This window comes from Copadichromis virginalis, linkage group LG15, assembly GCF_057382275.1.
Source record: "Copadichromis virginalis isolate Kocher_CV1m ecotype Utaka linkage group LG15, C_Virginalis_male_GT1.1, whole genome shotgun sequence".
NCBI lineage: Eukaryota > Metazoa > Chordata > Actinopteri > Cichliformes > Cichlidae > Copadichromis > Copadichromis virginalis.
The window spans coordinates 39013582-39085670 of record NC_140632.1 but is presented as its reverse complement, the minus strand read 5'-3'; the positions used below and the strand labels follow the sequence as shown (position 1 = coordinate 39085670).

General features: G+C 40.3%; 2 protein-coding genes across 3 annotated transcripts; both read left to right on the top strand.

Annotated features, from left to right (window-relative positions):
* The first annotated feature begins 26116 nt into the window (after window positions 1–26116).
* zranb2 (zinc finger, RAN-binding domain containing 2) lies at window positions 26117–30917 on the top strand. Of its 2 annotated transcripts, XM_085433302.1 has the most exons (10): window positions 26117–26261; window positions 26873–26925; window positions 27045–27153; window positions 27913–27995; window positions 28089–28165; window positions 28293–28445; window positions 28546–28709; window positions 29081–29140; window positions 29702–29851; window positions 30073–30917. In XM_085433302.1, exons 1-10 carry the CDS (start codon window positions 26206–26208, stop codon window positions 30128–30130), a joined length of 963 nt encoding a protein of 320 aa, XP_085289428.1. In that variant the 5' UTR covers window positions 26117–26205; the 3' UTR covers window positions 30131–30917. The 2 variants fall into 2 exon arrangements, with proteins under 2 accessions (XP_085289428.1, XP_085289427.1); XM_085433301.1 differs by having other exon boundaries at window positions 29702–30917.
* A 2317-nt stretch (window positions 30918–33234) lies between these two features.
* ptger3 (prostaglandin E receptor 3 (subtype EP3)) lies at window positions 33235–39565 on the top strand. Its single transcript, XM_085433300.1, has 2 exons — window positions 33235–34292; window positions 34912–39565. Exons 1-2 carry the CDS (start codon window positions 33495–33497, stop codon window positions 35206–35208), a joined length of 1095 nt encoding a protein of 364 aa, XP_085289426.1. The 5' UTR covers window positions 33235–33494; the 3' UTR covers window positions 35209–39565.
* The last annotated feature ends 32524 nt before the right edge of the window (window positions 39566–72089 follow it).

Below are 72089 nucleotides of genomic sequence, written 5' to 3'. Positions count from 1 at the left end.
TTGCTTCAAAAAACTGTAACCTTTCATGTGTCTCAGCATGAAGCTCCACGTTAGGTGAACTGGTAGCAGCACTCTTTCTTCACTATTACATTTTCTATGCATATCTAGCAGACACACCAGAGGGTTGCAAGGTAGAGTGAAAGGATCCCTGTAATCATATATAAAAAGGGGACAGATAAAGTCTAACTTGCAGAAATATATGACTACATATTTGAAAAAGGAGCTGTAACTTTAGTTATTAGCATTTGTTAACATGAACTTATGAAGGTTGGTTTGAATGCTATTCTGCTGTATGTGTCATTGTGTTTAAACTTCTAGCAAATACAGCTGGACCTTCCTTGATGAGAAGGCTTTGATGGCGCAACTCAAAAGCCTCCACACAACAAAGGGCTTGTAATTGTTTGCATTTTCTGTCCAAATCCACCCATACACTAAGCTTTCTTACAGCCGCTTTGAATAATCATTTCTATGGAATTCAGGCCTATCTCGTTTGTAGTTCCAACAGCACCGTGCCATGTTGACTACAGACTAAGACCGCAAAAGGGTCCTTTGTAAAAATGTGTTTCACTCACATCTTTCAGCTTACAGTCCATGGACACGCAATGCAAAAAAAAATAAGCACAACAGACATACTGAAAATGTAACAAATGGTTTTCTTTAAAAAATGAATGACATTTTTGCCTTACCTGGCTGTACTGCATCTTTCCATTTGTATGTGTGAGGTGTAAACGCAGAAGATATAAATGACTGAAAGAAATGTTTTTGAGTTACTGAAGTTTTAGGTTTTTGGCCTGAGGGGGAGCATCTTGTAGAAATAGTAGAGAAATTGTGATATACTCAAAGGAAGGTTTCTGCCAGCCTACTAACTGCCTCCAGGAGACGGCTGCCAGGGAGGAATTGGCAGCGGTCTGTGATTTTGGTTTTTAGACAGAGAGGTGAGTGAATCAAAAGACCAACTTGCTTCAAAAAGGACTAGATGACATTTGATCAGTGCTTACTTACAGTTTTAAATTTGCATTTGTATATTACAAAAGGCAAGAAATAATTTTTCAGCGTTTGCTTAAGGTGCACAATGCAGAAAATCTATTAAAACTATCTGAGTTGGTAATGAAACAACCGATGCAGTGATGCAACCATATGTTTTGAATTCCAGCCAGCCTGTTAAAATGTCAGTATAGTCTATGCAGTGCTTGTTGGGTGGTAAGACATCGTCTGAAACACCCACTCACAGCTCCTTCTTATAGCATTAGAACTGAGGGAGCTGTGTCTGACCATTTCTGTAACTTTCTGTAATTGTCAATCTGACATTTAGACCAACGGTTTCCCAGCTGTGGAGGTGAGACAATAAGAAAGGTTTAAACTTCTCTCTCTGACTCTCTTTTTAATTCTTTACATACCTACTTTTGTCATGTTTCATATCTAGTGTACAAACAACTACCAGGCTAAAACCTGAAAATTATACCAACTAAACAATAAATACTATTGTTGTCGCCACTTAGTCAGCTATACATTATATTATATCACCATAATGAAGTGCCATGCAAAAAGGCAAGCAAAGACAAAGACCACCTCCGTAATCTCCATTCGCTGTGTAAGAAGACAAACTGAAGAAGGTTAAAATATACCTTATTTTTTTGCTACCTGTCTTCTTTTGTGCATGCTGACAGCCTGCTGCATCTCCCTGTACATCTTCACCTATCTGCAGTTCTTTCTGGCTGAAGAGTTGTGAACTATTATTATTTTATCATTAACCTCTAAATAATTAACATTAGCTAACAATGACAAGTGCTGGAGGAATTTATTTTAGAACCATTCCTTTAGTTAAAGTAACAACACCAGACTATCTAAGTTCCAGCTCCAACCTATGTCAAGAGCATGTGGACGGGCTTATTAAATTGAAAGGCAGCTCACGGTCAAGCAGAGAAAAACCTGTTTCCAGAGACGATAGCCAACTTTGGCCACAAAATGGCAGTAATTTAAAGGATGGACGCAAACAGGTGAGAAGCTTCATATCGTTGTTTGCACGATCTGATATCGTCATGTTGGTGTTGTTCCCAGATCAACATAGTAAATGTTGTTCCAGGATCAACATTGCAAGTGACCAATCAGAATGTTGTGACGTCATACTTTTACGACTTCGGGAAAAACCGCTGTAAAACAAAAAACTGTACTTAAGCTGCGAGAAACCGCCTCTGTCTGCCGACCCTGACCCTAACCCTAACCCTTTAATAAACGCTAAGCAGAATTGATATTGTCCTTGCAACATTGGAACTTCATAAATGCACGAATGGCTTGGCGTGCCAAAGAATAACGTCAGAACAATGTGATTGGTCACTTGCAATGTTGTTCCTGGAACAACATTTACTATGTTGTTCCAGGAACACTGCTGTCGGATTGTACCTCATTAGTAATTGCAGTGCATTAAGTTTCCATTACTGTCCTCAGTGGTGTAAAGTGTAGCCTAAATATGTGGCGTTAGTACAAACGCAGATCAAGGAAGTCATGTAAGACTTCAGGATATAACGTTGTTTCTTCTGCCGTAAATAAATCTGGAATGCCAAACGAAAGCACTCTTTACAGCACCAAATGTATCACAAAGTATGTGAAATGTATGAATGCATTAGCCTTGGGCAGGCGCAACATGAGAAGCACTTACTGCCAGCAGTTGTTGGGAAGAACCTGTTTGAAGCACGACACTCTTTTGCTGTTTAAAATGTTTTTAAGTCAGCACAGTGAACATGCCCAGTGCTCAGAGCTGTCAGAAGTGCATTCCATTTCTCTCCCTAGTAAACACTGAGAGAAAGAATCCAGCTCTGTAACAAGAGGTCCCAACAGGCTTGCAGCCTTACAGCTGAGTGAGTTAGCCAGCAGTTGAGCTGACTCAATCTGTTTGACTTTCACTGTATGGCACATGGAGCCCTGGGCAGGCAACAAGGTCCCTGGGTTGGCCCACGTTCATCTGAAAAATTCAGTGCTGGACTGCTGGCCAGCTCTTAAATATTTGGTTTTAATTACTGCCACAACCTTTACTCTGGCAGGTTACTGTTGAAACATAATCCCCAAGGGGCTGCACTGCAAGGGCATCACACCATTATTCAGCCATAGAAGGGATGGCAGCCATTCTCTTAGCCAGGCGGGTTTTTTATCTGAGATATGGGACATAGCCACAACAGACTATATAGGCTGCCTCTGACAAAGAGCAATAGAAAATTGTGAGATGAGAGACACTCCATAACCCTTAATTATACAGCAGCTGAGACTGAGGAGCACAGCTTATCTCTCTGGTGGGGTTGGTGGATTTTTGAACTTCTCTCATTTGATTACTTGCCCTGTTCACCTGTCTGCCTCGACAGCCCACAGCAGCACTAATGAAGGTGCACACTGTTCCTCTCACAAAGATGATTTTATAATTTTTCTTCCTATTGTCCATAAGATAGGTAAGGCAAGAAAAATCTCTCTGTAGATGAGTCGCCTAAGGGTAACATTTGCCTGTGCATGAGTATTCTCCTCTGCGGGGCTCTGACAGTGACTTTATAGGACATTTTCGCCTGCTCATTCTTGCATTAATTAACCATTAGCATTGCAAAGGTAAAAATAAAGAAAAAAACAGGATGCCTTTTCCATTTGGGATTTATTTAGAGTACCCAGCTCAAGAGATTCTTTGTTATTTTTCCCGAGGCTGCCACTTCCCATGATACAAAAGAAATGTTTTATAGTGAGGCCAAGGAAAGTTGCTGTCAGCACACATTTTCAAAAACTGCCAATGGGTTGTAACAAACTTTTTGGCACAGGTAGATACAGTATGTTAGGTAGGAAAATATTTCTCATCATCCCTCCTACACTCATTTGTACTTGCATGAACAATGTTGGCGCTTGATCAAGTATAAAATCTACGAACTCCATTAAATGTACCAATATGTTTGTGTATTACTTTCACAGCATCAGCCATTAACAACCTCTCTCTTTTGCTGTGAAGAAATCATTATCCCCCTTGGTGTGAGACTAAGAAAGCATGAAAGGGGGGAGAGTGCGAAGTGTGTTTTACATACTAGCTTTTAATCCTGACACTCCAATAATTGGACTTTGTCACATGTAGCCTTTGATGTATTTCTGTCTGAGTAACCACAAAGCTGTGTCTACCCCATGGACCGTGCAGAGACAAAAAGCTTTCAGATGGAAACACAGCTTCTGTTTTTGTTACCTCTCTCCAAAACCGGTGTGTACCACTCCCATAACAATGATCCTCACAAATCATTCTCCTAGGTAAGCCTTGAGTAAGGGAGTGTGTTTGCTAAAGGGGTAAATATCGTCTATACCTGTGATCCTATCGCTCTATGATTAAAAATGTCAGTGAGGCCCTAGAGGTGACAGATTGCAGGGTTGCTGACATCCCTCGGTATTTTTGGTACAGGGACAGGTGCAGTGTGCCTGGGAGTCCTGGAGGGAGGAGCGTACAGGAGAGAGGGAGGGAAGGAGGGAAAAAAGGAGACCAGAGAAGGAAGGAAGCAGGAGCAAAGGCTCCTGTTCATTGATGGCCTGTGGCTTCCCGACATCATCCACTACCTAGGCCAGTCTCCAGAGCTCATCTACGTCAGGCAGAGAGTCTGGTACCCAAAGGCACCACAAACAGTTCGTGAGAGGCAGAAGACAAAACCAATAATTCAGATGGAGCCAGTACAGGCCAGACATTTAATACTGTAGGGAATCTGGTGGACTCGACATCTGCACCCTTTTGAGCCACATGGAACCGATGACGCACACTGAACAAACTCCGCATGACTGCCAGGACAACATAACACTGCGAGGGACAGCAACACTGTCGGAGTTCATCAGGGCCCCCTCTAAACCCGATCCATCTGTTCCCACCGGTCACTTGACTCTGACTTGTCATTCAAGGGGCAGCAGCACCAGTCAGCCCGTCTGTTTATACTTATCATGCCACTTGGAAAGGTTGGGACTTCCAAAGAGAACACTTTGAAGAGACAATTTTCATTTTAGATAGATACAGATCTGTTTTGGCATTCACAGGTGTATATTAGGATATGAAAGTCCATCTGCCTGTTTCACCCATCAGTCTAATTGAAGAACACTGGTCTTTTTAAGGGTGACCAATTGAAAACATTGTGAACACTTGCAGGATTATTAAAAGCCCTCAAATCTGTGTGAACTGCAACATATTAAAAGTGATTTTCGCACTGCTCAGAGTGGTACTGCAGCATTTTTCATGTAAATCATAGCCTGTGTGAGGTGCAAGATCCCTTAAGCAATGGCAGCCTCACACTTAACATCCCATTATTCCACTCTGCTTAATCAAAATTGTGCATTGTGTGTATTCCTCACTTACTTCTCCATTTTAATACCCTGTTATTGCCCCACTATAATTCTCTACTCTCTGCTATTCTCTCTGTATTGTTATGCACACATGTTGTATTGTACAGTTATTAAGTCTGATTTCTAGTTTGGGATTTTGGAGACAGCAATTGCTATCATGAATCCTGCATGACTTTTGATAAGTATGATACCTTTGTCTTTGACTAAAAAAAATGCAAAGAGATTTTTTTGAGTGTTTTCAGACATACAGTGCATGCAATTAAAGTGTTAAACACTCCCTGAGCCCTGCCTAGCAACAGAGGTACTGACTCTGCCGTGGTCCAGTGTCTGAAGGAGGCTGCCAGAAGATGAATTTGTGTTTAGGCATTGTGATTAAGATACCCACTACCCACTGTGTGTGCCTTTTTGGCAGACAACTCTCTGAGGTCTCAAACATGGGCATAATGACATGCCATTGTGACTGGCACAGTGCCACTGCCCCATGCCTTTGGTCATGAAAGACAGAAAAATCATCAGGGACCACACTGGCAAAAACCAGTCCTCCGAGAGCTCCCTCTCACATATGGACAAAAATGGCATCACAGATGACAGGAGCTGCAGTCTGTGCAGTCTGAGGCCATGTGCTTGTTAATGTCTTGGGGGAAATCCATTTCAGAGATGTGTGGGGGGGGATAAGCATAGACAGGCTAATCCTAGATTATTTCCATGGGGATTGCTTGCTATACACTGTAAATACAATAAGTTGACTCTGACTGCCTCTGAAAAATTATCTAAAATGTAAGCTGGTGAGTTAGAACAAGCCCTTCATTGTGAGTGCAGAAATATTTAGACAATTAATATAGCGCAAGGTCACATGAAAATAATAAACTGTGTCATGGTGAGGAAGCACTACTTAATTTTAAATTAATTTTATTTAATATATCTTGTTTTATATGACTTCAAAATAAATAAAGTCAGAATATATGAATATAAAAAAGCCTTTTTAATCTTGACAGGAGTCTCAGTCGTGGTGACCTGTTTGCCGGTTAAACTAAAACATTATTCTTAGCTACAAAAGGCCTGGATACCACATTACATTGCCACAACAACTGAAATCTATGCATAGCATGAGCTGGCATTTCAATCTACTGGGCACTGGGCAAGATGGTCTAGATGACATGTGCCCACCTTTCATCCCTGCGTTGCTGCCAATGGTTTGTCTGTTTGTGTGTGAACATGAGATGATAAACACATTGTTGTGTGTTTTGTAGTTAAGGTTAAATCCATCCATCCCTCCGTCTTCTGCTTATTCAAGGTCAGGTGATGGTGGCAGCAGGTTAAACAAAATATTCCAGATGTTCTTCTCCTCTGCAACACTTTCCAGTTTCTCCTGGGGGTTCAGAGGCGTTCCCAATCCAGATGAGATATATAATCTCTCTTTGGCATGCATGAAAAATCTCCAAGGGGACATGCCCAAAAGGCATCCTAACCAGATGCCCAAACCACCTCAAAAGGCTCCTTTCAACACAAAAACGCAGCAGCTCTACTCCAAGATCTCTCTGGGTGTCTAAGCTTCTCATCCTATCTCTAAGGCTGAGCCCAGACACCCTATGTGGGAAACTCATTTCACACGCTTGTATTCGTGGACTTACTTTTCAGTCATTACCCAGTTCTCATAGCCATAGCTGAGGGCTGGAATGTAAATGGTCTGGTAAACTCTTCCTTTCAGCTCAGCTCTCCCTTCACCACAACAGTTCAATACAATGCCCACATTACTGCTGATGCCAACACACCAATCTGCTAGTCCAACTTATGCTCCGCCTTCACATCACTCATTAGAGCCCCTCATACTTTGAGTCATTTGCAGAAGCCTCTTTCGCTCAGCCCAGAGGGACTTTTCCACCATTTTACCATCAGAGAGGTTAAAATGTTCTTTATAAGTTTAGACCATTTAAATTTGATGTTAAACATTAACGACCCCAGAAGTCGTTAAGCTCCGCAGCAGAACTGTACATACAAAAAGTTCATTACAAGAAACAGTACAGAAAACTTACTGTAAGCAAGTAAAGTTAAAAGGCCAGTAATTCAGTACAATGCACAGCTTAATATACAGGACATTGTTTACATAATATACTGCAATAAAGTGGCCAACTTGAAATGTTTTAAAATGCCCACACCACCTTCATAACCAGATACTCTCAACATATTTCAGACAAGCAAAGAAAATAAAACAATCTATAGTCATTGAGTATTCAGCCCATACAAACAGGGGGAGCAGAGCTTGTCCCTGAAATCTAAAAACTGAAATTAATTTAAACATATCAGAGTGAAAGCAATCCCTTCTTTCATCTCAGACTAGCGTATGTGCCTGTTTGCATCCTTCCTGTAAACTGCTGCCATCGTGTGGCCACAGAGTACTTTTGTCTCGGAAAGCTAGCTTCTGTTGTCACTGTGGACATGGCTGACGTTGTCTTGCTGGGCAAGGTTGGTGATGGATAAACCTTTGTTTATTGGTGAGAGAGTAGTGGAGACCAGTGTGCCAGCTAACTGCGCATTTGCTATCCCCGTGCTGTTACACACATGCACAAATGTCTGTTAGCAGGATCACTAAAGCCTGAATTACACTAATCTGCAGTGACTCTACATACAGCCTCTGATCTAACCGGTGTACGAGGCTAACACTGTTGCAAGCAATTATACCTGTGCTTGAACAGCTATGCGTAGATACATTTGCAGGTGCAGGTCACGACATATGAAACTGCCTAGGGATTCAAAAGAGTTTGCAGTTACAACATACCTTTTTCCAGTTTGGAACACTGTACTGAATTATTTGCAGGGGGGGACACTTTGTAACCTACCCAGATCACCTAAATTATGTCTGCTAGGAGACATAGGAGAAGTGCCGCAATTAAATAAACACCAGTTTAGAGTGTTAAGTACTGCATTGGTAACATGTGCCCGTGTCATTTTGGAACACTGGAAGGACTCCCATACTCCAACGCTTAAAATGTGGAAAGAAAGAATGATTGGGAATGTTGCGTGCGAAAAGATGTTGGGAAAGTTACATCATGTGACGGAAGCTGCGGTGGAACAGTGGGACAATTTTTGCACCTACATGTCTACCTGACTTGGACATTTGCGCTTAATACAACAGATGTTAAAACCTCACTGTTTTTGTTTTGTTTTGTTTTTGTTTTGTTTTGTTGTTTTTTTTGTTTGTTTGCTTCTTGCTTTTGGTTGCTGCATCTTTGTATTTGCTGTTATAAAATGCAAAATCTAATAAATACTTGAATTATAAAAAAACAAACATACCTTTTATCCTGCCATCCTGGGAGACGATAACACATAAAGGTACACGTGTGCACCATTTTTGCACATATAAGAAATCATACTGACTGACAGGATATGCTTAGTTTTATCCAGATGTAATATCCTTATTATAAATAATGTTTCTAATAAGGATTTATTTTTCTGTATAATATATTTAAAAAATAACGGCAACAAGAAGGAGTGTTGAGTGCAGAAAGGTGAAGACATCCAGGCAGAGTGTACAAAGATGCAGGAGAGACTGTCAGGCAGAGAAAAGCAGGCAGCAGAAAATGATGAAATGGTATGGCAACGTATCCCGTTGCTGTGTTAAACAGCTGAATTACTCATTACGAAGATTTAGGGTCATTGACGTTGCCTGCTTTTCTGTAAAAAGCCACCGAATGCCACTCCTACAGTGAGTCAGGAAAGGGGTTGATAAATTACAATATATGGATACAAGTGTGGAGGACAGTATTTCAAGACCAATATCAAGCATGTTTCTTAATGCACTGAAGTGTGGACAACTCCAAAGAGAAACAGACTGACTTAAACAGCTTACCGGTAATCAAATATCTGCAACTGCAGGCCGCTTTATGGAGCACAACCACTCAGTCCTGTGTTTTTCTAAGTGCACTGTGTCATAGGGCTGTTCGATATAACGATATATATCGGATGACGATATAAAAACGTCTATGTTTAATTTTATGCTATCGTTTGTTTCGTGGTGTCGCAAAATAAACTGTTTACAGCAATATTTTTTCATTATTTTGATGATCACTGTAGTGGCTATATTCATTTCCTCTTTCTCTTATATTTTATATAACCACACTGCTGACGGACAAGCGCCTGTTTTATGCATTGTGGTTAGCAGCACCGACGGTAACACCTTCGCGTGTCCGCTTGTTTATGTTTCACATAAACCTTTCACAATAAAGCTCAAGATCCTGTTGAGACTTTTCAAAATAAACTGAATCACGTGAAAGAGCAGATTATTTACAGATGAGAAGTAAAAAAGAGCCGCCAGGTGCTAAAAAATAAACCTTAGACTCAAACGTTAGAACAGGCTTTTCCCCGCAGCACGCCGTGTAATAAATACTCACAAAGAAAATGGCGGCCGTTAAAACTTATGTCTAAAAATGTATCGTTTCATGCATTGGTTAAAACACTCGACTCCAGCTACATGACGCACAGCTGGAAACACTTCACACAAGTCGAGCTGCCCGAGATTCACAGACTTTACAGAAAATGTTACATTTTTGTGATTTATATCGTTATCGGGACGATAGAATTCTTATATCGGGATATGAGATTTTGTTCATATCGCACAGCCCTACTGTGTCATCTGATTATACCGATAAGTTTGGTTTGTTTGTAGCTGTCGATGAAAAGCAACCACTGACCAAATGGGACTGTAAAAGCTTTTATTACACTTGCAGTTGTTTCTTTTCTGTTTCGCTCTGTATGGAGGTAGATGCCTGCAGTGAAAAAGACTGACATTGTTTATTATAATGGATGCAATTTTAGCAACTGGACATTCGCCATTTTCTTGCATTTTGTTTTTCAGTTTTGCTGAGCTTTATGTAGACAAAGGATTTCAGACTTTCTTCCTCACTGTGTGATGAATAGAGGTTGTTTATGTAACACTAGTTGGATCAGTATTCATATGAGCCATTACCCAAAGCCCTAAAGCCAAGATATCTGTATCTGGACTGAAGAAGTTGGATTGATGCAGACCCTAATAGCAAGAGCAGGTGGCACAGATGAAGGGACTCATAGATTCAGATAATATCACAAATACCCTAAAACCAGATGCACACAAAGCACAAAAAAGACGATGAATCAACTGACTAGTGGAAATCATTTCAAATAAATCATTGATCGCTTTCATGCTGATTAGCTCAAAACAAAGAGAGCATTTCGCATAGTATTTCTATTGTGCAGAACTGTCAAATCCTGACAAGGCTACTCCACAACTAAGGCATCACCACAGAGGGCTCACAGGCTTTTGTTGCTGTCAGCAAGCCCTGAGCAAAGCAGACACTCGCCTTTCAAACTCATTAGCCAACCCTGATGTGATGAACTCATCAAAGGCATTGTAATGAGACTCTAATGTTCATCGTTTCCTGCTCTTCCCCCGTATAACCAACATGATTTGGAGTTACTCCATAATGGAATCAGAATTAATTGTTAGCATGTATTTCAAAACAAAAGTGTGTCAGGATTGCCACAGAGGATTGGCCCAACAGCTGTGAATATTTGGATGTGGCTTCCTGGGCACCAGCCAAGCTGACAGCTATGTCAGTTGCTAAAGCACACATGCGCACACACAGACACACAAGCTCTTAAAATTGTGCACACAAAAGGAAGAGGCAGAGAGAAGCACACACACACACACTGCATTCGCATTCAATTATTCTGCAAAATCAGGCAAATAAACGGGACAATACAATACAATTTAACACAATATTTGGGATTTAAGCAATATTATATGTGGAGAACTTACTGAGCAGCAGAAAATTCTGAAAACTGCCAGCATTGTCCACTGCTGATATGATTGTGGTGGGGATGTTAATTATCAGCTGCAGGAGTCGCAGACTGCTAAACCTGCCAAAACTCACACAGCCAAAGAATTACAAACTTTATTCAATAAACTGTCCCAAATTAAGTCATGTCAATTCAATTTTATTTGTCTAGCTCAATATCACAATTAGCTTCAATAGGATTTACATTTATCTTCTAGGCTGCAGCTTTCAACACCCTCTATCATTAGCCCCTGACTTACAAGGGAAAACTGCCCAAACTCAACCTAAATAAAGTAGAAGCCCAGTTCCCAATAGAGCTCACATAAAATTGCTATGTGAAACAGCCAGTTAGCCTCCCCAACTATTTTTTATACCTTTTCTAATTAGGAAGTGAAATTCCAGGAGCTTCGTAATCTCTTTTCAGTGTCCTCGACAGCTCTAACCTAGCATATTTATTGTGATAGGAGACACCAAAGGTCTCAAAACCCTCACCGGCAGGACATTCAGATTCCTGTTACTGTCAAGCGCTAACTCTTAAGCCACTGTACAGCCAAACAGGAAGTGAAAAGCTGCACCTTTTAAAAAAAAAATGCCCAGCTTTACAGCATAATTTACTCTTTTTCTAGTTTCGCTAGCCAATGTCAAATTTCATGTAGGTTATAAAGGTTGGGTTTTTTTTAATAATTTAATTTTTTTTATACTTTATCAAGTTCTATGCATTATCAGAAACTCTGACACCCAAAGGTGTTGGTTTTGGAGAAGATGTTGGAGAAGAGGAAGGAATCTCTCGGAGTTATAAGCTAATGTTAGCGCTGACTAGCTGGCTTGGTTAGCATGATATGATTTTTGGAACTAGCAAAAGACAGGCTTAAAGCAAAATGTACACACCACAGCCCACTGAACAGCCCACTTATTAAAGTGGGTTTTATCACAACTGATGCTATGCAAGATGAAATGTCAACTACCTTTTACTGAAAGTAACCACATCATCTTAAAAGCATTAGAAACCCATTCGCTGACCCAGTTCACAATGCATCAAAATTGCATTAAGAAAGAAAGGTTTAGGTTAACTAATGAAAATGATGATCCACAGAGGAGTTGAGGAGGCTCAGAAACATAACACATACCAACACTGTAGAGCAAGTACCGATTCTTGTGAATTTTCAAGGGTCTGTAACATAAGCTCACCGGTCCTGCAGCCAGTTATGCTAAAAATGAAGAGGCAACAGCCACAATGTTACACTCCATACTTCAAAACAGCTCTCCACAAACCAGTGATTAATACCCAGAATGCTGCATCCATATTTTATGCAGTGTGTTGACAGTAAAAGTTTTTAAATTTCCAGTTTCATTCTGCTTATTTTTTTAACCCTGAAAGTTGTTGTTGTTGTTGTTTTTTTAAGTTTAACTGTGATAATTACATCACTTTATTGTTGACTAAAGTTGTAAATATTTCAAGAAAAATAAATACATTTATTCCTTCTCAGTTTATTCCTTCAGGAACTGAAAAGCATGATCTGGTTGGCTTGAAGAAGTGTCCAGTTTGTTTAAGGAGCCCCCAGATGTGGAGTTTAGGAACCACTGACACAAGGAATCTTGAACTAGTGGACAGGGACGCACCACTTAGACTATTTGTGCCTAATCCCAGTGAACTTTCAGAGAATCTTTACTATCAGTACATTACATGTACATGTACATTACTATCAGACTCCAAGGAATGTCTAAATAAAAGCAGCAGTTATATTCTTTCAACAAAACACCACAAGGTCTTCATTCTGGCTGTAACCAGCTCAGATGGCATTGTGCTAATTGTGTATTTCTTCTTGCACATAGACTAATAAAGGAAAGGAAACAAGTAAATGAATGTGTATAACACAAGCACCAGCAGCTTGAGCTTAAAAATATCACTGTCATGAATCGGCCTTCCAAAAGCTTTTAAAAATCAACACCCATCCAGATATACCACGATTTGTGCTCCACCGCCCTGACAGCTGTGCATACACAAACACTTCAGCAAACACTCAGCTGTGTTTCCATCACTTCAGGGGACATTACAGTGGTTTACACTTTTTTTGATAATCACCATAACCTTTACCCGAACCTTAAACAAACTTTTCACCTTAAAATCGAATTTATTTGTTTTTTATTATTATTATTATAAGAGGGTCTTTTTTTTATTTCCCTCAACAGAAATGTCCCCACAACATAAGTAATGCCAGTACACACACACACACACACACACACACACACACACATATACACTGACGCATTCAGCATGCAATCATAGGAGCCTGCTCTGTGATGGAGAGAGGAGAAGCCTTGAACCCAGGTGGAAAGTGGATAGGAGGCATATGGAGCAACATACAGAGGTCAGAAAGCAAGAGTGTAACACACCCCTATTTTAGCTGGGCGGCTGCAGCAGCAGATATCAGCTGAATCCTGATATTTAATTTCAGGATTGGCATTAAAGCTTGGTGAAATTACAGTGTTTCTAATGGATTAGTGGTAAGCAAATTGGTATTATAATACAGCTATGAGGACATCCACTGCACTCAGAATCTTTTGCTTGGTCAGGACTTCTTGGCTTCACATTTTTAACTCGAACGGGTCAGTGACATTTCTAAATCGCAGACTGATCGGTGTATGCTGCCTGAGGGATGCATGTGAATCACAAACAGTAAAGGCACGGACCTCTGGAATACGAACTGTGAAAAAGAGTTTTCTTTTATTGTACATCACTGCTGAAACAGCGTGCACTTATGTATAGCGAGCAAGCAAAATGTTTTATCTGATTCATAAACAGTTCAAGGACCCGGCGGTTTCGAACCCTCTCACAAAGCTGTTTGTGTCTGAGCATGAACAAGAAATAAAGAAGAAAAGAGCTGATAAACTGATACTTCACCTGCCCACAGAATTTCCAATAAACCCATGAGTGCATGTACATAAAGAGTGGGTTAAATGGGTCTGCTGGGAGGAAACGCGGCATTTGAGCATCCAAACTGATAAACTATCGCAGTCATGTGCACTAAAGCTCGTTTTATATTAGTATGATAGGATATTTATGGAAATATATGCTCATTGCTTGTATAATGGCATGTAAAATACACCATACTGACATCTGTTTGACTGCAATACTGAGAGACAGCGCGTGCGTATATTACACAACACTTTCAGAGCGAGAAAGCAGTCTGGGCTTTCTTTTAGGTGCCTTCATTTATAATTACACCCCCTCATGGGCATGCTTGCTGCATGTATGAGTATGAATGTGGCTGGATATTTATGGGAGCGAGAGAATAATGCACCGATAGTTTGTGCTCAGTGATTAGACATCCATATTTATAATTTACCACACCCATGGACTTCAGCGAAACCTGTATCTGTATCAACGTGACAGGAAGTCATTTGGGAATCAGTAGAGGATATCTATTGTGTCAGGCTGTTACAGTCTGAAAAGAATGGGGCTTGGCTCAATGAATAGGTTTTCATATTCATAATTGGCAATGCCCTGTGTCTCTCAGTAGTTTTCTTTGCATGCTTATCACAATGACGCAGAATGATAATCGTTTGTTATCTCAATCCCCAAAACTCTCATTTCAACAGAGGTTATTAGAGAGTGAAATAGCTAGCCATATAGCCCCCTCGCTATATTCCACGCACAGATCCGCTCTCAGACACTGTATGAAATAAGAGGCCTCTCAACTATTTAATAACCCAATTTAGCAATGATGATGAAAACATTTTCCCACTTACCTTTTCATCTAAAACGTGTTATGTTAAATTCAAGTAGTTTGAAATTCTAAAAAAAAAGGTGGGGACATCAATATTAATAAACAAGACCACAGGCTGGTACATCAACAGTGTCCTCTTGTGGCGGTGTTTGTTTAGAAGCTGTCCTGTCTGTCTCTCGACCCCAACTGTCCCAGATTTATGTTGCTTTGCCAGGATGCCTTGACATCTGCCAGAGACAATTGCGCCCAGCTGTCTCAAAAGGTGGCAGCAATGTGGCATGATTTACAAGGAATGTTGGGGTTGGAGCTGCAGTGGTGGAGGAAACTCAGGTTTCCAGCAGCTGGACACTACACCATTAGATCATATTCATTCTTATGTCCATCAAGAAAACAAGCATGCCACCATCATTTTTGCACAACCGGTACCGGTTTTATAATAAAGTACTGCATTTCTTAGACGGTGCTTTGTATTCGTCCCGCTGGCATCAACAACCGAGCTTGTGCTTTTTCATCTCACATTTTATTTCGCGGTGATAGCCAGTTCTTAAGCAGTCAGATCATCATGTTTTCCTGAACTTTGAGCATTTTCACCCAGTCACAATGCTTCACATTTCATTTGACTCTGTCTGCTCCCTGCAACTACCTTGAATATAGATACAGCTCTTGAAATATCAAGCGCCGTATCTATCGCTCTCCTTCTCACTACCTCCTCGACTCACATCTCTGCCTGAATTCTTCAGTCTTACTCTCTCCTTCTTACTCTAACCATTTCTCTAGATCTTCTTTAGTGATTTCAGAGAACTTTCTCTCTCCTGTGTGCGAGTGTGTGTGTGTGGGGGCTGGTAGCTGGTACTCAGCGCATCCTAAATGACCTTGTATCCTCATTATTCTTTGCAGCCAGGCACTTCAAAGGAAGCTGTGGGACGGCAGTGCAGAAATGACGAAGTGGTGTCTGATCTCACACAGATTCCTGCTCACACTGGACCGTACATATACGTGCTGCTTGTTCGCGGCGATACAGTGAACATTATTACCTTGGTACTACAAGAAAGCCTTAAATGTCACCCTCAAAAGAGGATGCTGTTTTTAGCTATGTAAACAAGTCATAACTTCTTAGAACTCGTTTGATTTTTTTATGACTCGGTAGTAATTCAGCGGACTTGCCTGTGTTTCTTTCCCACCATAACTCCAGCGGGCTCTTAAAGTGAAGGACAAGTGTGATTCTACTTGAATTGCTTAGTGGCCTGTTGGATTCATAAATGGGAAATGAGGAATGAGGGCTGGTTCTGGTAAAAGGGTTAATGGCTTCGAGAGTGCTTCTGCTCCTCATTTGTGTAAAAGATGTGAGCATTTAGCAGGAGTCATTTGTGGTTTTTTAATACCACCTCTGTGGCATTTCCCCTGGCATCCAGCAGACAATTTTGTGAGGTGAGGTTTTCTTCTTTTTTCTTTTTTTTACTCAGCAGTGACACTACAGATAAAACTTGTAGCTGCACCCTTTCCCCACCCCCTTTTCTTTCACACATATTTCCTTTCCTCACTCTATCTGCCTCCCCGTTACCTCCTCTCTCATTCTGACAGGCATGACATGGAAGTGGTAAGCCCTACTTCTGTGCACTAGCGGTTTGTGGGCTGTGCTGCTAAGTGCCTGGCACATCACAGCACCTCTGCCTCAGGAGATAAAGCCATTTGAATTGTATTCCTCAGCCCACAGAGAGTTGGGCTGGATATTATCATCAAATGGGCAGCAGCACGAAGAGTCTGACACACCGGTTAAGTTTGACATCGGATGTAAATTGGGGAGTCAACATTTCTGTAGCGTGCACGCGTGATGACTGTCTTGTTTGTGCCTTGAGAGAGGGCATGTGAGTGGGAAGTGGGGGAACAGTTGCTGGGGAGCTGTTGAGTTCGTCCATGTTGCCGTGCAGTGCAAGGATGGTGTGCTCACAAAGATGTGCAAAACGGGTCAGACAGCTTCCCCAAGTTTCCTGCAGTTCTTATCGGGTTTTTATCGATTCAGTCATGAAATACCAACACGTTCATCTTGTAATTATGACTCCTTCTTTCTGCCTTTATTGTCCCTGCATAATCAGCTCCATCAAGTCTGGAATAATTGATTCCCCATTTATGCTAATGGTATGGATCTGGAGCGTAGAGGAGCAAATACTCAACCATGTTGTCTTTCGGGCCTGACATTTAAAATGAAATGAAGAAAGTGTTAGGTTCCAGTCAGATATCAGGATGTTTTTGGCTCTGGCTTCAGTGACAGTCTTGAGTGGAGCCACTAGGTTGTACTTGCTCTAACCAGACTAGAAACTGGATGGGAATAAGACCTTCAGATGTATTTCATCACTGCCTGTTTAGGGACCTTTACTATTGTGTATCAACTGATGGAAGTAAATTAGATCGCACTCATGCATGCAGAGCCTTACCAATTAATCCCCCCACCAACCAGGCTGCGTACGGCTCTAAACAGAGACACACATAGACAAAACAGATCCAGACAGGCTTGCCGGCTCACCCACAGAGACACATATGGGCAGAATTGAAGAGCACATTTGCATACACACCTACAGTCCAAACAACCACATGCAAGAACATGCACATGTAGAGTCACACAGAATCATGCTGTGCACTTCTCTCTTTCATAACTAAATAACTGACTATAACTTACTCAAGTCAGGTTTATCATTTTAAACTTTTTTAAATACTCCACTATTCTAGTCATGGTCACAACAGGTCAATCAAAGGGCCCAAAATCTTTTAAGAAGCTCCTCTTGGAGAGCAATTTATTTTGTAAATATTTGTAAATAGCCTGTCCTCAGTCAGTTCCTCTGAGAAAACCTCTTGTCAAAATGCCAAATTACATTCCACAGCCTTTTTTCATCCAACAGCAATGTCACAAAAATATCCGTCAAAAGCTTCATAAAAACACATCAGATCATTGCCCACAACTACCTCTGAATCCCTCAGTTCTTTAATGTCAATCACCTGTCAAGTGACGGCTGATAGGTTGCCAGCGGTCCAGCAGGCTGCCTGTGGCGGGATGAAAGGTAGCACTCGCACATGGGAATTAAAGTTTCCCGGTTAGTATTCATGACACGAGTAAATCACTTATATGCCAGATGCCCTCACCAATGTGATAAATGTAGTGTTATACACTCCTGTATCAAATGATAAAGAATTTGTGTGTGTGTGTGTGTGTGTGTGTGTGTGTGTGTGTGTGTGTGTGTGTGTGTGATAGAGCATAAACACCAGAGTCCATTTTTGTGGTGCACTCAGTTTCATGAAATCTGCTTTAACTGCCAGCTACCAAATCTCAACGTGCCAAATGGGCACTTACAAACGGCCAGTTAACAAAACCTGTAAACCAAGGAGCTTCTGCCTCATTGTTGTGTCCACAGTGCTAACCCCTGGAGGAAACCCCTCAAACAAAGGCAACATGGTACAGAGGGAGGCCATGACGGCTCTATCTCATTCTTCCCTGCCACTCACGCAGCATACACATCAATCACAATCCGTCGGCCTCAGATCCGAGCAGCTCCTTGGATGCAATTTGTCACAGGTCCTTAGGCGCTGACATGCTTCTAAAACGCTCAACTAATCTGCCTGTGATAACGGTCTTAAATTTCCTTGGTGGGTGTTAATCAAAACGATCTGCTCTGTGTCTGAGAAATGACCACTGGTCACTGGGCAGAATTAAGCCTGTTGTTAAGCTAATGTGGACACGCGGCACAGGGGCTGGAACTATTTTTGACACTGATAAAAATGTTCCTTTAAAAAAAAGAAAAGAATTTAAGCCGGATTTATGTAAAAGGAAATTTTAATTAGAGCTTTTTGTCCTGTATCAAAGCAGCTATAAAAAAGGTACCAAATTTAAATCAGAGTTTTGATTCAGCTGTAACATTTTAGCTTAAATATTCTCTCTCATTCTTGAACTCACCTTTAGCAAGAGCTTTTCAGTCTGGTAACAGATTACTCATGAATAAGAGCCTACATTATTCAGTGGCTGGTGCTTTTATACACCAGCCAAATGCCTCTGCCTGCAAAGATACTCCAGCAAGGAGGATACATGTCCCCCGTTCAAGAGCAATTGCCATTTTTAGTGAGTCCTCCATGGTAGCAAGCTGCCGAGAGGTGGGTGTGATGGGCCCAATTTAATGCTCCATTATGCAAATTGATCATCTCAATTGACCATCACTTTGGTAATAAGACGGGCTGAACAGTGCTGAGGACGGTGGGGGAGGTGTGTCTTTTAAAATCTTTGGAAAAAACATTGCACCAAAGCACCCAGGTGCTAAAAATAAGCTGGGTGAGTGAAAACGTGAAGAAATGCATCGCAACTTTCAGCGATGAGGCATGACGGAGATGAGTGACAGGAAGCTAATGGCTGCCTTGGTGACCTCTCTAATGACCAGTCACATTTAAAAGTCACCTGTCTCGTCTTCCTTCCGAGAGATATTGAAATGCAAGAGTGAAATGCAACATTTGCATGATGAGTTTCAACTTTCTGACACTTTCACACTTTGTTTTTTGTTGCTTTTAGTTATTCACACGTGCTGGTTCCTCTACCTTTCCACACTCGGCTCTCACGTCCGCAATTCTATGATTCCAAGCAGATTAGAGGAGAAAAGCAGAGATATTTGCTTTCATTTCAATCTTACTCGGAGTTGATATTCCACAAATTCTTTTTTTTTTTTTTTTTTTTTTGCAGCTTGCACAAATGGAGTTCGATGTTCTTTATTTAATGGGAGAGATTTCCAGCGCGTTTATCCTCTGTGAAGAATCGCACGACACACTTGAATTTCCCTGAGAATGGACAGGGCACGGGAAAGTCAGAGTACGGGCGAATTAATTTTGTCAGTGCCTAATTGCATTTATTGGCCATGCCTGGCACCTCCTAATCCTGGATTATGATGATGCATTAACAGCTGTGACTGGCTGTTTACAAGGCATTTATTAGCCGGTGTCAACATAATGAGACAAATTCCACCTATCACATTAATCACCCCGCTGCCAGGACTATGTCGCTTGCCACGAGCAGAGCCCAGATGACGCAAAGGCCAAGGCTGCGCCGAAGCTGATTCCCATTTTCTTGCATTAGCCATTGTTACCTCCTTAGTAACTGTCAGCCCAGCAGTGAGGTGATGATGTGCTAGTTGAACTGAATAAAGAGGAATGGATTGAAGGAGGGGGCGAGTTATAGATAAGTGGAGAAGGACCGCGGGATCAAAGACACGGTTCAGCGCGTCAAAGCGCAAAAACAATTTTCCCCACATAATGCTTCTAATTGCCGTCAGGTCACTTAATTATAGAATGAGTATTGTTTACTGTGAACTCATCTCTCCTTCCTTTGATTCTGTCCATCTGTCTTTTTTCACTCACTCTAGCCTTCTCATTTACGGGGGTAAAAGCACAATGCGGTTAGCGAATTACTATCAAACATATCAGCTGTACAGAACTGTGAATGAGTTATACTTCATAACTGATCAAAACTAACCCAGGGGGAAGCACTTTTGTTATTCTGTTATAATTATAAAAACGACTATAAGCAGCACTAGCAGAGAAAAACCTTTTAATTGTACTTAATACGGCTTCGCTCAGAGTTGTGCATGGGGCTGCAGCAGGAGGGACATTGATTTCTTTCCTCACCCAGCTGTCCCCAAAAAGTGATGCACAGCAATTAAACAGGAGCCTGCGTGACACACCTGACAAAAGCAGCTGAGAAATGACACCGGTGAACGTCCCGCTGGCCTCGCCTTAATGGAAGCAGGTTTTCAGATATTGCGCTCTGTTCCGTCACGCGGGAATCATCAAGCGAGATCGCCCCTCGCCCTGTAAACACTTTATGTGTGGATTTCTCCGATTCCATTTAAAGAGCAGTCGCTGGTCTCAAACTTTGCACCAACATCACTCCTCCAATTGTCTGGCCTGTCGAGATCTGCCAGACTTGACACATTGATATTGTCAGCCAGGAATGAAGATCACCTGTAAAGTATTATGGTTGCCTCCACCCAAGACCGCTCTTCTTTTACAAGAACACAGCATTGGAGTAGTTGTTTTCTTATCGATCTCTTTGTGCATTTTCTTTACAATGAGTATACAATGAATAACAACACAGCTGAAAAAATATAAGCTGAAAAAAATATCAATATGAATACCTTAAAACTTTCTCCATGAGTAGATGAATGCTAGGCATAAAGTGCTTTTAATGCACTTGCACAGTCAAAACTGATGATCCAATGGAAGTTGTCCCATCTTGCGTTTTATTACTGCTAAACACAAGATGTATTACTTTCAGATTTTACACATCATATCATGCTTTACAGGTTTGCTTTTACAGGAAGTGGAGGGACTGGATTGTAAAATACATGCTCTCTGCCTCCAAAAATGAAAGTGCTTTAGTGATAAGGAGTGGATGAGAGGACAGGAGATACGGCACAATGCAGTGGCACATCTCCCAGCGCGAGCTGTTTCGCTGTGCAGCAGTCTGCGTTATACAATTCTCATGTGGTTCTCTGGCATCTTACAGTTCACCTAACACCTAGTCTGAACATAGGGCCACAGGTCTTTTGTTGCTCTGCACTATCCTCCAGCACAGGTGAAGAAACAAAGAGACACACAATTGTGACAATGATACCATGTCAACAGACTTTCTTTGGCATGTGGTAAATGCGCGTCCCCCTCTGATTAATGCTGAATCATGATACTGAGATAAGAATGGTAGATGGAGTGTGCCAATGTCCACCAGCTTCCAACTCTTCAACCTCACCCTTCTGCTTTTTTCTGTGGAGCAGCTCGCTGCCATCTGTCAGGACTGGAAAGCCCTGGTGGCTTGCAGCAGGTTTTTCCAAACCTCCATACATGGCTGCCTCACCCTGTCAGACTCTGCTGTGCATGAACCCTCAGCCGTAACCAGTCACTGGGCTAGAAAACAGTGGAAGTCAAGCCCAAGCCTCATTGACACCCTTGAAAAATCTCTCTTAGTAGCGTTATTGACCCAGGACATAATCAGATGGCAGGCTGTACATTGGCCAGAAAAGGACATAGTAAAGTTAAGAAAGCATTACCGCCAGTGAAGCCAATTTAATGTAATTGAAAGCTGTTTACCTAAGTGCTATTTAATTGCCCGACTCCTCTTTGAATCTTTCATGCAACTCTGTGCTGCAGATAAACATAGCACAGTATTAGCAACGTTTCCTTATTAGTTATTCATGGCTTCATTTTCTTCATATCTCCCCTTATTCTTTGTGAGCAACACTCAGCCGAAACCTATGAGTGATGATGGCTCCTGCACAGTATTGAGAAGAAGAAAAGAAGCTTTCTACATGAAAAATGATTTTGATGAAGTAAACAGACCTCAAACAGCACAGAGACCAAGCCTTGCGTGTACAGGATGTCTTTTTCCATGCAATGTCAAACTTCTAGCCCCTGTGTATTATATCACAAGTTATACTGATGAAGCGCCAAGAATCGTTTCCTTTAACAGCATGAGGCTAAATAAAAAACATGTCCCTCGCCTCTGGTCCTTATCTTTGCTGGCCCCAAGTCCTAATAAAGCTTGTGTGGGGCTCATAAATCAAGTGCATGTCTGCCTAACAGATACATCCATCCATTTTCTTCCGCTGGTCTCCAACCCAGGCAGGTCCTGGGTCCAGATACATGATGATTAAAACAATGTGTAATTAAAAAAGAATCTTGCTCGGTTCATCTCCAGTGCAGTCAATTAAATAAACCCATCTTGGCCAAGACATTAGGGGCATGTCTGAGTCATTTCAGCCCTGTCAACAAAAAAGAAAAGGCGAGAAAGAAAAGAAACTGCAAGACTTCAGCTGAAATACTAAAATGGCTTCTGGCATGGCTTCAGGGTCACGCAACAGCTGTGACAGCGACCTCCGAGGGAGTTTCATTTTGACTGCGAGGGTGGTCAAAGGCTATTCTAGCACAGCTGAAGCTTAACTATAAATCTCCTCAACATGAAAAACCACTGCAGCTTGGCCTTTCTTTACCCAAATCAATGGCATTTATCTGCTAGCAGCATATGACCAGCTTATTTCTGCATGTTAACCACCCTGATATTTACCTGATTGGATATATAATTATCACTCGTGTTAAGTCAGTGTCACTAGACTGGCTTTAACACTGACTGATAGCTCTGATTCTAAAAATAATATACAGCAGAAATGTAAGGAGCTGTAGGAGTCGAGATAATTACAGCTTAACACTGATAACATATATTACAGTTTGATCCTCCTCCAGACACCTGCTGTCTATGAATTTATTCTTATACCTGTATAATTTCATCAGGGACCAGCTGAGAGTCACAGAAGGCAGCCCACCATGTTATCTATTGTGTTTTAAGCTAATATGCGAGGGATCAATTCATGATTCTGGCAGGCACTACCAATGCAATAGTTCCAAACCAGCCTTTTGAATTGGGTATAACAGGGTGGTTTTGCCACATTTCCATTGTCACTTTTGTGCATCACCCTGCCACAGCAATTTACATAGAAAGTGTCACATATAAGTGAAATTAAGGTAAGGCTGAACTACTTAAAAAACAAAAAAGTGCAAACAGCAAGTCCAGTGTGTTTGATTATACCTACACAGTACTAAAATAATTGTGACAGGGACACTAAACAGAAAGAATAACAGTTACATACTGCTGTTTAAATCATAATTATATCTGCTACTGTAGAAAAGACTATGTAGGTTTTACATTTTAAAAAAAAAAAAAGTGGCTTTTTCTTACACAGCCCTGATATAAATAAACATGCAAAGTCATTGAGAATATTTGAACAGGATGTAGGTGAAGGTTAAACGTTGGTGTTAACCGCCATCTAGTGGTCAGCTTTTGCATTGCAAAAAGACAGAAATTGTAAGATAATGATTTTAAAACTGCTAAATTTGGAATTTTTAAAGAAGCATGTATTGATTCAGCAATGCCCATCACTCAGAACAGCTTTTTAATCAATCGTGAGCTTAAGTACTAATGCACAAACAATCATCTTAGGCATCAGTTTAAACGTAGCTGTAGGCTTCGGTGCAAAACGCACCGCAAAATATGACGTGATGTCAAGTGTGCCTGTTGCACAGCAGCATACTTGTCTTCCTGTTCATTTGTATGTTTTGTGTAATATTTATCTGACATTTAACACTTTACACTTCAATCGTCATTTGCTGACTAAAAAAAGGGTGAAAGTCCCTGTGAGCTTAATCACCATTACATTTACAGAGAAGTGCTATACTACTGTGTTTATGTACTTTCAAGCACCTTATAAATACCTTATATAGCACCTTTCAAGACAGAATCACAATTGTTTTTTAAAAACAGATACTGAGTCCGCAGGTCTTAATGTTTGGGGGAGAGAGTTCCACAGTCTCGGGGCCACAGTGGCAAAAGCTCTGTCACCCTTAGTTCTCCTCTTAGTATTTTTTATAGCAAGTAAGCCCTGATCAGATGACCTCAGGGACCTGCTGGGGACATCGGGCTGTAGCAAATCAAAGATGTAGGCTGGTGCCAGTCCGTGCACAGCTCTGTAAGTCAAGACCAAGATCTTAAAATGGACTCTACTGCATTAACTTGCATAACAATAGGTTAATGTAGTATTTTTTTTCATGGAAAAGTAAAATTTCAGTCGGGTAACTCTTTTGTAAAAAGAAAAGTGGAACAAATGAAACTGTTCCCTTTTTCTGTCACAGAAAACAAAGCATGCCTGTAGTGAGATCCTCGTTTGAAGGTTTTATTTACAGAACAATGATAATAATAACTTTATTTTTTAAAAGCAACTTTCAAAATAAAGTTACCCAGTACTTCACAGGATGAGACAGAAAACAAAATAAAACATTTACGAAGAGATAACAGGTGAAACAATAGATCAATACTGCCGGCACACAAAGATAAAAGGAATATGTTTAAAAAATCAATACACATAAAATTTGGGTAAAATTAAAAGTAACTATGAGAAAAATTCAATTAAAAATGATCGCTAGGAGAAGAAGAGAAAACTGCCACAAAGACATAACTGAAAGAGGAGGCACAGAAAAGGCCTGCTTATAAAAATATATTTTAAGAGAGATTTAAAAGATGATGATAATGAGCTCCCCACTCCGATGGCCTCAGGGAGATTGTTCAAAAGAGTGAGTGTTCTCACAGAAAAAGCCCAATCATCCTCAGTTGTCAGTCACGGCTTTGAGATGGCCAGCAGAGCCTTGACTGAGGACCTAGGGTTGTGACCAGGGGCAGACGGTGACGCCCAAAGGCAAATAAAATGTTGAGATCAATTCTAATAATAATAGGCAACCTATGAAGGGAAGCATGAGTTCTGCTGCTGAATTTTGGACCAGCTGCAGTTTGTGTAAACTTTGGCTATACAATATAACAATAGTCTAATAGGCTAACCCAGAGGAGATAAAAGTATGTAGTTAGAATCACCTCTATATCTCTTTTATTTAAAAGTGATCTGAGCTAACGGAGACTCCTAAGCTGCATAAATAAAACACGACTGGACACCTGAACTGACTGCTGGCTGCTTATTTAAGTTCATGTGTGGCACTAGGAGGTCAGGTCATGTTAGGTAAGGTGGTTGTATTGAGTGTAAAAGGAGCATCCGATCCGATAATGGCCAACAGGCTCTATGTGTTTGTGAACTGCTGCTCAGAGTATCAAAACATAAATGACACTCGACTTTATAATGCAAAGTGTTTTTTCATTATATAAATTTCCACTTTCAGAGCACACTCTCCAACAAGGAAACACTCTCTGAACTAAGAACTGGAAAACATTCCTGACTGGAAACAACTACCTCTGCATTGCAATTGCACACACCTGCTGCTATATATTTTTAGTATTTCTTTTAGCACTATTTATATTATTATATTACTATTACTGCTGCTATAGTCTTATGCTGCATTAAAACAAAATACCCCTACCAACCACAACCTGGGACTACCTCAAGTAGACTAGTATACTATTTTCCAGGGAACACTGTTGGAGCACTTTATTTTATTTATTTTTTGTCTATCCTGTTACCTATTTAATATTACCTTATTGTTAGGGCTGTTTTTGTTGTGCATCTGCACTTTATTGTTGTCAATGTCTACGCATGGGACAGTGTGAAACGTAATTTCAATTCCTTTGTATGGCAAGTACATTTGAAGAAATTGACAAATAAAGTTTTCTATTCTATTCTTGGAGGAAGTGGCTTTAAATAAGTACCGGCAGGCGCCTGAAGGTGGCAGTGTAGGGAGGGTGGAGATAGCTTGTGCTGCATGGACACAGTGGTGAACGCAGCGTAGTCTGCCAGCGAGGGTAGGTAGAGCTTAAAGGCGCTAAAATGTCAGGAAAGAGTTTTCGAGTCAGCGACGGGGACTGGATATGTCCGGATAAAAAGTACGTACTCCAACACAGTGAATAAATCACAGTTTTTGGGGCTCTGTGTAGCAATAGACTGGTGCTTAGTGTGCAGCTGTTAACAGCAAGGTTAGCAAGTGTAGGCCTTTTAGCATGTGACTCATGCTAACGTTCAGCAGCTCAATAAAATGGAGCACTTTCACTCACAGTTTCGGCCTAGAACAGAACAGAATGAACACGGTTTCAAGCTTACATGCTGGAGAATATCAATGCAAGGGGGATATTGCGTGCTAGTCTCTCCTGGGCGCAGAAATGCTATTTAGCACGCTAGCCGTGGTTAGCTAACGTGGGTTGGGTTGAGTGTTTGCACTCGCTGCTGTTATGGGTGGTGTTTATGATGTTGTAGAGGCCAAGTGGTCATGAGTGAAGAGTTTTTATCCGGAGTCAGCAGTATCGTGTTTCCAGTGAACTCCGTTAAATGCGTACGGACAGTTGCTGCATTTGTCGCGGCTCAGGCTTGTGTCTGAGGAAGGAGCACAGGCTAATGGAAAGATGAATAAACTGCACCAGCCTGCAGCATACTCACACATGTCAAAGCGAGTGAGGAACGAGCTCAAGCCTTACCTGCATGTAACATTTTGCTTTTGCAGATGTGGAAATGTGAACTTTGCCAGAAGGACAAGTTGCAACAGATGTGGTAGAGGTGAGTCCCCCTTCTGTCTCTTATTGCTGTTATGTAAAGCTTAAGAATGCAAATAATCTTTATCCTTTGCATAATCATTTAAAATAGGTTGGTTTAATTTACTTTATTTTTTAATGCAGAAAAAACTACAGAAGCGAAGATGATGAAGGCGGGAGGGACGGAGATTGGAAAAACGCTCGCTGAAAAGAGTCGAGGCCTCTTCAGTGCGAATGACTGGCAATGCAAAACGTATGATATCATCACAAAAAACGTCTTGGCACCATATCAGATAGGTGTCTTTGGTATTCGTGTTTTTCACTTGTACATTATAAAGTGCAAGAAATAAAGATTTCATAATTCGTGAGTGAGGCAGGGTCCAAATTACCAATCACTATTATTGCTGAAAATGTGCAAAAAGTTCTGATAAATACCAGGAAAATATTTTTTCTCATTTATATTCGTAACTTGTACCTCCAGCATCGGATAAAAGTTTGGTACTTTTTTTAAAAAATGTTAGAAAAGACTCCGTCTTCTTTGGCACTTTTGCATATATGCAAAAATCCCATGTACACTTTCCATAAATCTAAATTATTTAAGAAGAACTTACAATGAGTCCCATGTGGGATATAATAAAAGAGGAGTTTTTGTACAGGAGTCTGTGGTGTAACACATTTGCAAGAAATTTGACACTTGCAATTCGAATATGCAAAGTACCACTCAACATTTTATGGTTTGCATTGTTGCAGACAAATGAGAGCAACCACAGTTTGTAACACTGCAAGCTCCAGTTTACTTGATTGACAAGCTACGGGCAATATGACACAGAAATATGAGATTTTCCACATGTCACACACGAGTTAGAAGTTAACTTGCCTACCTTTGCTGTAAACTAGATGCTGTTTGTGGACACCTTCATCTGGGATATTGTTGTAACAAATAGTGTTGCTGATTTTGGGATATAATAGTACTCTAACCAGCATTTCCCTCCACCTTCTTGTGTGTGTAAAGATGTGGAAATGTGAATTGGGCGAGACGGTCGGAGTGCAACATGTGCAACACCCCCAAATATGCCAAGCTTGAAGAAAGAACAGGTAACTCAATATATTCTGTAAATATTTTTTTTGTTTGTTACTTTGATCATCAGTTATTGATGGGTTTTTTTTTTTCTTATGTAATGCTTTCAGGTTACGGTGGAGGGTTCAATGAAAGAGAAAATGTGGAATATATCGAACGGGAGGAATCTGACGGTGAATATGATGAGGTAAGTGTCATCTGGTACCCGAAGATTGCTGCTCTGATGTTTGACAAGTGAAAGATTTTGGCTTCAGAGGAAGTCGACATTGGCAGTGTTCAGATTTATAGAGATGTGCTGTTTCTTATTCCACCAGTTTGGTAGGAAAAAGAAAAAATACCGTGGCAAGACCAACAGCACGTCTTCCTCAAAAGAAAGTGAAAAGAAGGAAGTCCCAAAAGAAGAAGAGGAGGAGGAAGATGATGAAGAGGAGGAGGAAGATGGTGACCTGTCCAAATACAAATTGGATGTAAGATTGATGATTGTAAATTAAAAAAAATGCTGGATATTATAAAATGATTTTATTAAAAACAAAAAAGCACAACAACAAAAAAGCACTTCCTTTGCAGGATGATGAGGAGGAAGATGATGATGAAGATGGTGACCTGTCAAAGTACGACCTGATTGCCAGTGACGACGATGATGATAAGCCAGCTAAGAAAAAGGGCAGCCGCTCCGGTTCATCCCGCTCCTCCTCGCGCTCCTCCAGCTCCAGTTCACGGTCTAGGTCCAGGTAAAGGGTACAGGTCAAGGGTAACTCCGGGCAAAATGTCAGTATCGGCTCAATCTTCTTCTGCTTTACTGATCAACATCAATTAAATGTCCTGTTGTGCTCATTTGTTGTCCTCCCTCTTCTAAACCCTTACCTTGTATTCATTCATATGGGATCCGTGTGTCTAGGATATTGTTGTTTTTCCTGTTTTCATTACTTTAATTCCAGCCACCCTGTAGGTATATTGAATACTCGCCGATGCTTTGAGGCAGTTTTAGGTATTTCCTAAGAGTAGCTTGCTGTTAATTGTGCCTGTTTCCACATAACCACCGTGCATAGCTCTGTCCTTCTGTAGAAAATATTGGAAAGGTTTTGTGTTTTTTGTCTTTCAGATCCCGCTCTAGAAGCTCATCCAGTTCCAGATCTGGATCTCGCTCGAGGTCCCGCTCCAGGTGAATGAGGTGACATGCACTCTCTCCCGTTAGGGAGTGTATGTGTGGGGCAGAAAGGTCCACAGCAGTCCTTTTACTTAGCTCTTACTTGGCAGAGATTTTTTTTTTTCCCAAATTATCTGCTGAGAGAGGAAAAAATTGAAAGTCAGGGTGGAAGTTTAATGTAGTAAATCGTTTTCACTCACTTTATGTGGGCTTACATTTCAATTAGGCCTGAGAGTGCAATTAGTATTGAGTTTAAAGCTTACTTTAGCTTGTACGTGTAAATAGAGATCTCGGGTCTTTATCAAGCATCTCTCGAGAGTTACTCCTGCTTTACCCACTCAGTTATTGGGACTATATTAAAAAGAAGCACATTTTTCTTTATTTACATTTAAAGTAATTCCAAGTACACTCAACCAATGAGACATAGCATCTTGAGTGAAATGTTCTCAGTACCAGTGATCCGTAGCAAAGTGCTCCTAACCCCCTCCTTATCAGAGAAGCTTGATAGAGATACCCACATTGGTGAGACCCTGTTGTACCTTACTGACCTCACTGCTTGGTTTATTCCTCATAAAGATCCAGCTCCAGGTCTGGAAAGGGCTCCTCTCCCCGGAAGAGGTCCCGCTCCCCCTCCTCCTCACCTGAGAGGAGACAGAAGCGCAGTCGCTCCAGGTCATCATCTGGAGGGAGAAAACGGAGGCGTTCTAGATCGCGTTCGTCCGAAAGGTTTGGGTTTCTGTGGAATACCACAATGGCACTGATTGTTGTTAGCCATGTGTCGCCTGGCTTATGGGAATTCAGTTTTACAGAAATACGTTCACACTTTTGCCATGTTTATAACGCTTTTTATTTATTCTGACCTTGTACTTGGTTATGCATAAACTGAGTGTTAATGGTAAAGCGTGCTAACCTGTTTGTTCTTCCCATGGTGTTTTGTTTGATTTCAGGCGGCGTGGCAACTCTTCGGGATCGTCCCATTCTGGCTCCAGTTCAAAAAAGAAATAACTTTATTACTGTCTTTAATACAAGAAAAGGAATCCTAGTGGAAGTGCATGTTGTGTTGCCAAAAAACAAAGACAGAAAAACCCAACCCTCCTTTCAGTATACTTTCATTAAAAGTCTTAAACCCCTCCCAGCGAAAGAGAGGCAGCAGCTCCCTTTTTAAAACCATATTCATCCCGATATGTGACGAGTGTTTGTATAGGTTTCCAATAAACATAAATGTTTGGTCCTATATGAAAATTAAATATAGTGTCAAGAGGCTGTATTCCATTTTAAACCCACTTAATATCTTCATGGCAGTACACTTAGTTTCTGAAGAAATCGGAGCAAAATCTGTCCTTTTTTAATTTTGGGGCCCTAAGAGACACCAATGGTTTTTCTAACAACTAAATGGTTTGTTTTTTTAAGTAAGGGTGAATTCTTCAGCACCAATTTAGACTACTTGTGATTTAGGTATGAATTTTGGCCTGTTTGTTTGATTTTGATGATAAATGTCCTGTATTTTGTGTTTTCAAGGTAAGTATTTTACTTTTTGATAATGCTTGTTTTAAGTACGTTCTTGGTTTCTCAGTTTAGGTTTAATTTTTTTTTCTTTTACGTAATTGTGGCATATTTGGACTCCATGCTACTGATTATTTCTTTAAATTTGAAACAAATTAATTCACTTTTTTTTTCCTTTTTGCTCCAGATTAGTGCAGAAAAAGTAACATTTCTGGTAACATGGCAGAACAGTCTTTACTGATTAAAATACCTGAAATGTACTTGTGTAAATAAAATCCTGTCAACATTGCTTCCTGTTAATACTGTGTTTAATATGAAGGTTTTGTTGAGAGGTTGGGGTTGTCAAGTCAAGCTGTCTTAATTCTAAACTTGAGTATTTGAGAAAATGTGTAGAAGTTCGTCAAGAGGGGAAATATACATGTTTTTGAAGTTGGGGTTGTATTTGGTCTGGTTCTGTTTAGTGTCGCCACTTTGCAAAGCTCATCTTAACAGTAAGTGATCTTAACTTTTGTGATCTTCGGCTATGGGCTGAAAGTTTTCATGTTTTCAAATATTAACACCAAATTTCATCCTAATCTACACTACTGTAAATCTAAAAAACAATCTACAGTAACTTTTTCTGTACCGTTAATAAGGTCTTTTCACTGAACTGTTCTCAGTGTGGTCAACAGATGGCAGTTTTGACTAAGCTGGTAATCTGTGCGGAAGCAATGACAGTGCTGCTTCATTAAAACTCATTATAGCTCGAAGTTATACCCTTTGGATTAACAATTGCCTTGGAAGTGAAGCTGTTTGCCACTGTCATGGTCTGTGTTGATAAATTCCAGATTTATCCAAGGGTGCAGGAGCGGGAAAATAAACCCACTGGTCTAGTTAACATTTATTGGCTTGACAGATTATATTAAATGCAAAAAACAACCGGAAAGAGGAATTTGGGCCACATAGTCAACTTTCCTCGCACAATTATTAAAGTACATTTAATTTCAAATTTTGCGAGATTCATACTAAAGAACCAAACACGAACTATAACACGATAGTTCAAAGTAAATGGCTGAAGAAATGCAATATAAATAATAGAGTGCTGACTACACAGAAAGCTCAGGTTTTAAAATCTTATGTTCAAAAAGGAAGTGAGAGGGATATGGAGGGTGAGGGTAAAAGTGGTCCCAGTGGTAACTGGAGCACTCTGCAGTGACTCCCAAGCTAGGCAAGTGGCTCCAGCAGATCACAGGAACAACATCTGAGATCTCGGTCCAGAAGAGCGCAGTCCTGGGAACAGCAAAGATACTGCGCAGGATCCTCAAGCTCCCAGGCCTCTGGTAGAGGAGCTTGAAGGATAGACAGCCCACAGAGGTGAGAGAGGAAGCTGGGAGCTCAAGAGTTAAAAAATCCAAATAAAACTGTAAAATTTGAATTGTGACTATGCTGAAATTATATGCAATAGGCTGTTTATGTCACAATAAAATGGCTTTTTAAAATAAATTAACAAGTAAGATAAAATTGCTTAGTCTATTTTGAAATACAGTTTAGCAAAGTGTGAAGTCTCTTAGTATATAGGCACATGATGGTGACAGTGCAGAGTTGATATCAATTGTTTTGATGGGGGAATAGATTATTCTACTGATAGAATATCTACTATCAAATGTGTTGCCATTGTAACAGAGAACTCTTTACAATGTAACAGTTACATTGTAAAGAGTTCTTTGTGGAAGATTTTCACCTCTGGGGTGAAAAAATCCATATGTAAGTTAATAACAACATTTTGACTTACTAATTCCTCGTCACAAGAGTTTTGTATGCAACTGTCTTTATGTACATTATAATCAAACCAGTCCTTTCAGGTTACTTAAAATATCTTTATAGAACGATGTTATCTTTATTGCCTTTTGGCCAGATCACTTGGAGAAAAAAAGACATGTTTAATGCCACAAACACTTTTTTATCCAGATAAATAAAGGGCATATAAAAGTCAACTTGCCAAAAACTGATTGCAGCTTCTTGTGACGTTATTTCTGCCTGAAAATGATTTGATATCATTCATGGGAGATAGGTTTGACAGATTGCAGTCCAACAACTCATTTACAACAGTTCAAATACCGGCAATCATTTGTTGGAAAATGCAGGAAACCACTTTTTGGCAGAGGATCACAACACTGGTATTTAAAATGCTGTAAATAACTTTCTGGCATACAATATGGCAAACATGGCTATCGGACATAGAAGCTCCAATCAGTTTTTGGCAAAGTGACTTGTATTTATCGAGGTAAAAGTTTTCATTGTCATTAAATATATTTTTCAAGAGAGTCTGGCCAACCTGGAAACAGAAAAAGGCAACAAACATAACTTGTGTCTGAAAAGATATTTTAATTGGCTAAAAAGGACCGGATGGATTATAATGTGGGTACATTGTTATAACGTCATAAAGATACTTGCAAGATAGTTAATTTCTTTATCTTTGTTATAACCCCCTGTAAATCATTTCGCCTGAAGCCTGTTTACCAATACAAGCATGTTAGACACAAAAGAAAACCGCACAGAAACATCGATCGCTTTTTGGCAGAACACCGGAGGGTCGATGTCTGGTCCCTACTTACCGGTGCCCTTATTCCAGACACATAAGGACAGTGGTTATTACAGCACAGTGAGAATATGGGCTTCCTCCGGACCCGAAGTAGTCCCGCCTCCAGCGTTTAAAGGACACCTCGCGCTTTACGCATCGCATTCAGTTGGAGCACTTTGGAGTGCAAGATGATGCCAGACCGATACGCACAGGGTAACAGCTGTATATAAGTGTACACTTTTAGAAACAATAACTGGATTCAGCTTTGATTCTCTAGAGGGCTTGCACACCACCAGTGAAGAAGATATGCTGGACGCCAACGTCTCCAAGACACTGCGCCAAATCAATTGCACAAACAATTCCAGTTGTGGATATGCATCAGTTGGATTTCCTATAACTATGATGATCACCGGAATGGTGGGAAACTCGCTAGCTCTTATCCTGGTGTGCATCTCCTACAGAAAGAAGGAAAATAAAAGGAAAAGGTCCTTCTTGCTTTGCATTGGATCTCTGGCGCTGACAGACCTGTTTGGGCAGCTTTTGACAAGTCCAATTGTGATTTCAGTTTACCAATCTGGTAGGAATTTGAGTGACATCGACCAATCTGGCAAGTTATGCGCCTTTTTTGGCGTGTGCATGACAACTTTTGGCCTGTGCGCTCTCTTCATGGCGAGTGCCATGGCGATCGAAAGGGCCTTGGCTATAACTAACCCGCACTGGTACTCGAATCACATGAAGACAAGTGTGACAAAGCAGATTTTAGCTGTTATATGGGGTCTTGTTTTGCTGTTTGCTCTGCTGCCCGTAGCAGGGGTCGGGGAATACACGCAGCAGTGGCCGGGCACCTGGTGCTTCATCAGCATGGTGGATGCCAAAGTCCCAGGAAATGGATTCTTCTCCACCACTTTTGCCATACTCGGGATCTCGGCTCTACTTATAACACTTTTCTGCAATGTGGTGACGATCCGGGGCGTAGTTACCCGGTGTAAAACAAAACCAGGCACTTCTCAGTCTTCAAAGCAGTGGGAACGGCTCACCACGGAGACCGTCATCCAGTTGTTAGGGATTATGTGCGTCCTGCTTATATGCTGGTCTCCTCTGCTGGTATGTTTTTCACGTGCGTCTGCAGGATATATATTTTCTTACAGTGTACTTGCGTAGGCATATTTTATAACAATGTGCTGTCATAGTTTCATATAGTTATGTCCCTTAAAGTAATGTTAAAAATAAACACTGATTGGTTTTAATGTGTTTGTGTCAGTACTTGTCACAAACAGCTTTGAATCTTTATCCATCTTCTCCTCACATAAATGATGTCATGCACGTTTTCTCTGAAAGGCTGCTGCCTTTTGCCATTAAGAGGTAATCCACTTAGGGGTCCTGTTTAGAGATCTGCATAGTGCGCAATGAGATCATGCATTGTCAGTCACATATTTAACAGTCCCAGTGAGATATTAATAGAAGGCACAGCTCTGTGATAGCAGAGACCAATCGTGAAAATTAGTTTTTGCTCATTCCCCGACAGGACTGTTGTTAGAGTGTGTTTCCGTTATATGATTTAGTGAACGTAACATAGGCTTCTGTACACAAAATCAGAAACTATTTTCTAACCAGTGATTGTTTTTTTCAGTAAATTAAAGCTTTTGTCACTTAATGGCATGCTTTCTCCTCATTCTCTTAGTGTGAAAAAAAATAAAGTTCTGCCCAAACATCTTCCCCTCAGGTGCTGATGCTGAGGATGCTCTCCACCCAGGTCTTGTCCGATCAGTGTAATTCAAAGGAAGCATCAAACCACACCTCCAATCAGGATTTCCATCTAGATTGTAACTTCTTTCTGACGGCGATACGCTTGGCCTCCCTCAACCAGATCCTGGACCCGTGGGTCTATCTGCTCCTCAGGGAGATCCTCCTGCGCAAGTTCTGCATCATGGCTAATGCTGTCTCCAACTGCTCTTCAGAGGATCAGAAAGAGACGCAGACAGCTCTTAACAAACAGAACCAAGAAACAAAACCTTCATAATGCCCTCCTCTAAAATGAATCCAGCCTTGCACAGTAATTCCTATCTTGTGACTCTGAAGCCAGGAGAGCTTTCTATCAGGATAATGAAACAGGCAAAAGAGTGGGAATGGATTTCTGCCCATGAAAGGATATTGTGCAGCAGGAGCAAGTGTAGCCTCTGTTGCACTGATAATGAAATGAAAAATATCTTCTGAGCATTCGTTTTGCATAAAACACATTCCATTCAAAGCCACCTAACCAGCATGCGGACGCATGACCGTGTCATCTCATGCAACATCTGCTGTGCAGTTACCAGGAACTCTATTGTCACCCGTTTTCTGTTTTTTAAAACAAACTCAATATTTCAGTATTGGGGCATTCAAACTGACTCACACGGAAGTGCTGAATCTCATGCTCACTGCTTTCTGTAACTTGAAGCCATAAGCTAACTAAAAGACAAATGTTTCTTGTGAATGTCTGTGAGTGAAGGTACTGTAACTTGCTTAAATTAGGTTGTGCATATCTTTAGCATCTCTTACATGAAATGTAACCACTTGATTTAAAACTCAAAAGAGCAACTAAAGGAAAATTCCAAACTGGAGGCAGTTGTAAATAACATTATTTATTAGTCTCTATGATATTTGCTGTTTCTGTGCTGAATGCCAATAATGCTACCTGCCTGGCATCTGTTGTATAGACTATACTTTGTAAAGTTTATTGTATAGTTAAGCTGTACATGGTGTTCCTAGGGGAACAGCTGGGACTACGAAAATGTGAAGTTTTAAAGTTTTCTTCTCCTGTATATGAAATGCACACGGAGACAGTTTGTAATTGTCGGCAACCATCCTTTTAAAATATGTTGAAGGCAAGTCATATGAAACGAATGCCCACATCTGGAGGCATTTCACTGGATTAAAGGGTTTTAATGATCTGCGAGAACACAAGGTGTAACGACGAATGTGCCTAATTTCACCAGCCAAACCTGTTTGGACAAAAAAGAAAAGATTAGTATAGATTTTAACCAGTTACATCAATGAAAGTATAGACTGGTGATCATAATCAAGAACAGTGGTGCAATGAACACAGTCAATGTCAAAATGTCCAAAGCACCACAAAGTCTAACAAGCTCATAAACAGTTTATTTGAAGCTGCTTGTACAACAGGCTGCCATCAGTCGATAATGATGTGAGTCGTCACATTAATGCACCTTTGCTGCTACTTGTGAAATTTTGCGTTAGGCACATGATTTCGACATGTTTTTAGTCTTGTGATATATGCCTTTCATTCACTGGTGGTTTTCTGGGATATTGTGGACAGCCCCATTTGTATTCCACTATTGTTTCTTAGTACCCGCTATATTTTGTCATTACAGCCTCAATCCTGCCCCTAAATAGGTATGAATTATTAATTCCTTTTAATGTGTATAGTGCAGTTTTCCCCTAAGGTCTCAGATAAAGTCAGTGTCATTTCTAACGAGGTGGTTTGCTTCTAGTGCCACCAGAATAAATGTTGATGCTGCTGTTAGAAAACCACGGGCATGGCGCTGCAATTATCTTACGCCACCATATTTATGTTATTTTCTGTACTTGTTTTTGTACATATTGTTAATGTTTGACAGCCTCGGGGGCCGACTCATTTGCTGTCATGGTAAGCTTCAGGTTACGGGGCAAATTCTTGTCACAACTCTGCCTTCTCAGCATATCAGCCAACAAGATTAGGCTGATGTCCTCTCATCTCTGCCATGTCTGGTTTTGCCTTTGCCTTTCAGCTGTGAGAATGCACACGGGCTCTGTGGTAATGATCCGATCGGAAATTGTTGTCTGCAAAAAGCCATGTGAAAAATGAGCTTTTTCTCTTTGCTCATATCTGTTCATCTGAGACAGAGTTTATCTTGTGTTGGTTGTGAAGGCTGAGTGCCTTACACTCAAAGGATTAACCTCGTTTGTTGTGTGAAAAAGGTGTTACAGGAAACAAAACCTCTTTCAGGAGAGTGTTACACGGAGAGTTGGTGGCTACATTTGGCTGAATTTCACACTAAGTGTTATTACACAGACACAAGCAGGTTTTATTTTAACGAAGACTTCACAAACTGAGGAAATATTAGTCGCAACAAGTGCCCTCATTATGCCTTAGTTGATATTCATTTGAAACACTCATCGCTGTGGTTTCATTCATGCACTCATACAGTGAATGCAGCTATTTACAAGTTGCTCTGGAATAAACTGACTCATTTAGCTACTACTTAAATCTACATCTTGTAATTGTGCCAGGCTTCTATCCAGGACGCTTCAGGCTCTACATGCAAAATAATCACACAAAGGAAAATAGCGTAGAGCTGACAGGCTGCACATGCTGTCAAGAATTTATCAGGGTATTAAATTCGCAACCCCACAACATAAAACAAAATGGAATAATAATTATTTAAACACAATTTTCTCCCGACCTAATGGGCCCAGTAAAAGTCTAAGCAATATTTACAAGGAGTGCTCTCTGGCTTTCTGGATGGTAGCTGTGTCCTATGAAGTATGAATGTTCATTAGTTTCCAGGATGGTACAAAGTAATATGAGGTCTCCAAGATCTAATATTTGATGCCAACAACAGCAAATGTTTGGATTTATAAAGAGGTGTGCACATTAAGACGAACCCACTACCAATGCTATTAAAACCAGGGATTAAGGACTATTGAATTTAGTTTTAATCATTTACTTAAACTGCATTCATCTGTGTCAGCACCTTTTTGAGCACACGGTGTAACCGCAACTAGCATCAAAGGGAAGCTATGGTTACGCGGTGACTTAAAAAAAGAAAAAGAGAAACCTGCAGAACACAGCGATGCCTGCAACTCCACTTAGCTCCACTTAGTCGATAAAGCTTGGAAGTGATTTACTGATTGCCACTCGAGCTTTATGTCTATGTCTGTGATTTCCAGATAAGAAGAGGCTGTCTCTAAAATCGTTTGCTTGATCGACATTTTGCACTTAAACTTGCTTGGAATTGCAATATTTCCTTGGAAATCAGGATAGTGGATCACTTTTTATCATTGTGGTAATCATTTTCTTTCCCCTCCTTTCTGAAACAAATATAAATCTCCTCGATAATCACGTTTAGTCATCCTGTAAAAGTCAACTGGGTTTTTTATTTTTCCATGTTTGTGACTTGGATAAGACTTTCTTGATTTTCTTGTTTTTGTTTGTATGAAGAAATGGCAGATTTCATGTAAAGATGTAAAGAGCAGGTCACTGCTGACGTAAATTACTTACTGTTAAAAGGGAAGAAACAAGAGGTACGTGAGGAAAATATTCCTCGAGTCTTTTAAACCAAGCACACAGTGGTGTTGTGTGTGTGCACAGTTCAATAGAAAGAGGTCAGGCCCACCAGCCAGGTTTCTCTAAGGAATGTAAATAAATACCCGATGTCCGTTAAAGGTACACGTCCTCATATTTTCCTCCCATGCTGCTGCTTTTGAATGTTATATGAGAACTCTGTGCGCTCTCACTGAAGTTTCACTAAATTCTTACAAACTCTGGGACCCGATTCTCAGACGAGGGCTATCTGCAAACCTTCACACAGCGACGTCGGCAGTGCTCTTGTGACTTTCATCCTGGGGTCAGGTGGGGAATGCTGTGACCTCTACAGCTTTGTGCTTTTGTTGTTTTTTTCTATCAAAGATTAAAGTTATGTAACAATATGTACTTGATTTGTATCAGTTCAGCTTTTAATGCACTTTCAAATCATTCTGTTTCACTGCTTCTGGCTGAATATAATTGTGTTATTAACATTATTTTTTTGGCTGTCTAATAAGCATATTTTGATTTTAAATAATAAGTCATTCATTGTCACACCAATTAAAGCAGCCTGTGAAATGTGAAGTGGTAATAAACTGCAATTAGTCTGAGCCAAACACAACTTTTTTTTTAAACTGAGGAACTGGGCATTCTGGTACCCACTGGAAAAAAATTTTCATGTGCTGCCAATTTGAGTCTGACAGCGGATCTTTGCTGCGTTTACTTTCACCCTTTATCACACATGAACTGTGCTTTGAATTTTAGAATTTCACCCCTTGTGTATGAAATCAATCAAGAAACAATGAAACTGTTAACATTCTTTACATGAAAAAAACAAAAGACATGAACTATTTTAAATGTCACACGTGGACTCGTAACTATTTTACATTTACATATATTTTACTCGGCTTGCTGAGATTTTGTTGGAGTTATGAGAACGATGATTTGAGAGTAAGATGATTGTTGCTTGACGGTGAATGTTTTGGACATTGTAAATCTTTTCAACGCTGTTAACAACTCTAAAGCATGTGTATGCTTCTTGCGCTTCTCGAACTTGTGCAATGTGTTTCCAATGGACCAATAAAAAGAACAATGCTGCACTAAACAATGTACTGATCAATCATTGCATAAAAGGGTTTTAATTCACATGTTTGCATCGTTTGAGGTACATGAAAAGTGTTTACCCTCCTTCCTGACTTCTTAGTGTTTTGCATATTTTTCCCTTACAAATTTCAGTTCGTCAGACAAACAAAAATAACCCAAGTAAATACAAAATGCAATTTTTAAGTGATAATTTCATTTAATAAGGGGGTTTGGATGGATGGATGGATGGATGGATTATAGCTCTAGCTTCAGTAACTTAGACTGCTTGTAATGAGGTTATGAGAGGACACTGTCTAGGCTACAATTAGTAAAACACATCACAAGTCTGATCTGTAGCACTTGGGTTGTTTCAAGGTGTAAAAATAACCCAAAGGCCAAGTTGTCAAGAGGTGCACAGAAAAAGAGCCTGGAGTTTCCGTTCGATATGCCTGCCATAAATATAAGCTACGAGACCTTTTCATCACCTCACATTGACATTAGTGGCGTCTGGGACTATTTTAGAGGTTGAAATTCAATCAGTCATGAATTAAATAAATCAATCTGATATGCATGGTGTATACTTCTTTTATTGCTGAGTAAGAAGACTTACTGCATTTAATGAATTCTTGTGGTCTTAGCCACCCATTATTCATCTCTGATTTTTATGAGGGAGACACATAAAAGATAACACTTGTGCCACACTGGTGTGTGATATGAATTTTATACACACACTGCTCAAAAAACCCAAAGGAAAACATTTTAGTCAGAGTATAGCATGAAGTCAGTCAGACTTGTGGAATATTGATCTGCTCGGTTAAGTATTAGAGGAGAGTTGTTAATCAGTGCTTTGGTGTTATAATAACAGGTGTACTAGAGAGGGCAACAATGAGACAACCACCGAAACAGGAAGGGTGTTACAGGTGGACTTTTTTTCCCACCTCATCTTTTCTGACGATTCTTTCACCAGTTTTGAACTGGTCAGTGTCATTACTGGTAGCAACTCTTCTAGGATGGTGCATCAATATGTGACATTGTCAGACGGTTTGCAGTGTCTCCCACACAGTCTCAAGATCGTGAAGGAGATTCCAGGAGACAGGTAGTTATTACAGGAGAGCTAGACAGGCTCTCAGAAGGTCCTTAAGGTGTGAAACAGCTGTGTACTGCCTTTTGTTCCTGGAGATATTTAACTGAGAGCCATGCTGGGCTCAGACTCTGCTGACCGTCTGTCCCGCGGTCATGCAGGGACTTCATCAAGCTTGGTTGTCTGTTCTTTGTGTGTTTGATTAAAGAATGTTAGCTACCGCTCACCGCTCGTCTGCAGGCTTTATTTAAATGGAAAACTTCCACAACAGGCAAAAAAAAGCTTTTTGCTAAAAAAAAGATTCAGAGCAGAAGTTTTTTGCACTGCATTTTAAAATGAAAACATATTGCATTTATTTACAATTAAAGACACAGAGCAGAAAGTGTGTTACTGTTTTACATCCACAGACACACAAGAAAAGAAGCAGGCAACATGAGGTCAAGTTATGGCAATTTTATTTGTGCATTTCAGTTTTTAAAAAACAAACAAACGTCCCAAGAAGAAGGATGGGGTGAAAGAAAGGTGGAGAGAGGGGGAAGAAACTATTGATGCTGCTGGGTCAGTTCTTTCTCAGCAGTCTGCTCCAGAATCCCCTCCTGTCCTCGGCTTGCTTTTCTTTTTCTTTTGCCTTCAGTTCGTTTAAGGTCTTGTTGAGCTGCTCCTCGGCATCTTTAAATTTTTCTTTCAGCTGCTGTTTGGCCAGTTTCCCTTTGTGTTTGAGGAGCTCTTTAGCTTCCTTTTTGTGCTTTCGCATTTCTTTCAGTGCGTCTTTGCAGCCTTTCTTGGTCACCGTCATTTCTTTCTTCAATACCTTCACCTCAATTTTCTCTTCTGCAAGTTCTTCTTGCACTTTCATCAGTTCCTTCTTCATGTTTTCAGTGTGACTCTTTGTATCTTCCATTTCTTTCTTTGCTTCCTGTATTTTCATTTTCTCTTCCTCCAACACTTTTTGAGCTTCCAACAATTCTTTCTTCAAATTTTCAATCTCATTTTCTGCCTCATCTTTACGTCTTTTCTCCTCTTCAAGTTGTTGCTTTACATGCAGTAATTCCTTTCTTAGTGTTTCAGCTTCAGCTGTTACATTTGCAGCTTCTTGAGTTGCCAACTGCATTTTCCTTTTTCCCTCTCCAAAAGCTTCCTGCACCTCCTGTAATTCCTGCATCACATTTCCTGCCTCCTTCTTTGCAGTTTGATATTTATTGTTAGCTTCTTGTGCTGTGCTTTTCTCTTCCTCCAATGCTTTTTGAGCTTCCAACAGTTCTTTCTTCATCTTTTCATTCTCCTTTTCTGCCTGTTGTTTTCCCATTTTCTCTCCTTTAAGTTTGAGACCCACATGCAGTAATTCCTGCAATACTACATCAGTTTCAAACTGTGAATCTTTAACTTCTCCTCTTGATTTTTCTGCCTCTTCTTTTAATTTGAAATTTTCAGCCTGTATCATTTGAAGTTCTTCTTGCAGGTTAATCAGCTGTACTGAATTGTGAGGTGAAGCACTCGCCGATCCTCTTCTCGTTCTCCCCTGATTCATTTTGGCCTTTTAAACAAAGGAGCCAACGTTTTGTAGAGGAGTGAAGTGAAGTTTTCGATGTTTCTTCGTCAACTGTCGTTTGTCCTGCACAGAGATGCTGCTGTAGATGTGTCTCTAGCTGTGTCTGGATACAATGAAACATGCTGGAACTAAGTGCTTGTGTTGCACAGTTCTACTAAACATTCCATTTCATGCATGCTCCGCCCACATGGTCAGGAATGTCAGGTGCTGCATCGCCAAAGGCTGCTCCCGTTGCCTAGCAATAACAGCTGTTTACTTTTGGGGTCTGGTTCATTATTTAATAAAGAAAACATGTCCAAGTATTGGGTGCTGAGGCTCAGCGCATATTCTAGCCTGCTGTGTGGGTGGGCAGCTAGAAATCACTGGTGGGCAACATGAGTGAGGAGAAAACTGGAGCAGCCAAGCAGGGAGCTGCAGGTTGCTGGTTTGAGTCTCTGTTCAGATGCTGGTGTCTCCTCTCTCTGAGATGTCTGCAAACAGTCCCAGATAAAACAATAAGGATAATAAACAAACACGTGACTAAAATAACAATTATGACTCTGATGTGTTTCATGTGTAGCAGGATGGCCTCTATACAGCAGTCGCTGCAAGCATCCACATCGCCACACTCACTTTTCTTTAAGCAGGCGTGCTGGGCTCCTCCTAAGGAAAGTTTGAAACTTCATTTCCTTCATGCTGGTGAACTTTTTACCAAATATTTCCATCAAAGCTTCTCCATCACTGACAGGGATTGTTTGGATCTTCACACTCATCTCCACCAACCCTAAAAAATGAGTCTCACTTTGCTCATATAATGCCAGGAGTGTCTCCATATTCCACAAAAGTCTGTGCAAACATGTAACAGTATCCCATATTCATATGAATATTATTGATATTATAACAAAAGCTGTCACCAACACAATTGTCACAAGTGCTTTTTTTATTAGTTATTGCAAATGCTTGATTGCAGTTCTTGCTAGATGACAAAACCACTTATTAGGTTTAGAAGGAAATGACTTTTTCTACATGAGGTAAAGTTGGAGCTGTTTCCCCAAACTAAATGAAATCATCATTTAAAAAACTACAATCTGTATTTACTCTGAACATCTGTGTTAACATTTGAAATTGGAAACATGTAAGTGTAACAAACATGTTAAAACATAAGAAATCAGGAAGGGGCATGTATAGGAATTTCTTTTACTTATGTATTAATCACATTATTTTATTGTATGATGCCTTGGTGCCACTGGATTTTAACATGTCTCACACTCATACAGTAAGACAAATGGTGGGGGTCTAGTAAGGAAGTTGAGGGAAGCAGACAACTCCACAGGAAGAGTCTTTTGTCTCTTTGAGGACTCTGGGAGGCAGCAAGGGAGTGTGAACCTTAAGGTGTGAAACAGCTGTGTACTGCGTTTTGTTCCTGGAGATATTTAACTGAGAGCCATGCTGGGCTCAGACTCTGCTGACCGTCTGTCCCGCGGTCATGCAGGGACTTCATCAAGCTTGGTTGTCTGTTCTTTGTGTGTTTGATTAAAGAATGTTAGCTACCGCTCACCGCTCGTCTGCAGGCTTTATTTAAATGGAAAACTTCCACAACAGGCAAAAAAAAGCTTTTTGCTAAAAAAAAGATTCAGAGCAGAAGTTTTTTGCACTGCATTTTAAAATGAAAACATATTGCATTTATTTACAATTAAAGACACAGAGCAGAAAGTGTGTTACTGTTTTACATCCACAGACACACAAGAAAAGAAGCAGGCAACATGAGGTCAAGTTATGGCAATTTTATTTGTGTATTTCAGTTTTTAAAAAACAAACAAATGTCCCAAGAAGAAGGATGGGGTGAAAGAAAGGTGGAGAGAGGGGGAAGAAACTATTGATGCTGCTGGGTCAGTTCTTTCTCAGCAGTCTGCTCCAGAATCCCCTCCTGTCCTCAGCTTGCTTTTCTTTTTCTTTTGCCTTCAGTTCGTTTAAGGTCTTGTTGAGCTGCTCCTCGGCATCTTTAAATTTTTCTTTCAGCTGCTGTTTGGCCAGTTTCCCTTTGTGTTTGAGGAGCTCTTTAGCTTCCTTTTTGTGCTTTCGCATTTCTTTCAGTGCGTCTTTGCAGTCTTTCTTGGTCACCGTCATTTCTTTCTTCAATACCTTCACCTCAATTTTCTCTTCTGCAAGTTCTTCTTGCACTTTCATCAGTTCCTTCTTCATGTTTTCAGTGTGACTCTTTGTATCTTCCATTTCTTTCTTTGCTTCCTGTATTTTAATTTTCTCTTCCTCCAACACTTTTTGAGCTTCCAACAATTCTTTCTTCAAATTTTCAATCTCATTTTCTGCCTCATCTTTACGTCTTTTCTCCTCTTCAAGTTGTTGCTTTACATGCAGTAATTCCTTTCTTAGTGTTTCAGCTTCAGCTGTTACATTTGCAGCTTCTTGAGTTGCCAACTGCATTTTCTTTTTTCCCTCTCCAAAAGCTTCCTGCACCTCCTGTAATTCCTGCATCACATTTCCTGCCTCCTTCTTTGCAGTTTGATATTTATTGTTGGCTTCTTGTGCTGTGCTTTTCTCTTCCTCCAATGCTTTTTGAGCTTCCAACAGTTCTTTCTTCATCTTTTCATTCTCCTTTTCTGCCTGTTGTTTTCCCATTTTCTCTCCTTTAAGTTTGAGACCCACATGCAGTAATTCCTGCAATACTACATCAGTTTCAAACTTTGAATCTTTAGCTTCTCCTCTTGATTTTTCTGCCTCTTCTTTTAATTTGAAATTTTCAGCCTGTATCATTTGAACTTCTTCTTGCAGGTTAATCAGCTGTACTGAATTGTGAGGTGAAGCACTCGCCGATCCTCTTCTCGTTCTCCCCTGATTCATTTTGGCCTTTTAAACAAAGGAGCCAACGTTTTGTAGAGGAGTGAAGTGAAGTTTTTGATGTTTCTTCGTCAACTGTCGTTTGTCCTGCACAGAGATGCTGCTGTAGATGTGTCTCTAGCTGTGTCTGGATACAATGAAACATGCTGGAACTAAGTGCTTGTGTTGCACAGTTCTACTAAACATTCCATTTCATGCATGCTCCGCCCACATGGTCAGGAATGTCAGGTGCTGCATCACCAAATGCTGCTCCCGTTGCCTAGCAATAACAGCTGTTTACTTTTGGGGTCTGGTTCATTATTTAATAAAGAAAACATGTCCAAATACTGGGTGCTGAGGCTCAGCGCATATTCTAGCCTGCTGTGTGGGTGGGCAGCTAGAAATCACTGGTGGGCAACATGAGTGAGGAGAAAACTGGAGCAGCCAAGCAGGGAGCTGCAGGTTGCTGCTTTGAGTCTCTGTTCAGATGCTGGTGTCTCCTCTCTCTGAGATGTCTGCAAACAGTCCCAGATAAAACAATAAGGATAATAAATAAACACGTGACTAAAATAACAATTATGACTCTGATGTGTTTCATGTGTAGCAGGATGGCCTCTATACAGCAGTCGCTGCAAGCATCCACATCGCCACACTCACTTTTCTTTAAGCAGGCGTGCTGGGCTCCTCCTAAGGAAAGTTTGAAACTTCATTTCCTTCATGCTGGTGAACTTTTTACCAAATATTTCCATCAAAGCTTCTCCATCACTGACAGGGATTGTTTGGATCTTCACACTCATCTCCACCAACCCTAAAAAATGAGTCTCACTTTGCTCATATAATGCCAGGAGTGTCTCCATATTCCACAAAAGTCTGTGCAAACATGTAACAGTATCCCATATTCATATGAATATTATTGATATTATAACAAAAGCTGTCACCAACACAATTGTCACAAGTGCTTTTTTTATTAGTTATTGCAAATGCTTGATTGCAGTTCTTGCTAGATGACAAAACCACTTATTAGGTTTAGAAGGAAATGACTTTTTCTACATGAGGTAAAGTTGGAGCTGTTTCCCCAAACTAAATGAAATCATCATTTAAAAAACTACAATCTGTATTTACTCTGAACATCTGTGTTAACATTTGAAATTGGAAACATGTAAGTGTAACAAACATGTTAAAACATAAGAAATCAGGAAGGGGCATGTATAGGAATTTCTTTTACTTATGTATTAATCACATTATTTTATTGTATGATGCCTTGGTGCCACTGGATTTTAACATGTCTCACACTCATACAGTAAGACAAATGGTGGGGGTGTAGTAAGGAAGTTGGGGGAAGCAGACAACTCCACAGGAAGAGTCTTTTGTCTCTTTGAGGACTCTGGGAGGCAGCAAGGGAGTGTGAAGCTTAAGGTGTGAAACAGCTGTGTACTGCCTTTTGTTCCTGGAGATATTTAACTGAGAGCCATGCTGGGCTCAGACTCTGCTGACCGTCTGTCCCGCGGTCATGCAGGGACTTCATCAAGCTTGGTTGTCTGTTCTTTGTGTGTTTGATCAAAGAATGTTAGCTACCGCTCACCGCTCGTCTGCAGGCTTTATTTAAATGGAAAACTTCAACAACAGGCAAAAAAAAGCTTTTTGCTAAAAAAAAGATTCAGAGCAGAAGTTTTTTGCACTGCATTTTAAAATGAAAACATATTGCATTTATTTACAATTAAAGACACAGAGCAGAAAGTGTGTTACTGTTTTACATCCACAGACACACAAGAAAAGAAGCAGGCAACATGAGGTCAAGTTATGGCAATTTTATTTGTGTATTTCAGTTTTTAAAAAACAAACAAACGTCCCAAGAAGAAGGATGGGGTGAAAGAAAGGTGGAGAGAGGGGGAAGAAACTATTGATGCTGCTGGGTCAGTTCTTTCTCAGCAGTCTGCTCCAGAATCCCCTCCTGTCCTCGGCTTGCTTTTCTTTTTCTTTTGCCTTCAGTTCGTTTAAGGTCTTTTTGAGCTGCTCCTCGGCATCTTTAAATTTTTCTTTCAGCTGCTGTTTGGCCAGTTTCCCTTTGTGTTTGAGGAGCTCTTTAGCTTCCTTTTTGTGCTTTCGCATTTCTTTCAGTGCGTCTTTGCAGTCTTTCTTGGTCACCGTCATTTCTTTCTTCAATACCTTCACCTCAATTTTCTCTTCTGCAAGTTCTTCTTGCACTTTCATCAGTTCCTTCTTCATGTTTTCAGTGTGACTCTTTGTATCTTCCATTTCTTTCTTTGCTTCCTGTATTTTAATTTTCTCTTCCTCCAACACTTTTTGAGCTTCCAACAATTCTTTCTTCAAATTTTCAATCTCATTTTCTGCCTCATCTTTACGTCTTTTCTCCTCTTCAAGTTGTTGCTTTACATGCAGTAATTCCTTTCTTAGTGTTTCAGCTTCAGCTGTTACATTTGCAGCTTCTTGTGTTGCCAACTGCATTTTCCTTTTTCCCTCTCCAAAAGCTTCCTGCACCTCCTGTAATTCCTGCATCACATTTCCTGCCTCCTTCTTTGCAGTTTGATATTTATTGTTGGCTTCTTGTGCTGTGCTTTTCTCTTCCTCCAATGCTTTTTGAGCTTCCAACAGTTCTTTCTTCATCTTTTCATTCTCCTTTTCTGCCTGTTGTTTTCCCATTTTCTCTCCTTTAAGTTTGAGACCCACATGCAGTAATTCCTGCAATACTACATCAGTTTCAAACTTTGAATCTTTAGCTTCTCCTCTTGATTTTTCTGCCTCTTCTTTTAATTTGAAATTTTCAGCCTGTATCATTTGAACTTCTTCTTGCAGGTTAATCAGCTGTACTGAATTGTGAGGTGAAGCACTCGCCGATCCTCTTCTCGTTCTCCCCTGATTCATTTTGGCCTTTTAAACAAAGGAGCCAACGTTTTGTAGAGGAGTGAAGTGAAGTTTTTGATGTTTCTTCGTCAACTGTCGTTTGTCCTGCACAGAGATGCTGCTGTCGATGTGTCTCTAGCTGTGTCTGGATACAATGAAACATGCTGGAACTAAGTGCTTGTGTTGCACAGTTCTACTAAACATTCCATTTCATGCATGCTCCGCCCACATGGTCAGGAATGTCAGGTGCTGCATCACCAAATGCTGCTCCCGTTGCCTAGCAATAACAGCTGTTTACTTTTGGGGTCTGGTTCATTATTTAATAAAGAAAACATGTCCAAATACTGGGTGCTGAGGCTCAGCGCATATTCTAGCCTGCTGTGTGGGTGGGCAGCTAGAAATCACTGGTGGGCAACATGAGTGAGGAGAAAACTGGAGCAGCCAAGCAGGGAGCTGCAGGTTGCTGCTTTGAGTCTCTGTTCAGATGCTGGTGTCTCCTCTCTCTGAGATGTCTGCAAACAGTCCCAGATAAAACAATAAGGATAATAAACAAACACGTGACTAAAATAACAATTATGACTCTGATGTGTTTCATGTGTAGCAGGATGGCCTCTATACAGCAGTCGCTGCAAGCATCCACATCGCCACACTCACTTTTCTTTAAGCAGGCGTGCTGGGCTCCTCCTAAGGAAAGTTTGAAACTTCATTTCCTTCATGCTGGTGAACTTTTTACCAAATATTTTCATCAAAGCTTCTCCATCACTGACAGGGATTGTTTGGATCTTCACACTCATCTCCACCAACCCTAAAAAATGAGTCTCACTTTGCTCATATAATGCCAGGAGTGTCTCCATATTCCACAAAAGTCTGTGCAAACATGTAACAGTATCCCATATTCATATGAATATTATTGATATTATAACAAAAGCTGTCACCAACACAATTGTCACAAGTGCTTTTTTTATTAGTTATTGCAAATGCTTGATTGCAGTTCTTGCTAGATGACAAAACCACTTATTAGGTTTAGAAGGAAATGACTTTTTCTACATGAGGTAAAGTTGGAGCTGTTTCCCCAAACTAAATGAAATCATCATTTAAAAAACTACAATCTGTATTTACTCTGAACATCTGTGTTAACATTTGAAATTGGAAACATGTAAGTGTAACAAACATGTTAAAACATAAGAAATCAGGAAGGGGCATGTATAGGAATTTCTTTTACTTATGTATTAATCACATTATTTTATTGTATGATGCCTTGGTGCCACTGGATTTTAACATGTCTCACACTCATACAGTAAGACAAATGGTGGGGGTCTAGTAAGGAAGTTGGGGGAAGCAGACAACTCCACAGGAAGAGTCTTTTGTCTCTTTGAGGACTCTGGGAGGCAGCAAGGGAGTGTGAACCTTAAGGTGTGAAACAGCTGTGTACTGCCTTTTGTTCCTGGAGATATTTAACTGAGAGCCATGCTGGGCTCAGACTCTGCTGACCGTCTGTCCCGCGGTCATGCAGGGACTTCATCAAGCTTGGTTGTCTGTTCTTTGTGTGTTTGATCAAAGAATGTTAGCTACCGCTCACCGCTCGTCTGCAGGCTTTATTTAAATGGAAAACTTCAACAACAGGCAAAAAAAAGCTTTTTGCTAAAAAAAAGATTCAGAGCAGAAGTTTTTTGCACTGCATTTTAAAATGAAAACATATTGCATTTATTTACAATTAAAGACACAGAGCAGAAAGTGTGTTACTGTTTTACATCCACAGACACACAAGAAAAGAAGCAGGCAACATGTAAAGTTATGGCAATTTTATTTGTGTATTTCAGTTTTTAAAAAACAAACAAACGTCCCAAGAAGAAGGATGGGGTGAAAGAAAGGTGGAGAGAGGGGGAAGAAACTATTGATGCTGCTGGGTCAGTTCTTTCTCAGCAGTCTGCTCCAGAATCCCCTCCTGTCCTCGGCTTGCTTTTCTTTTTCTTTTGCCTTCAGTTCGTTTAAGGTCTTTTTGAGCTGCTCCTCGGCATCTTTAAATTTTTCTTTCAGCTGCTGTTTGGCCAGTTTCCCTTTGTGTTTGAGGAGCTCTTTAGCTTCCTTTTTGTGCTTTCGCATTTCTTTCAGTGCGTCTTTGCAGTCTTTCTTGGTCACCGTCATTTCTTTCTTCAATACCTTCACCTCAATTTTCTCTTCTGCAAGTTCTTCTTGCACTTTCATCAGTTCCTTCTTCATGTTTTCAGTGTGACTCTTTGTATCTTCCATTTCTTTCTTTGCTTCCTGTATTTTAATTTTCTCTTCCTCCAACACTTTTTGAGCTTCCAACAATTCTTTCTTCAAATTTTCAATCTCATTTTCTGCCTCATCTTTACGTCTTTTCTCCTCTTCAAGTTGTTGCTTTACATGCAGTAACTCCTTTCTTAGTGTTTCAGCTTCAGCTGTTACATTTGCAGCTTCTTGTGTTGCCAACTGCATTTTCCTTTTTCCCTCTCCAAAAGCTTCCTGCACCTCCTGTAATTCCTGCATCACATTTCCTGCCTCCTTCTTTGCAGTTTGATATTTATTGTTGGCTTCTTGTGCTGTGCTTTTCTCTTCCTCCAATGCTTTTTGAGCTTCCAACAGTTCTTTCTTCATCTTTTCATTCTCCTTTTCTGCCTGTTGTTTTCCCATTTTCTCTCCTTTAAGTTTGAGACCCACATGCAGTAATTCCTGCAATACTACTTCAGTTTCAAACTGTGAATCTTTAGCTTCTCCTCTTGATTTTTCTGCCTCTTCTTTTAATTTGAAATTTTCAGCCTGTATCATTTGAACTTCTTCTTGCAGGTTAATCAGCTGTACTGAATTGTGAGGTGAAGCACTCGCCGATCCTCTTCTCGTTCTCCCCTGATTCATTTTGGCCTTTTAAACAAAGGAGCCAACGTTTTGTAGAGGAGTGAAGTGAAGTTTTTGATGTTTCTTCGTCAACTGTCGTTTGTCCTGCACAGAGATGCTGCTGTTGATGTGTCTCTAGCTGTGTCTGGATACAATGAAACATGCTGGAACTAAGTGCTTGTGTTGCACAGTTCTACTAAACATTCCATTTCATGCATGCTCCGCCCACATGGTCAGGAATGTCAGGTGCTGCATCACCAAATGCTGCTCCCGTTGCCTAGCAATAACAGCTGTTTACTTTTGGGGTCTGGTTCATTATTTAATAAAGAAAACATGTCCAAATACTGGGTGCTGAGGCTCAGCGCATATTCTAGCCTGCTGTGTGGGTGGGCAGCTAGAAATCACTGGTGGGCAACATGAGTGAGGAGAAAACTGGAGCAGCCAAGCAGGGAGCTGCAGGTTGCTGCTTTGAGTCTCTGTTCAGATGCTGGTGTCTCCTCTCTCTGAGATGTCTGCAAACAGTCCCAGATAAAACAATAAGGATAATAAACAAACACGTGACTAAAATAACAATTATGACTCTGATGTGTTTCATGTGTAGCAGGATGGCCTCTATACAGCAGTCGCTGCAAGCATCCACATCGCCACACTCACTTTTCTTTAAGCAGGCGTGCTGGGCTCCTCCTAAGGAAAGTTTGAAACTTCATTTCCTTCATGCTGGTGAACTTTTTACCAAATATTTCCATCAAAGCTTCTCCATCACTGACAGGGATTGTTTGGATCTTCACACTCATCTCCACCAACCCTAAAAAATGAGTCTCACTTTGCTCATATAATGCCAGGAGTGTCTCCATATTCCACAAAAGTCTGTGCAAACATGTAACAGTATCCCATATTCATATGAATATTATTGATATTATAACAAAAGCTGTCACCAACACAATTGTCACAAGTGCTTTTTTTATTAGTTATTGCAAATGCTTGATTGCAGTTCTTGCTAGATGACAAAACCACTTATTAGGTTTAGAAGGAAATGACTTTTTCTACATGAGGTAAAGTTGGAGCTGTTTCCCCAAACTAAATGAAATCATCATTTAAAAAACTACAATCTGTATTTACTCTGAACATCTGTGTTAACATTTGAAATTGGAAACATGTAAGTGTAACAAACATGTTAAAACATAAGAAATCAGGAAGGGGCATGTATAGGAATTTCTTTTACTTATGTATTAATCACATTATTTTATTGTATGATACCTTGGTGCCACTGGATTTTAACATGTCTCACACTCATACAGTAAGACAAATGGTGGGGGTCTAGTAAGGAAGTTGGGGGAAGCAGACAACTCCACAGGAAGAGTCTTTTGTCTCTTTGAGGACTCTGGGAGGCAGCAAGGGAGTGTGAACCTTAAGTGCAGCTGATGAAGACGTGAGAAACTTTATTCCATTAAAAGTTAATCAAATTAAACAAATAAATATAATTATGTATTTTTTAACAGCACGAACCAACATAGAGACTCACAGGCACTATTTGAATTAGAAATTAATTGCTTAAGTGATTCTTGACATCAATCTTGACTGATACCAAACTGAAACTCAGGTAAAGATAAGAGAGGGGAGCTTTTATTATTAAACACAGCTGCTCTTGATATCAGATTAAAACGTGTTTAACTCTCCTCCATTATCTTTCACCTCATTAGGACACTCCTTTCATATTTTTCTGTTTCCTTCTGTTGTAAGTCACTTGAAAAGTCTCTCCTGCAGCCTCTTGACAGCAGCAGAACCTCCACCACCATCTAAAGTAGCTCAAGGATCACTCCTCAGTCGTCCTCCCCCAGGTGTCACTGACTAATCAGCATGCTCTTTCAGCTCCCAGAAACTGCAGCACAGTTTCTCCTCCTGAGGATGATGAATATGCTGCCAGCATCCAGATGCATCCATCCACATGTGTGAGGTTCCCATGATCATATGAAAAAAAAAAGAAGGATTCTGTTGAGGACGAAGAAAAATTACTCATTACCTTACTCAAGTTTATTTAACTTTGTTTAACCAGTGTGTGAATGTGTGTGTGAATGGGTGGATGACTGGATATGTAAAGCGCTTTGGGGTCCTTAGGGACTAGTAAAGCGCTATATAAATACAGGCCATTTAACTTTTGAATGAAAAATGATAATAAAAGAGATGTTAATGAGTAATGCCAAATCAGTGTTACTCATTAACAAAAATGAAAATATGATGCACAAACAGCTGTGTATCGCACACAGGCTCTCACTGTGTCCTTATTTTCAATGCCAGCTTCATTTGATTCAAGCTGAGCTGAAAATAAACAGAATTTTATAGACCACTGTTCTTTGTGTTCAGTGAGTCAGTGAGAATTTAGTTTATGACTTCACAGAAGTTTTAATCTGACTCGGGCGTCGTAAATAGCGACCATCTTCTGACTCCTGCTGACACGGGTTTCTGAGAAGATGAGACTCTTTATGTAGAATACGTTTTAACAGTGCCTGTGCAGCCTGTGCAGTGACTGCATCAACCTGCAACGAGCTGTAGTGAGTAGGTGAGGGACGCTGGTTTATGCTACTGTAGAGACTCATTTGGATCAATCAGTGAGCATTTCTGAAAGAAAACCTGCATCCCACCCCCATCAGATAAAGAATGTTTCCACTTCCAGAGCAGACTCATATAGCATATTTATTCCTAATAATTAATTATTAATTATTATATATAAGCCAACAATAGAATCATAGAAAAGAGGGTGTGTGTAATGTTGAGACACACATGTTCAGTACCTTGAACTTACAATGCTTATTTTTTGGTACACTTATACTGTCCAGGGGTGTACTTAAATTCCTGTATTGTTTGGAGTTTGAATACCTTGTTTAAATGTATCCTTCGTGCTATTTTAACTATACATACTTTTCACATTCTTTGTTGCTTGTAAAGTTTCCCTCGAAAAAACAAACATGCAAAAAATCCCCCAAATCTATTCTGAGACAGTCTGCTGAAAGCAAGCAAAGGTGCAGAAATCCATTTGCTGCGATGGATGAACGTATTCAATTACCTGCGATCCCTCTCCATCAGCTTTGACCTTTTCCAGAATTTCTCTTCTTGCAAGTAACACGGACACAGTCAGCCATCACTATCAAAACAATAACTCAGACGCCACAAGAGGCCATTGTAGGCACCACCACCATCAGTCACTATATTGATACATGCTAGTGTCAACACTACGTTACGTATTGAGTCATAAAGTCATCCACCTGCAGATGTTGTATGCAAAGCGAATATTCTTTGGATTTAAAATATAAAACACCAGCAGCTATATCACATCCCGTGTATTTCCTGAACACCTGCTCTCAACCTGCTTCAAAGCTGCATCCCAAGCTTATCATCTTGGTCTTTACTTTATTGATGTTACATGGGCTTTATTGCTGTGTATTCTGTACGATTTACATAATTTTCCCAGCTCGTCCATGGTAACGGTATCATGATATCCACTATAAAAGAGAAATACAGCAGCATCTCGTGACCTTTAATTATAACCTATTATCTAAGGCTCTCGGTGAAAGCCTGAAGTTTCAAATGGCTTGGTGCACTTTAACAACAGATGTGAAGATAATGGAGTAACTATATATATATATATATATATATATATATATATATATATATATAAAACACCCAGCACGCCCTTGCGGGCGGTTTATCCTTCAAGCTCGGGTCCTCTACCAGAGGCCTGGGAGCTTGAGGGTCCTGCGCAGTATCTTAGCTGTTCCCAGGACTGCGCTCTTCTGGACAGAGATCTCCGATGTTGTTCCCGGGATCTGCTGGAGCCACTCGCCTAGCTTGGGAGTCACCGCACCTAGTGCTCCGATTACCACGGGGACCACCGTTACCTTCACCCTCCACATCCTCTCGAGCTCTTCTCTGAGCCCTTGGTATTTCTCCAGCTTCTCGTGTTCCTTCTTCCTGATATTGCTGTCATTCGGAACCACTACATCGATCACTACGGCCGTCTTCATGTTTTCAGCTATTTCTGGTTATTAGGTGAATTGGACCAAATCAGAGGCCCTTCCATTAACTAGTTATTGTCCTAGGTCACTTTTTCAAACTGGTATGTTTTCCTGGCCTCAGAAGGGCATTAAGTATTTAGGCATCACCTTCCCGCCTCATTTGTCAGACCTGATGAAGATAAATTTTGAACCTTTACTCAGCGATATGAAAATTAATATTGATCGTTGGTCTCAGATGTATCTCTCAATGTGGGGAAAGGAAAACGTAATCAAAATGGTATGTACACCTAAGTTCAATTATTTGTTGCAGGCTCTACCAATCCATGTTCCTTTGAAATACACCAAACAGTTTGACCAGCTCTGTAAGTCATTTATATGGAATAATAAAAAGCCTAGATTGAATCTGAGGAAACTGCAGAAACCAGTGGACAGAGGTGGGTTAGGGATGCCTAATCTACTTTTATATCATTATGCTTTTTCTCTTCGGCATTTGGCACATTGGTTCTTACCCCCTGAGAAAGCGCCTCCTTGGCTTTCCATTGAAAGTACTGCTTGCTCGCCATTCACACCATTATATAGCTTATCAACTAATTTGTCTCCCCACGTCCAATCACATCCAGTACTTTCTCATTTGAAAGAAGTATGGAAAAGATTGTCCAAATTATTCAAATTTGATCCATATCTTAACCAATCTGCTGGTATTTGGCATAATCCCAAACTTTCTATTGCTAAACTACCCTTCTTTTGGAAGCTCTGGTTTCAAAGAGGTATAACAGTGTTGGGGGATCTTTATGAAAATAGTATATTTAAATCATATGGAAAACTTGCAGAAGAATTTGATTTACCTAGACAGGAATTTTGGAAATATCTGCAACTAAGACATTTGATGGCCAATACATGTGGTTCATTCGCAAAGTTCCCTTTAAGCTGCGACTTTCTGGAGAAAATTAAAAAAACCTTTGGGCGTGGAAAAGAGGCATCAGCTTATTACAAAATGCTTTTATTAGCTTCTGATTCTAACACACTGTCCCTCAAAAGAACGTGGGAAATGGATTTAAATCTCAACTTTACAGTGGAGGAATGGAATGGCATCCTCAGAAATCTGAAAAAAACGTCACGCGAATTACGTTCAAGATTGGTCCAATTTAAGATTTTAAATAGAGTATACTGGACACCTTCACGGTTGCATAGGGTGGGTCTAGTGACTGATGATGCATGCTGGAAATGCCAGCAAGGAAGTGGCACACTTTTACATTTGCTTTGGGGGTGCTCCAAAGTCCAAGATTATTGGATTCATATTCACACTGTAGTAGAGAAGGTTGTAGGTCAAAGGGTCCCATTTATGAACAGTCTTTATGTATTAGGAGACCCTTCAGCTTTGAGTCACTTATCCACTTCTCTTGCTCATTGGGTACAAACGGCGATTATGCTGGGGAGGAAGCTGCTGGTGAAAGAGTGGAAGGCCTCATCGACTCCTACATTCTCTCAGTGGTATACCTCTTTGGGACAAGTGGCAGCTTACGAAAAATTATCATATAGACTGCTAAATAGACTGGACGATTATAATGATAAGTGGGCAAATTACTTTTTACATACAGGTCAGTGACGTATCCGGCTAAAATAGTTAAGCTTGGACTAAATAGGATAGCTGTAATCTGGTCTATGTGGAATGTTGGCATCACTTTTTTTTTTTTTTGGGGGGGGGGGGGGGGGGGTGTAAATATGCATTTATGCTCAATTTGTTCTGCTGTTGTTACTGGGAGTGTCCATTCTGCTAGTTTTTGGGTGTTCTTTTGGGGGGGGGGGAGGGGGGGCTTGGGGTTTTGTTTTATTTTTTTTTTTGTTTTTTGGGATGGAAATATGCATTGATGCTCAATTTGTTCTGTTGTTGTTACTGGGAGTGTCCATTCTGCTAGTTTTTGGTTGTTGTTTTTTTTTTTGGGGGGGGGGGGGGGGGGTTGTTTTTTTTTGTGTGTGTGTGTTTTGGGGTTTTTTTTGTGTATATTAAAATTTAATAAAGTTTGAGTCATAAAAGTCCTATTTGTTATACAGATATTTAATAATTACTCTCTTAGATTTACTTCTTATTTACTCAATTATTCACACATAGTGGTGGTTAGCAGGTGTTTAGACCATTAAACTGTCATGATAGACTAAATTTGGGCAAACGTGAGGAGGGACTGTGACGGGGTCTAAAAGTCTTGTTGTTTGTTCCTTGTATGAAGTGGTTAGTATTTACTGTATATATCCATGCACATGTAATCTGTTTGCTTACAATTTTAAAGTTTATAGAAATCTTTGTTTTATAGCTTTAATAAGTACAATATAAACATGGCCCTTTCAGTAAGCAACAACAGCCATTAGTTAAGCTAATAGATCCCATTCATCAGGTCCTGCCCTACCTGACTGCAGCCATATGGTAGAAAATACGGACCAGGTCAGGCACAGGAACATTGATATGGATGATTTTATGAACGCGTCTCTGCAGCCAACAGTCAAATATTCAAGGTTTTCCTTTTGGCTAATTTGTTTAAACAGGAGCTCGGGCTCCCTTAGGCACTATCACCATCTGTTGTCGAGGCAGGTTTTGTCTAGGGGCAAAGGCACTAATCACCACACCATTCACTGTTGTTAGAGTCAAAACTGATTATAGGTCTGGAGCACGTGTCCCTGTGCAGCGTGACTTTAACTGAGCAGTTACTACACAACATGTGAGTGGGTGTATGTACAGCATATAGTTAACACAGAGTGGGAGACATGCTGATTTAGTTTTTCTTCTTTTTTTTTGGTTCAGTTACACAAAATATGTGACAAACTGAGGATATCAGTTTTTTTATTGTCTGGATTTCTGACAGTTGAACCACAGATACACTCTCTGTTTGAAGAGGTTTATTTTTTTGTTTATTTACAGTTTTTCCCAGGGTATTGGCTGCCTTTCACTCATTTTTAGGTTTTTATAGTTGACTTAACTCAAGGGATGAACCACTGTGGTGACTCACAGAGCAAACAACTTAGCAAGGAATCAATTTAATTTTAAATTGTATCTTTTGGCACTTTGCGGCTAACAGCCTGTCATAAAACACATAATTTGTTCCTGTTTCTTTATTTTAACTATGCCGAAGATAACATAGTTTGACATGCATAAAATTGTATTTTGGCACCTATGCAATGATTCAAAAAGAGCTATTAGATTAAAAACTGTCAGAAAAGTGCCAAAAACAAAATGTATTCAATGTGCAATACCATCTGGAAAGCATTTGAATGGTAAAAGATTCATTTTTCAGCATGAAACTGATCCCAAACTCACACCTAGTGCAGTAAAAAAAAAACATACCTGGACCAAATAGCAGACAGTGGAGAACTATCATGGATCGGCTTGCTAACATACCTTATCATCTTTACAGAGCACTCTGCAAAAGGAAGTCAACATCCAAAGAAGATCTTTGATTGCTGTTCAAGAACCCTGGAGAACTGTTCCTAAGACTGCTTAAAGGAAACAGAAGGAACCTGATATAAGAGAGTTCAGGCTGTGTTGAAGAATAATGATCGTCGTACCAAATATTGTATGTTTTTCCTCATATACTTGATTTCCACAAATGCTTGTACATGTTTCAATAAGGAAAATATTTGGAAAATACAAATATTTTTTGTTTTGTTTTGTTTTGTTTTTTGTATTCAGACCACATGTGGAAAAACTCTCAACTCTCAGTTTTTATATTCAAAAAACTGGGAAAACATTTCAGGGCATGAAAGAATATTTTCTAACCAAATATAGAAATAGCAGTTGAAGAGACAAGTTGTTTTGTGTCCAAGAAATACTAAAGTCAAATGTATTCAAGTAAGCAAGACACAATGGTACCTCAAAACTGTTATTTATTTATTTTTATTTATTTATTTAGCAGAAAATGTGTTATATTGTCCTGGTTCTCACAAACTCTGCAGAACCACAAAAATATATTGATTGTCACTTGCAGCTTTCAGCATGCCCATCTGCTCACAGACTAGAAAATCAGATTCACTAATCAAAACATGCTTTTATCACACACCAGAGCATCTGACATGTGCAAGCTGAAGCAATTAGCATCCATTTGGTCCTGTGTAGGCCCAGTGTAATTCATTTAGGAAGAGACCCTTTACTGAAAAACCGTAAACACAGACAGAAACAAGTGAAATGAAATACCAAGGTTTATTGAAAGAATGTGCTCTGTGAATTAAAACTAAACTGAAATCTTTATTCCTAAGTGCCACTAAATCCCAGTTATATAAAATATATCATACCAAGTGTGATTATTGTTGTGTCACTCACTCATTTTCTGTTTTGTTTATTTATTTATGAAATGTGGACTTGCTTGGTATTGATTTTTAGCTTTCATACAACTACAGTGACAGGCTCTCATGAGATTGCTTGAGCAGCAGTGGTCTACCACTAATGGTAACACAATAACCAAAGTCAATGGCCTCCATGCACGAAGTCAGCCATCCATTTCAAGGTAATAGGTTTATAATTTATTGAAAGACACGTCACTAAGACTCATATGCCTAACACTCTGTAATCGAAAGCCCTGCCCTCTGTGTAGCACAATGGTCTCCAGCATTGACCGTTGTGCCTTTTTTATTAGAAACTGTGAGCACAGTTTCTAATCTGACCTTTACTGATTTATCGCTGTAGCCGCTCCATTAAATTCCAATTCCACCTTAAAGCCGGCTCACATGCCCCTGTGCTTGGGTAAGATGTAACATGCTGAGTGTCTCAAAGGCTGAACTGTGTCCGCATAACAATTGTTACCAGGGCAAACAGAGCTGCTATGCAGGGCTTCAGTCCAGGAAAGTGCATATACCTCCTTGTGTTCAGGCCACGTTCTGAAACGCTTTGGATGATACAGCGATAGTGCTTTTCCTGCAGTGAATGGATTAAATTTTGCTGATTACATATTCTGATTTTTTCTCCCGTCATAACAGCTGAAAGAGAAAAAGGGCCTGTGGTTTTAATTCGGACATTAGTGAGCCCTTCTCACAGTGGCTCTTTCACACCATAGTGAGGCTCAAAACATATAATCCAAAGCCACAGCTGATCTATCAGAAACACCCATGGCGTTCAAGAAAGTCATCCTCTGATTTCCATAGAAACAAGGGCACAACAAGTACAAAAACTGAGCTTGAGTCAGGATCCTGCTGACAATAGGCCATGACTTTCATGTGGAGCAAATAGACATCAGCCAATCACATTGTGACATGAGTGCATTACTGACATTTAGGCATGTCCACGTCCAACCAGAAGCTCATTGTCATGGTCCTGGGCCGTGTTGGCCCAGTATTCTTAGTTCTCTTGTATTTTTGTATTCAGTTCCCTGTTTAGGTTCTGTTTCCTGAGTTGCCCTGTTATGTGGTTCCCTGTGTGCTTTCCCTTTGTGACTCTCACCCCCTGTGTGCCCCTCTATGTATTCATGAGCCCTTGTCCCCTTTCATGTTTTATTCCATGTTTTCCCCAGCCTGTTATGTCTGTGTTCTCCCCGTGCTCTCTCCTCCTGTCTGAACCTCTGTACTTCCTGTTTTACTTTGACAGTCTCTCGTCAGTATGCGTCATGTTGTGTTTACTCCTGCCCTGTCTCGTTATGATTATCTGTGTCAGCTGTGTTCCCCGTGTGCTCCCACTTCCCTCATTAACCCTCTGTGTATTTATGTCTGCGTCTCCCTCAGTTCTGTGTCGTAGTCTCCCTCATGCTGCGTGGATTTCCCTGTGTCTCTCTCCAAGTATTAGTTTATTGTGCCCAGTTTAAGTTTTGTATTTTCCTGTCATCTTGTCAGCAATAAAGCTGCCTTTTGAGTTCATCCCTTGAGTCCGTGAGTTTTGCGATTGGGTCCTCATCCTGCCTGCCACACAGCCGACCATGACACTCATGCTCTGTAAAACTATTTGATTACTTTATTGAACCACCTGCACAGACTTCAAAGTTTCCAGTATCTGAGTACGAAATGTGCAGATTTGACTGTTCTGTTTCCACTTGTGTGCCTAATGATATTAGCTTCTTCTAGCTACAAGACCCTCATGATGTCATTAATGCTTGCTATAAAAGTGAATGAGTAACACTTCCTTGCTGCAAAACAACTGAGGCTGAATTTCCCCGAGTCAGGCTGCTTGTTCTGAGCAGCTCTGGCTGGTGTGTTGCTGTTTAAATATTAAATGCTGCTTTTCTGAGAAACTAAAGGCCAGCACACTGGGTCTCATGGAAAAACAAGGATTATATGAGCTTTTCTTGATGCTAGAACAGAAAATCTTGTAGTGTCCCTGCTCAGACAGTCATGATAGTTTCAGGATTTCTGTGGTGTGTTTTTTTTTTTTTTTTTTTTTTTTTTTTTTTTTTTTTCTTTTAATGTAGAAAAGAAAAATCTGACACACGAGACAAAAAGACAAATGGACCATTTTATCAGGCTGAAATGAAAATATTGTAGTTTCTAAAACATGGAAAAAGATCAAAATCAATAGGTGTTATTTAATCAATTTGAACATTAGAAATTATGAGTGCTTGTGTGTATGCACGAATGGGGGGAAATAGTTATTAAAGCTTGTTTTCAATATGTAACACAAAAGGTTTCCAGGTGTTCTCCCATTTATCAGATGAGCCATGACAGTGAATCTTATTTTCTCAAGTCTTAGATCCAGGTTGAGGCTAATGCGTGTTTGCAATCTAATCCAGTAACACAATTTTTGTCACGCAGATTAACTCTTAAATGGAAATTCGTCTATACCACAGAAACCACGGATAACAAGTGGTGTTGAGGTTGGACGGGGTACATTGTAATGGATTGCTATTATTCCCATCCGTCTGTTTTACTCTTTTGTTTTAACACAGTGTGTTAGCTTTAAAGTGAACATGTGAATATTCAGACATTGGCAATGGCACTCTAATCAGAGCCAGTCACTGTAATAAGAGCAAGTACTAAACATTCAGGGAGCAGTTATTAGCCTGTACCGACTGACACTTTCACCAGTTAAATTACACACATTACACACTGTGTAATGGGACAGGCCAATAAAGCTAGTGTTTGCTAGGCAATGTCATATCTAATTGGAGTGGGTAAAAAATATTGTTATATATAATCTAATGTACCTGACATCACACTCAGTCAAACAAATGCTTAAAAAATAACAGCAGGTGTACATTTTAGGATATCCTCAGATCTCAGACAAAAAGCTGTCAGGTCCAAACTCAGACGTGAGACCTGACACATCAGGTCCTGAGACCTGATATTTTTTTTGAAAAAATATCAGCCCTGATGACTTTTTCTCCTGAAACCTGAGGCTGTCCTAAAATGTACACCGTACAACACACATCTCAAAAACACGAGGGTATGCAACAAAAATTTACGTCAAAATGGACGCTATTAGGTTGGCCAATCAGACCATTCACAGTTGCAGTATCCATGTCATTGTCCTTGGTCATTTGACGCTTTTGTGTTTATTATTATTTTGTATTCTGGTTAAGACTTTCTAGTTCTTTGGTTTTGGTTTCTGTGCTTCCTCGGTTTAGCATCTAGTCATCCCTGCCCATGTGTTCCCTCTGTTCTCTGTCAGTATCATGTCTCTGAGTTCTGTTAGTGTATATTTCCTGTTTTACTTTGAAGGTCCGCGGCTGGTGTCGGTGTATTCAGTTTGCGTCTTCTGTCTCGTCATGTTAATTAGGTTCAGCCATGTCTCCCTTCTGTGTGCAGTATCCTCGGTTCCCTGTGTGTACTTATAGTGTGTGTCCTCGTGTTCCCCGTGTTATCCTCTGCTCTAAGTCCCCTCGATCTTTAGGTTTGTTACGTCTGGTTCCTTGTTTCTTAGTTTTCCCGGTGTAGGTTTTCCTTAGTTTCCGTCCATGCCTTCTCCGTTTCTGTTTGTATTCTTGCCTTGTTAATAAATCTCACTCGCATCACAGCCGCGCCTGCATTTTGGGTCCTTCTCTCATAATTCCACACGTGTGTTGCCACAGTCATGACAGATTCATACATGTGTAAGGATACAATCATGCACACTGACAAAGAAATATGAGTTCAACTGACTTCCTGTTATTAGAAAATGCTGAAAATATCAACATGTAAAATATCTTCCTTCCCTCTGAGCTGCTGGTCATGAGAGTAGACGTTACCCCTGGAACGCCTGCTACGACTAACTTTTTAAGCTCTTTTCTAAACTGAATGGTTTCTGTCATATTTCAGGCCTGCTTATGGGACAAAATGACCCTCTGCTCCACAAGTTACCTACGCAGCTACTCACGGAAAAACCTGGAAACTATTATAATGGTTGTCAAAGAAGGTCTTTATTGATACGTACTGACGTGTCAAAGCTCATCATTACAGGTCAAATCAAATCAAATCACTTTTATTGTCACATCACATGTGCAGGCACACTGGCACAGCACATGCGAGTGAAATTCTTGTGTGCGAGCCCCACAAGCAACAGAGATGTGCAAACACAACACAAACGAGCAAAATACAAGAATGGCCAACCTGAAACTAATAAATATATGTACAATATATAATAGTGTATGCATTTCTGGATGTGTATACTAAATATTTTCCTGTGTGTGTGTGTGTGTGTGTGTGTGTGTGTGTGTGTGTGTGTGTGTGTGTGTGTGTGTGTGTGTACACATTTTTACAAATTAAATAGTTTAAAAAAAAATAAATAAAAATAATAATAATAATAATAATAATAATAATAATAATAATAATAATAATAAAATATATAAAATATACAGAGTTGAATATGTGCAAAACAAGTGGCATTTATATACAGTGTGGAGTGCATAATGTTGAAGTTCCATAATACTTCAACATTATGCACTCCACAGGTGAGGTCATGAAATATAATCTTTATGGAGTAAAGAGCGAAAAAGGATTCATCTGCAAATATTCTGGCCCATTTTCAGCAGAGCTTTTGAAGCATGGTTGCTAAGTGGTTAGCACTGTCACCTCACAGAAAGAGCAGGGCCTTTCTGTCTGGAGTTTGCATGTCTGGGAAATCTAGTTTCTCCCATCATCAAAAGCAGACACTGCCAGATTAATTCTCCTGTCACTGTGCCTTTTATCAAGGGACTGGCCTGTGGCTGGAGCGGGTCCCTCCGTGCTCCAAGGGGATGGTTTAAATGCAGAAAATGCATTTCCCTAAGGCGATCATTCAAGAGCACCATGCTAAAATAAATTCTAGCATGCCTGCTTGCCAAGAATGAGACTTAGCAAAGCAAAGCTACACTGTGACGAAGCAGCTGGTGGCTGCTTTAAGAGGATGCTTGGAATAAGTAATTTAACAGCTTAGTGAGGAGCCTCAGGTTATAACATATGGGCAGCGCATTATTATATATACTATGTCGATTAATATCACTGGTTGTTACTCACAACAGAGGAGTGAAAAACCAAAGTCTGTGACTTATATGCAAAAACTGCCTGACAAATAACTGCCCAACTTCTGTGCCCTGTCTGAATGTGTCAGTCCTCATTACACACCACACATTTTAATGTATCAATTTAATGATGGTACCTAATTTACTAAATCATTAGTAATTCAGGAAAGACTTGAAATTACAAATTTTGTTATGCATGATCGGGGCTATTTGAATAGTGAACAGTGTAATCCAGGAAGGAAGCCCTAATGTTTTTAAATAACCGGTTGTTTGTCATGAACATCGTGGTTACCATGCAACATTTCAGTCAGTGTTTCTCCGTGTTCTTCTTCCTGAGTGCCGTTGTTCTCAGCTGCTGGTTCAGAGAACATTGCATTTGCGTTTTTACTTCTTTTATCCACATTTCAGGCTTCACAGGGTTGTCAGGAGAGGACACACTGTGCACAGTAGTAACGCATTGTTTGAACAATTACCAGCATTCTTCCATGACAGCTCAGAGGCAGGAAAGCAGTTTAGCACTGATTCAGCTAGATGAGCATCCATCCCATTTTCTTCTTGCATCTGATCCAGTTCAGGGTCACAGTGGAGCTGGAGAACACTATGGATGGGTCAACGGTGTGAGGCAGAGCTAACAAAGAGACACAAGCAGCCATTCACACAGCTACTATAGAACCACCACACCCTGCAGAGTTTGAGACCCATGCTGGCAAATTCTGCCCTCTTCAGGTGAGCTCTCTGAGAAAGAGTTCACTCAGAGTCATACTGAGCTGTCCAAACATACTTTTCACCTACATTTTCTGCCAGATGACGACAACTGTAACAACTATAGTTAAATATTTGGAAAAGTTAGTTATGTTCACATTTTCAAGCTTCTGTGTGTTAGGATGCCTGGGTCGTTGACCCAGGGTTTTTGAGTTTATGATATTATTTATATTTTCTAGTTTTTGGTTTCTTTGAGTTCTGTCTTATGGTTTATGTCTCTGTCTTCTTTAGTTGCTCTGTCTCCCCTATCACCTGCATCCCCTTGTCTAGTTCGCGTCTATGCGTATCCTTAGTTCCTATATCCCCGTGTCCAGTCAGTGTTTGTGTCTGCCCTGGTCCCACGTCTCTGTTCCCTCTGTAGTGCCTACATGTGAGGCTGTGTCTTTGTTCAGTCTGTGTTATGTGTTTCCTGTTTTACTTTGAAGGTCTCTGTCTTATCTCAGTGTGTTCAGTTTACGCTTCCTTTTGTCTCGTCAGTTCTGATTTGCCCCAGCTGTGTTTCCCTCCTGTTATTCATTCCCTGATTGCTCCCTCTGTGTATTTAAGCCCTGTGTTTCTCTGTGTCCGTGTCGCGATCTACCGTTTACCAAGCTGTGTGTTTTGTCATTTTTCTAGTTTAAGTTTGTTTTGAGTTTTTCAGTCATGTTATATTTTGAGTCTTAAATTAAAGCCTTTTTGAGTTCACGTCTGTCTCCAGAGTCTGCACCTTGGGTCCTATTCCTGCCTGCACACAGCCATACCTAACACTGTGTGTCTTATTAATGGTTTCTTAGAAAAAACAAAACAACCCCCAACCAAAATTCCTCCATTTATTAGATATCTTAATTTTATGAGTAAATGTTGGTATTTTTCAGTTATAAATCTGACGACATATACGTTGACTGCATTTGCTATGAAGCAGTGTGTAGTGTGAACGGTAGGAAATAAGAAATAACATAGTGAAACAATGAAAATGAAAAGGCTCTAGAAGCAAGAGCAAGTTTCTGAAAAACTGTAAAAGCTTTCAGAGGATCATTATTACAACTGGAGACATTTCATGTATAAAGGTTTCATATTGTCAAGCTGTGTAGGAAATACAAACTATATACAACGCTGTTTTGTATTTGCTTGTGCTGTGTTATTGTGTTAACTCTCGTTTTATTGCTATCTACCATGGAGCTGTCCAAGGTGCTGACCCTGGTTCAATTACTCAGTAACAGCAACAGCAGGTGGAAATGTTTAAGCCAATAACGGTTAGTGTAATGCGTAGACTGGCTGTCTGTGAATGTAATACAGTGGGGCAAAAAAGTATTTAGTCAGCCACCGATTGTGCAAGTTCCCCCACTTAAAATGATGACAGAGGTCAGTAATTTGCACCAGAGGTACACTTCAACTGTGAGAGACAGAATGTGAAAAAAAAAATCCATGAATCCACATGGTAGGATTTGTAAAGAATTTATTCGTAAAGTAGGGTGGAAAATAAGTATTTGGTCACCTCAAACAAGGAAAATCTCTGGCTCTCACAGACCTGTAACGTCTTCTGTAAGAAGCTTTTCTGTCCCCCACTCGTTACCTGTATGAATGGCACCTGTTTGAACTCATCATCTGTATAAAAGACACCTGTCCACAGCCTCAAACAGTCACACTCCAAACTCCGCCATGGCCAAGACCAAAGAGCTTTGTGTATTGTAGACCTGCACCAGACTGGGAAGAGTGAATCTACAATAGGCAAGCAGCTTGGTGTGAAAAAATCAACTGTGGGAGCAATCATCAGAAAATGGAAGACATACAAGACCACTGATAATCTCCCTCGATCTGGGGCTCCACGCAAGATCTCATCCCGTGGGGTCAAAATGATCATGAGAACGGTGAGCAAAGATCCCAGAACCACACGGGGGGACCTGGTGAATGACCTGCAGAGAGCTGGGACCAAAGTAACAAAGGTCACCATCAGTAACACACTACAACGGCAGGGAATCAAATCCCGCAGTGCCAGACGTGTTCCGCTGCTGAAGCCAGTGCATGTCCAGGCCCGTCTGAAGTTTGCCAGAGAGCACATGGATGATACAGCAGAGGATTGGGAGAATGTCATGTGGTCAGATGAAACCAAAGTAGAACTTTTTGGTATAAACTCAGCTCGTCGTGTTTGGAGGAAGAAGAATACTGAGTTGCATCCCAAGAACACCATACCTACTGTGAAGCATGGGGGTGGAAACATCATGCTATGGGGCTGTTTTTCTGCCAAGGGGACAGGACGACTGATCCGTGTTAAGGACAGAATGAATGGGGCCATGTATCGTGAGATTTTGAGCCAGAACCTCCTTCCATCAGTGAGAACTTTGAAGATGAAACGAGGCTGGGTCTTCCAACATGACAATGATCCAAAACACACCGCCCGGGCAACAAAGGAGTGGCTCCGTAAGAAGCATTTGAAAGTCCTGGAGTGGCCTAGCCAGTCTCCAGACCTCAACCCCATAGAAAATCTGTGGCGGGAGTTGAAAGTCCGTGTTGCTCGGCGACAGCCCCAAAACATCACTGCTCTCGAGAAGATCTGCATGGAGGAATGGGCCAAAATACCAGCTACTGTGTGTGCAAACCTGGTAAAGACCTATAGTAAACGTTTGACCTCTGTTATTGCCAACAAAGGTTATGTTACAAAGTATTGAGTTGTATTTTTGTTATTGACCAAATACTTATTTTCCACCCTGATTTACCAATAAATTCTTTACAAATCCTACCATGTGGATTCATGGATTTTTTTTTCACATTCTGTCTCTCACAGTTGAAGTGTACCTCTGGTGCAAATTACTGACCTCTGTCATCATTTTAGGTGGGGGAACTTGCACAATCGGTGGCTGACTAAATACTTTTTTGCCCCACTGTATGTATATGTTTGTATGTACATTACTAAATGTCATTAATTCAATTCAATTCAATTTTATTTATATAGCACCAAATCACAACAACAGTCGCCTTAGGGCGATTTATGTTGTACAGCAGATCGTACAATAATAGATACAGAGGAAAAACCCAACAATCATACGACCCCCTATGAGCAAGCACTTTGGCGACAGTGGGAAGGAAAAACTAACAGGAAGGAACCTCTGACAAAACCAGGCTCAGGGAGGGGCGTGGCCATCTGCTGTGATTGGTTGGGGTAAGAGAAGGAAGACAGGATAAAGACATGCTGTGGAAGAGAGACAGATTAGACACATTAGATACAGATAATCTTCACAGATCATAATAAGGACAGGACAGAAATTTAGCTAAGATGTTCACTTAAGACACAGGCACACACGCACACGCACACACGCACACACACGCACACGCACGCACACACACACACACACACACACACACACACACACACACGCACACACACGCACGCACGCACGCACACAGTCTATGAAACAAAATTACTAAATTGATTGCACTGATATTAGTGGCTATAGTAGGAGCTTCCACAAGGACTTCACAGTTGATTTACACATGCACTCAGCACATTATGTCCCCCATAATTTTATCTTGAACAACGACCCAAACTTAAGTATGTAGCTTTTTCTTCAGTTTCTTTTCTTTTGCTTATATAAAGCAGCACATGTCTACACGCTGCGTCAGCTGGTATTCCGTTTTGGCTTATAAAGCTGCCACTAAATTGAACCACAGAGATGACATGTGGGTCTGCTTTGTGTCACTGCTAACCCTTGCTGGCGGCTTCTTGGCTCTTTTACTTCACTCCGTGACAACCGGCACACACATGAAGCGATAATAAGCTGCAGGCCACTTCTGCTGCCTGAATTTTACAAAGGGCCATTGACCTCATAACACGGGCGGACAGCAACAGAGGCTTTTCTACCTCGTTTCTCCGTCAGTGTCTCACCTGCTCCGGAGGGAGACATTCCTGGAGGGATTAAAGGAGTCCCTGCTGCACAGTGAAGCAAAGGAGATTTCCTTTTATAGTCTATCAGACATGAAAAAGTGGAGCATTAAAAAAATGCTCTTGGTAGAGCACAAACTTTTTCCAGCCCTAAGCTATTTTTAAGCTTTAGAAGCCACGGCCCCTAAAATAGCTGCATGATTTATCACTTCTAAAGTTATGGCTCATAATAACTATTCAGTTCAGCTATAGTAGTCCCAGACACGAAACAGAATATGATACAATTAAGAAACCAATTACATTAGCAGATGGAAATGGTGGATACATGCATAGAGGAATAACACCGAAAAAAAGGGTAAGAGTCACAAACTACGCTCGAAGCTTCAAAGAACCGAACTCTTGATGTTTCACAGGAATCAGAGGCATCATGGCTTGAATTGTACTAGACTGCAACTAACCAATATTTCACTATTATCTCCATCCCACTCTGACAAATTAGTACTTTCCACAGAGATAATTATGGCAGATCCAGATGGTTTTGAGGAACAGGAGGGCTCCGAGGAGACTGCGGCAGTGGCCATGGCTCTGTGCCATTTGGGTCCATCATCCTCAGAGTTATTGCAGACTGAAAATGCATTCTCATCTATTTCACTGCAACATCTTGCTAATGGATCCGAAGACTCGTGATTACCCAGGAAAGGACCAGAGCAGCCACACACACATTCAGTAATGGTTTTACAACATTCAGATTTAAAGACGTTGGAGGTGTGAGTCTTCTATTCTAATAATAACCCACAGACATTACAGCAGGTGCTGATTGGCTGTGGAAGGACTTTTCTTTTTGATTATTGAACTTGGACCAAATAAGGGGAAACTGATTCTTGTTCATCATTCAGGACAAATACTTTTAAGCTGTCGTGTGTTTGAGTTGCATCGGTGAAAGTGAAACTGAACTGAATCTGGTGCATCAGAAGTAAACATATTAGGTTGATGAGACATACTAAACACATTACATTCTGCTTCAGAGAAGCCACAGAAAACACAGAGCAGGTTAAAACTCCACTCAGCAGCAACACCAAAATGCCCTCTATACTGAGCAGCAGATGCCTGCCTTTTATAACCTTGAGCTAGATGTCCTGGATATATATAGTGTGCATGCCCCTGACTAAATAAATAACTATAAAACAGATAAGGACTGAACATCATTTACAGTATATCCCTTTAAAAGGGCCAAATGTGGATCTTACTGTACTTGAATCCATGTTTCACTTACTCCCCTCTAAACAGAAGCACGAAGGTAAATCACTGGTGAATTAGAGGAAAAACAGCATGAACAGTTACTGCAAGAGCCTCTTTTGTCTTGCAAAGGCAGCCCTGTAAAGTTTTTCCTCTCCTTGATTTATTATTTTTTCAACCTCTTTTGTATCCCAAAGAGACACACAAAGTGTTTTGCTGCTAAAAACTGTGTGATGCAATAACATTTTGATAAGATGTGTTTTTTCTCTCTTATCACGGCGCTGCACCTGCTCGCTGAATGAAAAGGAAATTAAGATGCTCACTTAATCATTACATTAACTGAAACTATGCAACTTCTGCCAAACAATGATGAACTGGAACCTCAATATCTCCAAGAAATATCGGAAAGTGTAAGAAGGATCTACAATGCACAACAACAGAAAGGTGCTTTGCTCTTGTAGGCTGTGTATGGCTGCAGCTTTTATAATACTGTAAGATTCTTTGCATCATTGCCTCAACTGTCACTCAGACAGAAGTTCAGACTTCCTTCCCGTAGAGCTTCAAGAAAGTCTTCAGCTTTTTTTCTGCATTTGAATACATTTACTGAGCATTGATGATTATTTAAATGTAAGTTACAGTAGTGCAAATGCAAGATTATTTTCTTGTAATTATTCTCATTTATCAGCTGGGGCCTCCAGCTGAATGAAAAAAATACCTCTGCATGACAGAAATGCAGCTGGAAGCACACGTGTGACGCATGGTTCAGTTACACTGTTCATTAACTAGAGAAGTCACAACACAGCTGAGAAATTTAAATTAGCCACATGAATCTGAATCTACATCCCACAGCTGAAGAAGACAAAGCCCAACCTCTCTGTCACACACTCCTTTAAATTCTACTTTACATGTGCTTAAGTTTTGTTTCATTTTCCTGACTTCTGGTGAATATTTATGCACTTTTCATGCACTTATTATGTAGTGAAAGGAGTTGATGAAACCAAAGATTAATGTCTCTGATCTAATATCCAGGCAAACATGTAAAACATGGTCCTGTTCTGTCCTTCTGAAAAGTCACTTTTTTATAAATGTCAGTTTGTTCATAAAGTTAAAGAAGAAACGTAAAGAAATTAAAAAGAACAAAGAGGAAGAGACAAAAATGTGAAGAAATGTTTCTTCTGGAGCCAAAACAAAATCCTTAAGCTGCAGGATCAGACAACAACTACAAAGCCTAATTTGGTAAGAAAAAAAAACTTGTAGTTCTTTATTTTAAAAAGCAGAAAAGAAGATTCACCTTTTTAAAAAAAAAACAAATCATCAACTCATAACGTGCATCTAACCCAGAGAAACAACTCTTGGTGCTGGGACTTACAGGGAGTGCAGAATTATTAGGCAAGTTGTATTTTTGAGGAATAATTTTACAACAACAACCATGTTCTCAATGAACCCAAAAAACTCATTAATATCAAAGCTGAATGTTTTTGGAAGTAGTTTTTAGTTTGTTTTTAGTTTTAGCTATTTTAGGGGGATATCTGTGTGTGCAGGTGACTATTACTGTGCATAATTATTAGGCAACTTAACAAAAAACAAATATATACCCATTTCAATTATTTATTTTCACCAGTGAAACCAATATAACATCTCCACATTCACAAATATACATTTCTGACATTCAAAAACAAAACAAAAACAAATCAGCGACCAATATAGCCACCTTTCTTTGCAAGGACACTCAAAAGCCTGCCATCCATGGATTCTGTCAGAGTTTTGATCTGTTCACCATCAACATTGCGTGCAGCAGCAACCACAGCCTCCCAGACACTGTTCAGAGAGGTGTACTGTTTTCCCTCCTTGTAAATCTCACATTTGATGATGGACCACAGGTTCTCAATGGGGTTCAGATCAGGTGAACAAGGAGGCCATGTCATTAGTTTTTCTTCTTTTATACCCTTTCTTGCAGCCACGCTGTGGAGTACTTGGACGCGTGTGATGGAGCATTGTCCTGAGTATTGCACACCTTGTGCTTTTGGGCACTCCAGTGATGTTGCAGCTCTGAAATATGGCCAAACTGGTGGCAAGTGGCATCTTGGCAGCTGCACGCTTGACTTTTCTCAGTTCATGGGCAGTTATT

What these genes read in the sequence shown, in the direction of transcription:
- zranb2 (XM_085433301.1), top strand. Translation starts at nt 26,206, where the DNA reads ATGTCAGGAAAGAGTTTTCGAGTCAGCGACGGGGACTGGATATGTCCG. An exon ending in TGGATATGTCCGGATAAAAA is followed by an intron (nt 26,262 to 26,872) that starts GTACGTACTCCA and finishes TTGCTTTTGCAG; the next exon opens with ATGTGGAAATGTGAACTTTG. An exon ending in CGCTCGAGGTCCCGCTCCAG is followed by an intron (nt 29,141 to 29,701) that starts GTGAATGAGGTG and finishes TTCCTCATAAAG; the next exon opens with ATCCAGCTCCAGGTCTGGAA.
- ptger3 (XM_085433300.1), top strand. Translation starts at nt 33,495, where the DNA reads ATGCTGGACGCCAACGTCTCCAAGACACTGCGCCAAATCAATTGCACA. An exon ending in TATGCTGGTCTCCTCTGCTG is followed by an intron (nt 34,293 to 34,911) that starts GTATGTTTTTCA and finishes TCTTCCCCTCAG; the next exon opens with GTGCTGATGCTGAGGATGCT.